We start from the raw sequence: 72,089 nt of genomic DNA, 5'->3' as shown, positions 1-72,089 counted from the left end.
ATCCCCACCAATCTTTGTTGTTGGTTGTATACAATTGACCATTATATACTTCAAGAGCTTTGCTCTGACGTACCAAACATGCTCAAATGCATAGCAATCCTTCGAAAACTGTCACACATTTATAGAAAAAAGAGTTTTAGTTCATTATTGTTCTTACAATAGACTATATGTTTATCATCAATGGACTATTTGCAATTAATATCTATCTTAAAGTTTAGCATCTTTCATATTACCTTTACATGTTTATCATCATTAAGATAAACAAAGATAACCATTCTTCTAGCATTTGCAATCACCCTCCAGCCACAAGAATGGCTATCATCCTGATGGGGACACTGCAACCACCAACACAAAGTAAAACTATAAAGAGGACGGATGGTAGTTCATAAAATAAACTTATGTTTCAATTATTTTAATCAATAGCTTACTGCAACTTGTCTATATTGCATTGTTGCAAGCAAATCAGACGGCATAGGGGGTCTTTTCTCTAGCTCTTCAATTAATCTTTTTGCACCTCTATATATAAAATATATTGAAATTTAGAGTACTTACAAAAAAAAAAAGAATTGAAATATCAAGGAGCCCTTGGATAATATAACTTACAATTTAGCATTTCCATGGCTTCCTTTCATAGAGTTGATTAAAAAACATTGCTTATCCACAAGGTCTATTGCAATCAAGCTCCGATGAGAACTAAAAGGAATCATATCTCAACAAATTAGTAGGATAAAATCTCAAAAACTCTAATAGAATATTGAATCACTTACTTTTCATTATATGGAATTATAAGGAGCTCCAAAGTATCGAAGTCAATCAAATTGAACCACTACTTAACAAAACTTGTATCAAACTCGTTTCTCATAAAGAATGAGATAGATGGATCAAGAACCTCAATTTTTTGTTGCATATCCAAAGGAAACTCATGAATTACACACCTAGAAAAGGCATAGAAATAGTGAGTATAAACAAGAAAAATCTTATTGTTAAAAATAAATAAAAAAGTAGAAGTAATTATGGGTGGATATACCTTAGGCCAACAAGAATAATACTGTCATTTACTTCTCTTCTTTTATCCTTAAGAATCTGAACACATTCAGCATCAAAGGAGATAATCTCAGTTCTTTTGCCTAAGTCACCAAGTAAGAAACAAAACACACTGAATCCTTTTGGATTAGCTACTTCAAGAAGGGTCGACAACTCATTTTCAAAGGACTCTAGTTGCTCTACTTCCCTTTCTTCAGCCCTTTGTCTCCTATACTCTCTCCATTTATCTGTCTGTTCCTCTTTAGCTTTCTCCTCTTTTTCATGTTGCCTTGTATCCCTCTCATGGGTGACATACTCAACCTTGGGACCAGAATCATCTTTCTTTCTCCTAGCTGGGGGCACATTAAGGATATTAAATGTCTTCTCATCAGTGAGGGGAATTGGCTCAAGGACCTTTGAAAATCTATATCTTAGCCTGCTAAGAATTACCATGTCCTTGTCCATGAGTGTGAGCCTATGAGCATGAGCATCACAAATATAGGCATCTTGAAAAAACTCAATTAAAAAATTCTCTGTGGCTTCTTGTATACAATTAAGCATTGTTCTTGTCCATCTGAAACTATCCAAACTATATTTGTCACAAATCTCCCTGACAAGCCTCTGAAAAGACAACTTTGGAATTGCATTGTCAAGAGCCTTTATTTCCTTCCTAATCTCCCTTAGGCATCTGACATTTTGAGAAAACTTTCTCTTTGGCTTTGACTTTCTAGAGAGCTTCTGAGGCTTTGAAGATTGATGAATCTTTGATGTTAAGCCCCTAGGATCAATATTCTCCGTCCTTGCTGTTGCTTTAGTCCTAGCCATCTGCTAAAAAAAGACATGTTACTTCTTGTCCAGTATGTCTAGCGAAACGCGAGTTTCAGACAATAGGCATCCGTGCTGCATGTCGTTTTTGCATTTCAGCTAACTTTTTGTCCAGCGTGTCCAGTGAAATGCAAGTTTCAGGCAAGGCGCCTCCTTGCAGCATGTTGTTTTTGCGTTTCACCGGACTTGTTGTCCAATGTGTCCAGTGAAACACGAATTTCAGACAGGAGGCCTCCTTGCAGCATGTTGTTCTTGCGTTTCATGGGACAACTCATAAATAGCAAAGTAATCAACAAAACGAAGAAAAACACAGCTTTGATCTTAGGAATGCTTTTAAAATTACCTAAAATATCCACAACATTAAGGAAAAAGTTTGAAGGATTGCCTTAAATCTCCACAACATTAAGGAATGCTCACACTATGGAAAAAATTCCTTTATAGTGCTCATAAGCTCATAATAATATAAAAAATTAAGGAAAAGTATCAAAAAATGCATTAAATGGATGCCTGTTCATTGAGAAGGAGGATGCAGAAAACCATACCTTCTTTGGAGCTTTGCTAGGAAAAATCCATTTAGAACCAAATTTGTCAATAGGTTTGGTGAAACACGAATACGTTCTTCACAACCACAGCATGACCACAAGAATGTGCTCGAAAGCCCTATTGCATGACCATGAAAATGTGCTCCATGACCATAAAAATATGAAACTAATTTAGCCATTGGTTTCCTTTATTGGGGGAGCAGTGAAATGCGTAGAGGTTGGAAGAAACACCAAAGGCGAAGGCGGAGCAGGGAATGTTCTCTGCTTGTTGCTGGAAGGAGCACCTTTCTTTTTCTTTTCCAGGAAGTTATCTTAGCCATTTGCATTGGACTCAACATTCCTTCTTGCATGCGTGTCCTCCAGAGGCACAGACAACCACAAGGGGTAGGGATCTATTCGTAGCATATTCAACTAAACGAGTAATTTTTTCATCGATGGTACAAGCATTACTTGGCAAAGTGTTAAGTAAAACACGTGCAACATATTCTCGAAAAAAGAGAGTGTGTACGTCTTCTGAGGAATTTGATATGGTGTGTTAAGTGAGACACGTGTGCACGTATTCAGAGGTATTTCGTGCATGCAAAAATATTGAAAAATTTATCCAAATTTGCGGTCACGTTTATTTTTCCATCATTACACAAACGTTTTCATTGGAACTACCACCACACGCTTGACAGTCAATATAAAAGCTTTTAGAAGCCATTCTCTCCGATATTGTCTTTCTTTCTCCCGAAATTTTGTTTCGACTTCTCTTCAAGGTCCTTGCTTTCTGTTTGAAGAGTAGTTCAACAATTTTTGATAGGTAACAAAATTTTGTTATTACAAGTATTTGAACAAAATCAATTTGATTAATATAGAAAGAATTTTTTATAGCACTTGAAAAATTACAGATGTTATGTGCTTTGCATCTTTTAAAAGGAGCATAGCTTTTCTAGAAAGGATTTTATCATAAATTTATGTGTTTCAATAGAATTAATTCATAATTCATGTTTCTCTTCTTGTTTTGCATTTTTTGACTGGTGAAACGCGAAATAATGTCTCTGTTAGTGGTATTTTGCTAACTATTGCATTTCACCGATGAGATATTCAAAGAACTTTCATATTCAAGTAGTTTCTGGTGAAACATGATTTCTTCACCGGCATTTTCCTTGAACACCTTGTTTTCGCGTTTCACCGGTCAATCAAAACAATTTCTCATTTTTTGATTTTTTGTCTTGAAAAATGCAATTTTGGGGCCTCTTTCCATGGTTCCATCTTGTTTTATTGGACATTGTTGCCATTCTGCTTTGTTTTCAGGGATAAATCTTTTGTTGGTCAAGATGACAAAGAGAAAGCTATCTCTAGAAGGAATGGATGAGGAGGAGCTAATGGAGACTTCTGATGATAGGCTCTTTGATTTCTTACACACCATTGGAAATTCTTCCAAGTTTAGCTATATCAGAGAAATTTTCAATGTTCCTTTTGATTTGAAGGAGTTATTGGAGGATCTTGAAGATAAACTTAAGGAGTACATATGTTTTTATGATAGACATGTGTAAGATTTGGAAGTCAATGGATTTGTTCATTATAGTGATGTCATGGGAGCCACCAGTACATCCAGGTCAACTTTGCTAGGCAGGTTCAACCTCATTGATGAGGAATTCAGAAAGAGAGAAATATGTTGCCCTTTCCACAGGTATCAACACCAATGCCTTCTGATCCACAAGGACATTGGATTTATTGTGTATCTTCAGTACATGGAAAATTCTTCTCCAGATATAAACCAACAAGGAAAGCTATGGATAAGGAGGTCGAAGAGAAGGAGGAGATGTTCCAAGAAGATGTTGAGAATCAACTTGTCCAAGGTTTTGATGTAGGTTTGTTCAAGAGTGACAATATCACAATGGTGGAAGAAAAGGAGATCGAGCAAAGTGCATAGGTTGATGAAGAAGGTCCTCTTGCATGTGTTCCAACATTTCCCACTTATCTTGTCAACAAGAAGAGATATGTGTTGCTAAATGATATTCAACATCTTTTTGATCTTAGAGAAGATTATTGGTTAGCAATCCTTGCAGGTTGGGGCAAAAATGACATGAATTTTATAGGTCATGAAAAAGAACCAGTAGTAGCAAGTCTTGATGTTGAGGGAGAGAATTTCCAAGACAGCTCTATAGCCTTACATACATGTATTAATCAGATCGTAGAATACGAAAAGGGGGGGTTACCTACAGAAGAAGAGTTCTTGCCGGTCCAGAAGAAACTTCATATTGATGATGTAGGGTATGAAGAGAGATTAAAGTCTCCATCAGATGAGAAGCCCAAGAGTTCAATAAATCTTTATGATGATAGTCTTCTTGAAGAAGACGAACACCCTAAGGTATGAAATATAATTCGAAGTTACCCATTGAGTTTATGTTAGACTTTATTATGCATCATAGATAAATATCTTATATCTTATACTGTTGTGGTTTGTTGTCTAGATTGAGATTGAAGATCTGGACAACTCTCTTGGAAGGGCCAAGGGCTCTAGGCCAATGAAGCTTGGAAAAAATCAAAGCCTTGGTCATTATATTGGAAACTTAAACAATCTAACAATTGTAATATATCATAGTAGATTGTCAAGCTCTCCAAGTCTACCAATGATGGCTTTGAGAGCTATCTCAAAGGTAATTGGATCTCAAGTTTTCAGCAGAGGTTTGGACAAGATCATTTTAGTGGAGAAGGAAGAGGCCATAAGAGTTTTTGGCTTCATGCCTGGATACAGTGGATCTAGAGCTGGATATTTTGGAGTTCTTGGCTCCTATTTGCTCTCTTATGTAGGAGTTAGTAAGAATTTGAAGCTTCTTCCAGGCTATCGAAAACGGGAGTTTTTGAAATACAGAGGTCTTATTGAGTGGGATGAAACAAAAGATTCCTCTAGAGGCCTTGTCGAGCTACCTGAAACCAAGGACTCCTCTGAAGGCCCTGTTGAGGTGCCTAAACTAAGGACTCCTCTGGAGGCCCTGTCGAGGTGCTTGAAACTAAGGACTCTTCTGTAACACAATCAGACTAGAAGATGCCAAAGATTAAGGGTTTCTTGAAACCCATCTTTTCCCAACTCTTTGTTTGGTTTGTAACCATTTTGTAAATCTTTGCTTTGTGCAAGACTTTAAATATCTATCTTTTCTTCTTTGGGTAACAATTTGTATAGTCCTTGCTAAAGATGATGTATTGCTTGATGTGGTTGTATCTTTAAGCTTGAAATTATGCCAAATTTGTCGATAGAACCATTGAAAGACCTCTAATAAACTGTTGGCTTTGTGTTTTCCACCTCCATGTCTTGTGTGTCTGTAATATTTTGTTCTTGCTTGATAATGTGAATTTTCCATACCTTGGGTTGACTAGATAGATAGAGATCCATATTGTTTAATAAAGTATGGAGCATGGTTGTATAGAATATGCTGCATAGTCAACAAATAAAGAAAGTTATTAAAAGAAATTATATGAGTTTGACAATGAAGAAACAAACATATACAAACTTCTTACCATATAGTGAGTAAAGTGTTGATCACCTCAAGCTTCTATCATTGCCTTTTTGAAAAGGTTCAATTGATTTTTAAAGTCTTTGAGATCATCATCATTCCATTCAGTCTTATCACAATAAAAAAACACTTTGTCTAGTGTTTCCCAAACTTTAGATTTTCTATTCCGAGCTTGTCCATTATCAGTGTGATCCTTAACTGCATTATGTAGGGATTTCCACTGATTAAATTTAATAGTTGAGCCACCATTTCTCGAGTTTATCTTGCCAAGTCTCCCATGAAAGCCTAGAAACCTTCTAGCCTTCACTTCACCAATAGATGGTTTTTTTGGGACACAATTACCATCCTTAGACTTTTGAAGATCTGGTTCAATAACAACATTGCCACCATGCAAACCGATTGCAGAGAGAACTTTTTCAACCATTGTTATAGCATCTATTCTAGTTGATAATGGCTTCAGCTTCCATGCAAATCCTATATAGAGATGAACAAGCTTTTCAATTATCCTGCAAAGTGCATGAAGTGTACAAATATGGGCATTTGCTAAAGGAATGTCCAAGAATGGTTTAAACTGTGGATCCTTATTGTGCCTAGAGGGAGCTCTATTCCAATTGCTTGAGTTTAACTCTGTAGCTGGTAACATGCAGTATAAGCAAGGAGATCTCGAGTTGGCTCCCTTTGATACATTATACATACATTTAAGTGTCTTTAGGTCACCAGCTATGTGCCACTCAATCTTGTAGTTCCCAAATCCTTCAACAAATAGCTCTTCTCTTGCTTGTTGCCTTTGAATAACATTAGGTATTGATGTTTGATGAAAAACCCAATATAGTATATCAAAATTCTCAGTATCTACCTCAAATGCTCCTAGCCACCAGATGTTATCTTCAGATTGAACACTAAATGATGTTGAGTGATTGCAATGACCTGACAAAAGTGCTCTATTCATCAAGGTGATAGAGATTCTCTCCAATTTTTTACATTTCAGAATCTCACTTTCATCAAGTTTAATCACAAATCTAGCCACTCCCTGTGCCTCTGCTACTGACGAGTCATAAAATTTGATCATTAAGCATTGTAGGGTGGGCAAGTCAAGGAAAATATTGTTAAATTCATTGAATGTAACCTCCTTTTTCTTGCCCTTGAAGCTAGACTTGATATGAAAAGACTCACCTAGAATCCCCATCACTTTGTTATTAACTCTCTGTCTGATAGTCCTAACCACAAATGGCTTCGAAAGTATGTAATTGCGTACCTATCCTTACTTCATATTTGATTGTAAAAGCTGAAAAAGTTGCATATAAGCATCTCGACTGATACCAATACTATCCAGTATCTTCTGTACTAACTTAGAATCCAAAGAATTATCCTTTACAAATGACTCCAAGCATTGTTTCTTTGCCTTTTTAAATTTCTTCTTCTCCAAAATATCCTTTGAAACTATTGAAGGAAGAAGATGATAATAAAAGTGCGCTGCTTTTAAAGAATCTCTTTCACTTGCATTTGGTTGTAGAAGAGATCTAAGAAAAATTAACATCACAAATCAGTGCAAGTAATTTAAATAAAGCCATATTTAAGATATTTCAAGTGAAAAAAAATGTACCTTGCTTCTTGGATTCTTTTACCACAGCCTCCTCCTCCTTGTTTGAGATTCTCAATATTTTTAAGAGCTCTTTGTCGATTTCGAAGGCCTAATAAAGTTTGCTTTTGTTGATAAACTTTGATACGCTTTTCCAATGAATGAATTTTTTGTTGAAAATCCTCTAGCTTCTACAACAACTCTATATTGTGTTTCATCAAAAGATGATTCTCTAGTCCAAGGATATCCTTTTCTGCAACAAGGTTAAGTGTATAACCTAAAAATCCATTGTAGCCATCACCAATAAACCTCATTAATGATGAGCTATTATAGAAAGGAAGAGTGCTATTTCTGCTAGGATCTTTGGGATATAGCTTTCCATCTAACCAAAGATCAATATTCTTCTTTCCTTCAAACCTCAGTATATGTTTCATAGACTTTGTAACCGTGATAGATTTTGTTCTCTTTCTTATTGGTTCATACTCACTATCCAACTCAATATGAAGATGATAGAGAGGTCTTTTATGAGAGCTACAGAGATCATTGGATGATTGATCCACAGCTGAGTTACAGAGATCATTGGGTGATTGATCCATAGCTAAGGATATGATTAGAAGCAAGAACGAAAACAAAGAAGAGACTACTAAGGAGGAGAAAAAAAGAAGAGAGAAACGATGGAGGGAGGCAATCGAGTATCCACCAAAATTCAAATTGGATATTACTTTTCACTTTAATGAGGAGAGGTAAGATCTTCATTATGACAACCTTGCCAACTTTATGGCGACCTAGATTTCTAGGTTTGATGTGACCACGAGAATATCACGACAATGACTTATTAACAAATTTTGATATTTTAACTTACCAAAATATAAACCTTTTAAAAATTCTATAAAATGATTTTATTTCTTAAATTTTTTTCTCTCTCTAGGATCTCTTACAGGGCATTTTGAGACCTCAAAACTCCCCTAATGCTTTTGATGCCCTGATCAACGAAGGTGCCGGCCGTAATATCTTGACACATGACCATTGGACACGCATTGGTCAGCCTAAATAATAGCCCACAAATGCGAAACTTAGCCCATTTGGGAGCAACACTTACTCTCTCTTAGGAAAATGCCAAGTGGCTATCTCCATCGAGTCTGATAGCGTCGTAGTTGTCTTTTATGTGTTACCAAACACTAAGGGGGCTGGTGATAAATCACTACTAGGCCGCACTTTCAAAAAACAGACAAGTTGCAATATGGACTACAACCTAGATCGTATCCATCTTGCTGTAGGTAGTGTGCACATGGTAACTACTTTCAGCAAGGGCCATTGTGCACCTTCTACAACTATAGAGCCATCGATAGAGACCCCCATGACCAAGCCTAAGGAGAAGGGCATGGATATCTGACCCCGCGCTCCAACTACTAGAATCAAACCCACCCAAGCCATTCACATGGCCAAAGAGCCCATGCGCATATGGGTGCCAAAACGGCGAGGGTCACTTTCTGGTAGACCGCAAAAACATGCTTCTAAATGCAAAACCTATCAGTCGCAGCCTAAGAGGTAGCCCAGATGCTATCGACATAGGCGCACTGCCATGCCTTGATGGATATTGAAAGATCTTGTGTGAGCACAAGGATACTATGAGGGCAACCCTTGGATATGGGTGCCTAAGGGTGGACACTCAAGAAGCTCAACTTTAAGCAACCCCACTCCAGCTGGACAGGCTGGCACATGCAAAGCACAAGTTGCAAAGAACATCAAACTAGCAACAGTGATGATTAAGGACCCCCAACACATTCATTGTCCCAAGTCGGATGTCCCAGCACCATCCAGGTCAAAGGAGGTGCGCACCCCCATGCCGACTCGAATAGAATGCAACACATCTCCTATGCCACGGAAGCCCGCCACAGCATCTCCAAGTGCTCCAAAGTGCAAAGTCCCATTGGTGACGCCAGCAAGGGAATTACCACTGTCCAGCCCAACTGCACCATCACCACCAGCAGGTCTTAAGCCTTCGTATGAAAGACGATCTTTCCTTTTAGCAGCCCAGGATCTCGCTGAGATCTCGGGGAATGACGTAGTGACATGCATCAAGGAGTTGGATGACACCTTCACTACATTTGCTAGAAGCTATGAGAGGCTTGACCTAGGACTTCTTGATGAACCACTCACTTCTTATGTTCGCGCGTTGCCGTGCACTTGGGAATACTACGAGTTTATGACCATCAAATTTCCCAAAGTTGCAGCCGAGCTAATTGCTAATGGAGAAATCTCAAAGGAGCAAGCTGTTCTCGGACGACTAGTCACCTCGTACCACAAATCTGCTCGCTCTACACCTCAATGAGAACTGGAGGAGCTCACGTAGCTTGCCAGCTCTGCTTCTCCATTCTTACCAGTGTGGTATGCATTATGAATCCAATGGGAGAAAAAACGCCGCTGGATCATGACCAAGGATCATGACCAATGCTGAGCAAAGGAGGGCAATCAAAACAATTGAATGCGACCCTACTTATGTGGCACCTCTTTCATTTAGAGTTTTGGCTATTAGACGTAACTTACACTTAGATGATCATGTATTGGCCCACCCGTACATTAACCAGTTCCTCACGGAAGAGGAGTTGCACGTTGCTAGTTGCCTCAACTCCGAGGACATCTTTCATGACATCTTGACCTACATCACTCAAGCTTCCCTACAACCATGCGAACTTGATCGTCATGCCCAGTTTGAGTAGAACCCTAACCTTTATACTTGGCTATTGGCCAAGTAGCTTTCCCCACATAGCCCATGCAAGCCCTCCTCCTTCCCTTGCAAATCCTAAAAAGGATTCCCGTAACACTTAGGAAAAAGGGGGGGAAGAGCAAGTTACAACCAAGTGACGAACCAAGTAATGTAGCAAGATGTGTAAAGGCTAAAAGTGCTCAACTGAATTCAAGTAGGAAAGAAAGCAAGGAGGAAGTAGATGTTGGTTGTGAGTTATTTCTAAGTTTCATCCCTCTGAATCCGCATGGCAAACTGTCACACACATTTTTTATTGGGATTTGCTAGGAATGAATCAAGTCGTAACTCTAACGTTGACTTGGGTGATGACAAGCACCTACCATGGCAAGACAGGGTAGACTCCCATTTATGGAAGTAGAGCTGATGAAGTATGGAATTAGCATCGAGACGCGGGGATTTATCCAATTCACATTCAAGCATACCATGAATCTGGATGAAGCCATCTTGGAAAAGCCGGTCGTGAGAGAGTTGGTGGATAAATGTAACCTCCAAAAGTACATAGAGAAGGGTAGGTAGTAGACTACAGCATGTGCACAAATTTCTTAAGGAACTTCGATGAAGGACGGAGTTGTGGCAAAGTCATAATGAGGGCGGGTGATCAAGAAAGAAGGGTGCAAGTGCCCCTTAACGGAGTCATTGTCGAGAGAGCCCTGGGACTTGCGCCCAAAAAATAAAGATGCCCAAAAAGAGATGTGTACGCCATGCTGGGAGTCAGAAAAGAGGATGTGCACACGTCGATGGAATCAATCTAGCTAACATTCCAGACCCTACGACGAGGATGCAGGCTAAGATGATCCACTCTCTTTTCTCCAACCACAGATACAACGCACTCATGAATAAAATCAGCATGCCACTACTGGAAAGCATTGTGGCAGGAGTTCCAGGGGAGGTGGACCGGAATGGCTTTGTCCAGAAGACTATTAGGAGTTCAGCCGCCCTTCTAGCTCCAGTCAAAGCATCAACTGGTGGGGAATCTCCGATCTCTAGCGCATGATCCACAAGAAAGAAACCTGCCACCAAAGCCTCTACAATCAGGTTCAGAGGCATCCTCACAGCAATCATTGACGAGGCTATCAAGGATGCCGGCATGGAGGAAGAGCAAGTTAAGCACTGAGGCTCACCGCATCATGAGGAGGAAGGCTCGACCGAAAAGATGGCAAGTGACGAAGGAGATCCCGAAATACCAACCACTCAAACGGCAGAGCCTCAAAAGCAAATGAAGAACGGTAAGAGACAGAAAAAGAAGGAGGAGAGACTGAGCAAAGAGAAGCGGGCTGAGGTGAAGAGGGCTCGAAGAGAGTCAAGGAGGGTGGAGGAGCAATGACCAAAGAAGGAGGAGGAAGAACTCAAGAGAGTTAGAGAAGAGTCAAAAAAGGCAAAAGAGGAAAGGCAAAGAAGGGCGGAGGAGGAGGCCCACGAGCTGAGGATGAAGGAACTGGCTGAGTTGGCAGAAGCCACTCACAGATTTGTTGAAGAAATGCATGGAAGAGGAGAGATCAACCCCTTGAGCCCTTACCATGAGTCCGAAGCAAGTGGTAGCACGAGAGCAGCCCGAGTGATCGTAGGCAAAGGGAAGTCATTGTTACACCCCCTGCCTTCCTCCTTCATGCCGATGCCAACAAACACCACAACTGCCCCGCAAACCACACCTCCCTAGACATGGCCCAGCTGATGAGAATGATGCAGATGCTCATCAGTAAAGTGGCTGAGATTGTCCCAGAGATTGGATCGAAAAGACCTGCCACAACAAATACTGAGTCTAGGAAAGACCCGAAACAGCAAAAGCTAGAAGCGTCAACCACCACGGCTCATATTCCCATGCCACTTGGTGCGGACTACGATGCCTACGTGGCTGAGCTCCTGGCATAGTTAGATAAAGAAAAGGAAGAAAAGAAGGTGGCCCTGTTGGAGCTAGAAAAGGAAAGGGAAACTTCGGTAGCCCTGAGGCTTGAAGTTTCAAGGCAAGGTGCTAGTCAGCAAAGGGAGGTAAAAGTGCTGCAAGATTAGCTAGAGGCAAAACGAAAGAAGCCCAAGAAAACCAAACCCACCTTAGACAGAGGCTAGAGGACCCGATGGCCAAGTAGCAGAGCTTAAAGTTGCTAGTGCAACAATATACTAATCTAGAATAGAGAACGGCTAGACTAGACGGGTATGAATAGTTGGCAGCTCAAGAGGGTGAGCCGAGCGAGCGACAGGAGAATACCATGGCAAAGCTACAATATGAACTCAAGGAGCACGATAGGCTAGAGAGAGAGATAGAGTTCCTAGCATGGGAAAGGCCGACAACCCTTGCAGAGCAGAAGCACAAGGGCAGGAGGCACAACGACTGCAAGGTGCATTGGAAGTTGCCAAGGTAGACACAGAGGCCCTCATGGCCATGGCCTTCACGCAACAAAGACTGCACCTTGTGGAGATCCAGAGCCACAAGTAGCTAGCGCAGGAAAAATCAGAACTAATCCCTGAGGCAGAAGAGAGGTTCAGTATTGCAAATCAAGCGAAAGAAATCGCCAAAGAAGAGTTGGCTCGGAAGTCCAGGGAGTGGCTGGTGCGCAGATCGGTCGCAGATAGCTCACATAGTGAATCCCTGAAGGTCCCCAAGAACAATGAACTCTACCTTTTTGCACAAAAAACAATGTAAAAGCATGCACGACAAGAGGCAAGAGACAAATTGGGTTCAATCTCCCCCGTGCCTTGTGTGAGCGCTTCACAAAGCATGTATTTTATGTATATTTCAATCTTCATGCTCAATAATAGCCCAATTTACAAAAATATGACAAGCTTTTAGCTTTTGAGTTTACTTTCTACAAAAATAGAAAAATAAAGCTAATGGACGATGCCCATAGAGTCTGGCACGCTCAATCTCAATGTCCAAATAGAAATAACATATCCGGGCGCATAGGCGCATACAAAATAATAATCAATAATCAATGTCTCAATAGACATAACAAAATATAGGCGTGGCGCCTATCAAAATATAATCCAAAGGTCGAATACTCGCTAAACTCCAATGCTTTCCTCCGCCACTGCTGCTATCTCTACACATCAACTGAAGCATTCACAATCGTTAGTAAAATAATACAATTAAACCGACAAAAGTGAATACCTAGCAGTCTTCAGCTACATAAATAAATCAATTGGTTAGAAATAAATCCTAACCTTAATTTATTACGAGTGCGCACTCAACTCATAAACGTTTATTAATTTAATATGCATTTTGCGGAATCACCCACTATGGAATCACCCATGTACACACTAAATTAATAAAACGCCCGAAAAGGACAGGCGTCCCCATCAACTTCTCGCACAAAGAATCCTCTTTGTGTATGAGCCCCGGTCATCTAAGTTTACGGAATCCACCGTAAAACCTCACGGAATCCACCGTGGCACGGAATCCACCGTGGAATATGCCTCCTGGCATCATACCCCCGGGGTGGGATAGCAATTGACCTCAATTGCTATTAGCTCAATGTGGAGCTAACAGAGTGGGGAAAGCATTTAATTCTCTAGCATGCATCCATTGTGCTTCCTCTACAGGATGGTTCTTAAATTTTACTAGATATCTAGAATACCTTCGGCCAGTTCTAGTGGTCATGTAGTCAGTGTCTATGATGGCTTCTGGTTCAAGTATTTTAGTCTCTTCTTCTAATAAAGGTGGGTTTTCATAAACAGGGTGGATAGGTAATTGGCCTCTAAAGGGTCTCAATAAACTAATGTGAAATGTATTATGAATTTTCCAATGAAATGGCAATTCTAATTTGAATGCATTATCATTAATCTTATGAATGATTCTAAATGGTCCATAGAATCTAGGAGCTAATTTGACAACTGGATGTCTATCTACACTTTGTAGTCTACGCTTTTCTATTCTAAGCCAAACATAATCATCAACTTTGAAATTCATGGCTTGCCTTTTCTTGTTAGCTTGTTTGGTATATGATTGTTGGGCTTTAGCAATCATATCCTTAACCTCATCAAAAATACTGTTATGAATAGTAGCAATATCATCAGCACTCTGAATTCTATTAGACAAAGATGCAACATGTGTAGATAATCTATATCCATAAATGACTTCAAAAGGTGCTTTCTTTGTAGATGTGTGCGGTGTATTGTTATATGCAAACTGTAATAAATGCAAATGAGTATCCCATGTCTGAGGTTTAGAGATAGTGTATGCACGTAAAAGATCTAAAATAGTGCTATTTGTGGCTTCTGTTTGTCCATTTGTTTCTGGATGAAATGCAGATGAGAAATCAATCTTTGTGCCTAGATTTGCAAACAGTGTGATCCAAAAATTATTACAAAATCTAGAATCACGATATGAAATAATCGCTTTTGGCAATCCATGGTTAGTAAAAAACAGTTTTCAAAAATAACTGTGCTGCTTGTGATGCTGTTAAAGTTTTCTTACATGCAATGAAATATGCTTGCTTACTAAATCTATCTACAATTGTCCAAATCATGTCATGGTTAGATTTAGTATTTGGTAAACCAGTAATGAAATCCATAGAAATATGTTCCCAAGGTTTAGATGGAATAGACAAAGGCATTAATAATCCATACTGTTTACCATGATGTCTCTTTATTCTTTGACAAATCAAACATTCAAAAACGAAATTAGATACATCTACATCCATATGCGACCAATAAAAATCTTCAGTTAGCATGCGTAATGTAGATATGATACCTCTATGACCTTGATATGGGGGACAATGAATTTCATTCAAAACAAAAGATCAGAATGGAATAGTAACACACAGTCTTTTTTCAAAAAACATAAATCCATCATGATATGACAATGAATCAACAGGAATGAAATTATTTTGAACTAATTTTTGCCAATCAAAATGAAAAGTAATATCCTGGTGATATGTATCTTTCATAGCAATCAAAGAATCAAAAGATATGATGGAAATGTTATGAATTGCAGGTCTTCTACTCAATGCATCAGCAACTACATTTTCTTTTCCAGGTTGGTATTGAATGATAGGATGAAAACTTTGAATGAAGGAAGCCCATTTGATATGACGGTCAGAAATTTGGGGTTGGCTAAGTAGATGTCTAATGCTTTGCTGGTCGGTCTTTATCATGAATTCTGAACCCATTAAATAATGCTTCCACTGTTTTAATGCTTGTATAACTGCTAATAGTTCTTTATCATAAGTGGAATATTTGAGCTCAGAGGGTTTCAGCTTAGAACTAGAATATGCTATTGGATGGTTGTCTTGCATTAATACGGCTCCTATTCCTGATCCGCTAGCATCGGTCACAACTAGAAAGAATGGTCTATTAAAGTTAGGCAATTGTAGAACAGGGGCATTGGTTAATGCACGTTTCAGTAAATCAAAGGATTTCTACTGAGTTTCAGTCCATTGATAAACAATTCCTTTCTTAAGAAGTTTTGTTAATGGTAAAGCAAGTAATGAGAAATTACGTACAAACTTCCTATAGAAACTAGCAAGACCAAGGAATGAGAGTAATTCATGTACATTTTTAGGAACAAGCCAATGCAATATTGCATCAATTTTCTTAGGATCAACTTTAATTCCTTCTTTTGATACAATATGACCTAAATATTCTATTTCTGTCTTAAAGAATTCATCTTGTCAGGATTTGCAAACAATTGATTTTCTTTCAGTAATTGAAAAACTAATTATAAATGCTCATAATGCTCTTTTTCACTTTGACTAAACACCAAAATATCATCAAAGAAAACAATCACACAATACTGATATTTCAGAAAGATACGGTTCATCATTCTACTGAAAGTAGCAGGTGCATTAGTTAATCCGAATGGCATGACTAAGAATTCGTAATGGCCAAACTGTGTCCTGAATGCGGTCTTAAATATGTCAGTTCTATCTAGCCTCACTTGATGATATCCAGACTTAAGGTCAATTTTACTAAATATAGAAGATCCTTGCAGTTTGTCCATAAGGTCATCAACTCTAGGTATAGGATACCTATTCTTTACAGTGATCTTATTTAATGCTCGGTAGTCAATACACATACGATAGGTATTATTCTTTTTCTTGACTAAGAGTACAGGTGCACCGAATGGGGAACTGCTAGGTCGAATTAAGCCTCTATTTAGTAATTCTTCAACTTGACTTTGGATTTCTTTTTGCTCTATTTGATTGTGCCTATATGGTGCTTTGCAAGGTGGTTGTGTGCCAGGTATTAGATCAATCTTATGGTCTTCTGGACGTGAAGGTGGTAAACCTGGTGGTAGGTCTTCTACAAAACAGTCCTTAAAATATGCAAGAAATTCCTTATGCCTAGGATGCATATGAATTTCCTTTGCGTGCAATTCATTCACCCAAATGAGATATGATTTAGTATTCTTGCGTAGTGCACATTTTGCTTGAGTATGCAAAAGCAGTGGAAAAATATGAGATGCATGCATACCATATAATGTAATAGGTTTTCCTTGAAAATTAATATTCATTGTGTGTGTGGAATAATCTATATTTGGATTATGCTGGTGTCTCCATGGCATTCCTAAAATAATGTCACTTGACTGTAATGGGACAACTAAGAAATTTCTTCTTTCAATGTATGAACCAATTTGAATCTCTAAATCTTGTACTTCTTGTGTGCCATTGTATCTAGTGCCTAAAAATGTAGCTTTTATGCGGTAATGCGTAGGTATAGTATGCAATTTTAATTCCTTTACCAATTTTGCTGAAATAAAGTCATGGGTACTACCGTCATCATGCAAGATAGTTCTTTCCTTTCCATGCACCATACATTTCATAGTCAACAATGAATGTGGAGTAGGCATACCTGGTAAAGTGTTGGAAGTAGTAGTAGGATCATCCTCATCTTCAGTGAAATCCGGCATATCCTCATGCTCGTCTTCGTCCATGGCTCCAAGGTAGTTGATATGTGCTGGTGGCTTCTTTGAATGACAATTTGCTGCGAGATGCCCTCGCTGGTGACACTTGTAGCATACTATTGACTTGGCTTTGGTTACATTATTTGCAATGGCTGGAAGTCTAGGTACATTTGGATTTGCTTGTGGAATAGGCTTTGGATTTGGATTGACAGTGGATGGTAATGCAGGTGGTTTAGGCCAATTCTTGCGGAAAGATGGTGATGAGAAATGACCTGGATTAAACCTTCTAAAATTGGAATTGAATTGTTTAGATCCATAATTACCGTTGGTTTGGAATTGCTGTGGTCGTCTATCTCTTCCCCGTAACTTATCTTCAGTGTCGTGAGCTAAGGAGATGGTGTCTTCAAGGGTAGCAGGCTTGAACATGTTCACTTCAGCGTAGTAATGTCCAAGAAGTCCAGACATATACTTCCGCTTATGCGTTGTCTCTGGTACGTCTTCAAGCATGCGTAGCTGTAGGAGTGCATTCCAAAAACGCTCTGTATACTGTGGAATAGGCTCACGATCCCGTTGTTGAAGTAAATCCCATTTCTTGATAGCCTTCTCATGAAATTGCGGTGGAAGGAAATTCTACATGAACTTCTTCTTGAAATCTTCCCAAGTAGCAGGACATTCTATGCTCTTGCGGACTACAGTCCACCAAAGTGATGCTCTGTCTATTAGATGATTAGTAACACACTTGATTTTATCTTTTTCGGGATAAGTTTCCTCATGGAAATAGTCATCAAACTGGCTAATGAATGATAAAACAGTCTTTCCTTCTCTTATGCCATTGAAAGTGCAAAACTTGAAACTTCATTTACTTATCTTGGATTCCTTGCGAATGGTTTGTGCTTCAAGAGTGGCGTCGATGGTACGGCGAATCAAATCTTCAGCTTGAGGTTCTTCTTTGTCGGTGGATGTTCTTTGTAGTTTTGTCAATTGCGCTTGCAATGCTTGCCTAGCCCTTCACTCTTCTTCCAATTGCAGCATGATTAGATCCAGCTTTTGTTCCATGGTAGGCTCAGGTAAGTCGTCTTCAGTCATAGGATCATCCATATGTGGGGTCGTCATCCTGTAAAACTCAATAAACCTTTCTCACTCAAAATCAGGTTAGCGGGATGAGCGTAGCTCAAATTCGGGGTTACAAGGCTATGTATTTTTGGGTATTTCTTTGTATATTTTCAGAAAATCTGCAATATTTCTGTATTCGTTTGCTAAAAGTACTTCAACGAACTTGTAGACAGGTAGAACAGCTTGCTGCGAACAACTTTCCAGTTCAGAGTTTTTGCATACGAACAAGTCTTCTAGGAGTTTTGAGTACTAGTCAGTTCTGATTTAGTCTGACTTGCAGAGTTGCAGACTTAGCAGACTTGCAGAGTTGTTGACTTGCTGAACTTAGGCCGACTTGCAGAACTTACAGGACTTGATTCCACCTGACTTGTAGAACTTGTCTTTTGCAGTGCAGGACCCGCAGTTGCTGAACTTGTTTGCCCTGTGTGATTTGCAGAAAGCCTTAAGCTTTAATTGATTTAAGAGATTAAGCTTAATAGCTTAATGGGCTACAGGCGGCGTCTGATTTTCGTGGGGGGGGCCGTTTTTTCCGCCGAAAATCACGGGATGAAGCCGTTTTGCCCATGATTTGATTATTAAAGCTCCCTAAGCTTAAGATTAAGCTTTGATGTGATAATTAACTTGATTATGAAGAGAGCTTATCTCTGTATTCAACGACTTGATGATGGAGATGTATGAGTGGTCCTCCGCCTGCAAAGCCTGGTCCTTCGCGATCTGACAGTGGAAATAGAGGTTCTTGATCGCCAGATATCTGCCTGTATCGACAGTTCGCGACGAGATTGACTGTAGAGCCCGATCGTTCCTGGAGCTCCGCCTTCGCTCGAGATTGGTAGCGATTGGAAGCTCTTGATCTCTGCTCTGCTTTGATACCACTGGTATCAGAGCAGAGCAGAGATCAAGAGCTTCCAATCGCTAAGTGTATGAGCCCCGGTCGCTATCTTCCTAGTAGAGATCGGTCGCAGATAGCTCACGTAGTGAATCCTTGAAGGTCCCCAAGAACAATGAACTCTATCTTTTTGCACAAAAAACAATGTAAAAGCATGCACGACAAGAGGCAAGAGACAAATTGGGTTCAATCTCCCCCGTGCCTTATGTGAGCGCTTCACAAAGCATGTATTTTATGTATATTTCAATCTTCATGCTCAATAATAGCCCAATTTACAAAAATATGACAAGATTTTAGCTTTTGAGTTTGCTTTCTACAAAAATAGAAAAATAAAGCTAATGGACGGTGCCCATAGAGTCTGGCACGCCCAATCTCAATGTCCAAATAGAAATAACATATCCGGGCGCATAGGCACATACAAAATAATAATCAATAATCAATGTCTCAATAGACATAACAAAATATAGGCGTGGCACCTATCAAAATATAATCCAAAGGTCGAATACTCGCTAAACTCCAATGCTTTCCTCCGCCACTGCTGCTATCTCTACACATCAACTGAAGCATTCACAATCGTTAGTAAAATAATACAATTAAACCGACAAAAGTGAATACCTAGCAGTCTTCAGCTACATAAATAAATCAACTGGTTAGAAATAAATCCTAACCTTAATTTATTACGAGTGCGCACTCTAAACTCATAAACATTTATTAATTTAATATGCATTTTGCGGAAATCACCCGCTATGGAATCACCCATGTACACACTAAATTAATGAAACGCCCGAAAAGGACAGGCGTCCCCATCAACTTCTCGCACAAAGAATCCTCTTTGTGTATGAGCCCCGGTCATCTAAGTTTACGGAATCCACCGTAAAACCTCACGGAATCCACCGTGGCACGGAATCCACCGTGGAATATGCCTCCTGGCATCAGTGGCACCAACTCTGGGTCTTAACAAGCGAACATTAGCAGAGGTAATAACCACATTAGAAAGTGAGCTAGAAGAAGGAAGGAGAAAGATGGATGAAAGCGCCAATGCGTGGGAAGAGAACAACCTTAACAGAATCAGGCAGTTAGCGGAGCGCTTGGCAGTGGCCGAGTGTGAGAGAGTGCTTGCCAAATCCAGGGCCGAAGCAGTCGATGTATGCGCCAATGCACAGAGGCAAGCCTTTCTCAGCACCGTGCTACATGTCACCCAAGCAGAGGGCGATGATTCAGTGGAGAGGGTGAGAAGCAAGCTAGAGTTGACTAGCCGAGCGCTAAGATATAGCCTTTAGGAATGGGAGCTCTCCACCGGCACAGGAATCACCAAGGAGCAGCAATTCCACTACCTGTGCCATGCCGGCCTCTCCATCGTTAAGCTCAAGGAACTGGGGTTCGAAGAACAGGAGCAGCCCGCACCACCACCACAAGCGACCCCAGTAGTGGCCGAGCAGAATACCGAAGAGGGCCTGGACTTGGAGCAGGAGGCCGAAGAAGAACAACGAAAAACACCCATTCCGCCTCTACTAGACCTCCCGCCAGACAAGTCTAAAGATGCCCACATGCCTGAGCGCATCATGGCAGCCAGAAGAAGGAGGCAGGAACTAGTAGAGGACACACAACGCAGAGCATGGTCACTACCTAGGACGAGTCGGTGCTACTACGAGGGGACCCCAACCCTATCGATTGGCCTCAGGAATTGATAATCTGGCATGATCGAGAGTTCCAGATGAGACCATTGGAGCTGTCATTTTCCTATCCACGCTCGCTGGACCATGCGTTGCCTCTAGGCATCCTATCCAAGATCAAGGACTTGGCCAATGACCTAGCGAATAGATGGATGGAAGAGAGGAGCCTTATTATAACCAGGTGGAGGCAAGAGCTCGCAGATTATTGGCAGGACAAGGTGAACCGGATTCCCAAATCCGTCCAAGGCTAGGAGGCGCAGCCGAAGTGGTGGAGGAGGATCTGGGACGCCAATTTTGATGCCTGGACCGCCTTCTGCAGTTCACTTTTAGAAGAGCGTAATGATCCCACCTACATGCCCTACCCCCACTGACATGGAGTGGATTATGACTGCACAATTCATGGGGATTTTGATTTTCCTAGAATATATAATGTAAATGCCCGAACTCCCGAGGAATGCCTAGTTTTTAGAGTAGAGGATATCCTTCCCCGCTTCCTCGCGGACTTTTCCTCTTGCCTGGATCCCGCCTTCCTAACCACCTGCAATTATCTTAGGTTGATCAAATTCCTATTAATGCAGAGGCCTATAGCTGAGGAAGCCCACCTTCCCCCCCTCTTTTTTGACACCAATCTAGGAATAGATAGCAGGGCTATGACTAGATTAATGATGAGGGCAACCCCACTTCCCTCTTTTTGCTTAGAACTCTTAGAGAATATGAATGACACCTGCTTCACGAGGTGTAACCATCCCTTTTTTTCATCCACATCTCTGAAGGCCCGGGCTGCTATTAAAGAATACCTCAAAAGCCGTGCCTTTCTATCCCAATGCCTGCAACCACCCTATGCTTCAGTTGAAGGTGATAGGCACTAGCCAAAAAACCTTCTCTGTATACAATCTCCAAAAAAAAAAAGAGACATAAAGAAAAGAAGTGGAAAAAAAAGAAAAGAAAAGAAAAGAAAAGGAAAGGAAAGAAAAGAAAAGAAAGAAAGACAAATGCACGAAACATCACTTTGCTCACCACAACTAGGGTTCCCCCCTAGCCCCTCTCCCCACTTCACTCTTAGGGCACATCAAGGGCAGGACTTCTAGACCTGTCACCCTAAGCTCTGCACTGCACCTCCAACAACACACGAACTGGATCCTCAAGTGTGGGACATTACACAGGGCTTGCCCAAGGTTAGTAGACCCATCTTCCAATTCCACTGCACATACACTTACACCTCACCGTGAGACAGACACACCCCTTAGGGAGTGCACAACTTTCTCTTGCAGGCTATTTGTAACTCAATCGGGGCTCACCATTGGCATAGATCTTGGAACCACGTATTCTTCAACTGATTACGGTGCACCTATTTTGACAGTCATCATCGACGACAAATTCCAACTGTGCAACAAAGGCCGAGCATCTTCATGAAGATCAAAGCAATCCAGAATCTCTCCAAATCATTAGGAATCAAAACCCCATCATCTCTCATTCACAGCACCACCTTTTTGATTGTGGTCACCTCCCCGCCAATTCCACTTAGCACCAACCCCAACTTCCTTGCTGCTTCCCACCCCAGTGCCATGGGACTGGCACTTTGCTAGGAGGGAGGTAATGTTTACCGCAGCATAGAATGTTTACCACAGCATAAAGGAACGGAAAATGGAACAGAAGTGTGGGAAAAATGGAAGAAGGAGACAACCAAGAAGGCACAAGATAAAGGAAGGAAAAGACATCCTGGATGGAGGTCAGACTTTGAAAATTTGAATGACGATGTCACCTCGAGAAAAGAAAAGAGTAAAAGCGCACCATTAAATATGAAGGCGCTCGCGAATCCTTGTAAAAAGAGCGCCGGGCTCACTCCTGTGCAAATTGTATGCATTAGTGGAAATGGGATAAGTTAGAATAGTGGGAAATAGGAAAAGAAGGCCTAGGCTAATAGCCGGCCATGTAAAAAGTGTGGATGACCGCCCAAAAATGTAGGGCATGTATATAAAGAGAAGTTCATTCTTGGGTGTGGCTAAAGCTTCTTCTTCTTCTTCTCTTGTTTCTTACCTTCATGCTTGTGCTTGAGTGAGGGATTGAGGGAGTGTGAGGGAGTGAGTGTGTGTGAGTGAGGGATCATGGAGAAGAAGCTCCCCATCTTCTCTCTTCATCTTCCCTTCTCTTCTTCTCTTCTCTTGTCTTGCACGGCTATGGAGGATGGAGCTTGACGGAGGGGGCTTGAGGTTGCTTGAGCTTGCCAAAAGGATCGTGGAGCTACCGGAGTGCAAGAGAGGAGGGAACTCGATCGAGCATCAAGGTAAGCTCACTACACCCACAAGGTAGGCATTGCACGTCAGCTATGTGAGAGGTAGCCATGGCTGCTCGGCTTGAAACGCTTGATCAATAAGCGGTCTCCATAGGTCTCGGGTAGCTCCGTAGATCCCCTACAAGACTACAAAGGGATCACAATCATTCTATGTCTCAAATCTATAAAGATTCATTGCAAAATCTAGGCACAATTTGCTACTCTAAAATTTAATTGACCCTTCTTTAATTTGAAGCGTATAGAAGGGGCTATGAAAATGCACCTTCTCTTTGAATTTTAGATTTACAAAAGGAATATAACTATTGTCTTAGAAATTCACAGAACGAATACATAAAATGATGAAAAAAATTTAAAATGGGTTTTTAAAGTATCCTTTGAGCACATGTTATATAGAGAGGGCTTCTGTAAGGTGACCCCTTTCCCTTGAGATAGATCTGGTTCATGAGAAGACTAAAGATTAGGTAGCTGACATATTTACCAAATCACTTGGTAGAGAAGTTTGTTTACTTCACGGAGCTACTTGGAGTATAGCACTTGAGTTGAGGTCTCAAACACATGTTCCTAATTTAGATTTTCTCTTGTTAGATCAAAACAATAAAATTATTGCATTTTTTAGTACCTGATCTATCTTCGTCTTCCAAGCCACCTCCTCCATGTACATTCTTTGAAGACTATACCTTCCCTTCTTAAGCAATACTTCCTTGTTGAGGAGTGCTACTTGTAGTCCTAGAACTTCACTCTTCAAGGCCCTTGAAATGCACGTGAACAACGTGGGCCCTAACATTACTATTCTTGATGCTTGTCAAATCTACCCACCCTTTAGAGTTTGGATTCTTGAACTTTCATTTGGACTTTCTCGTTGAGTCTCTCCTTTTGTATTTGGAAGTTGGCCTCATGCATATAGCCTCATGATCTTTACCCAATTATTCCATACATCATCCTCACATAAAATAAAATGCAAATCATTTTTTAATAATCCCTTTTGCAATGTGTGCTCTATGGCCTCTACAAGGCTTGCAAATTTGAAAATGAAAAAATCACTTCCAAGTATATACTAGTTTAATAATGGTTAGCATTTATATCTATAGGGTCTCAACTTGGATATCTCATGCTACTCAATATAAAATGGTATGACACTTTTTACGATCAATTGTTAATGCTACACTAGGATATAGAAATGAGGCTCAAACTTAAGTTTGAGGCTCACTAACTAATGTTACAACATCATATAGAAATGAGGCTCAAACTTAAGATTGGGCCTCACTTGCTAGTATTAAACTAGCATATGGAGGTGAGGTTCAACATTTTCTTTATATTTAGGATTATTTGTAGATAGATTTTTATTTATGTTTGCAAAGATTTCTTTATTGCATACATTGAGAAAAGTAAGGAAATAACATGTATACATGCATTCCTAAGCTTTATCAAAGAATCAAAAGAGTACCTTCTAATATTCAAAGTCTCTCTTGGTTTGGTTGACACCAAGTGGAGGTTTAGAAGGACAACAATTTGCATTCCATTGTGCTCAAGCTTATATCAACTCATTGAAAAAAGGTCCCATTTGCATTGACTTGGCAATATATATGTTCTCATCTTTGGAGATTACTCATCATAAGATCTTAGGAGGGAAATTGAGAATTATCTTAAATCTCATATACATGAATTGATGATGCAATTGAGGAGTCACCTTTGGAAGATTTGCATTCTGTGAATGTTTTGTAGCACTAATGGAGTACTTACGAGAGATTATCCAATACTCAACCTCATGTATATCTTCTCTGGAAACTTTGTTAAGGGAAAAATTACTAACACAATCAAAGGGCATCAACATTGCAAAAACATATTCTTGCTCTGTGTGTTCAATGAAATCTAATGTTAGAATCCTCACCGAATCTACATTTAATTGTCTGTACATACAATTTGAAGGAGTAGGGAAACATCTCATTATAGAAATGTGTAGACATCATTTGTGCCAAAAGCTTAATAAGCCTACTTGATTTCTAAGAAAGTCATTGAATTTTTATCTTGGTTTGAAGACTCCACTCCTAGAAACTCCTCATTAAGAAACCTTTGCATCTTTTAAACCACTTGCACTCTTGGCTTTTTTCCTCTTTGATAACCTTTCTTGAACGTGTTGTTCAATACTAGAATAATCTTTTTCCTTTCTCCTATTAATAATGAGTGCTTGCATCTCTTTCTTTGGGAAACCTAATTTGCCATCACCTTCAATTTCACTTGCATGAGGAAATTTAGGCACCTTTTTTTCTTCACCTTCCTTCTCACCATGCTTTGAAGAGCTTGCACTACTCATGGTTGCTCTGTCTTTCTTTTCAATAGCCTTCCTAGCTTTATTCTTTGTGGTCTTTTTGCCTAGAAGAGCCTTCTTTTGTAAATCCAAGGCCCCTTTGCTTGCCTCACCACTTTTAGTAGGCCTTTCAAACTCTTGGTGCTTGAATCTTCTTGATCACAGAAGTTAATTAATTTCCAATCCTAAGTTGACTATAGAAATTTTATTCCCTTGTTTACTACCACTCATTCTATTGGAATGAAAGTGTTCAATGATAATCAAAACTTTTTTTCTTTTGTAGTCTCTCTTTCTAGTAGTACATTGTATGTAAAGTGTGATATTGTTATCCCATCCACATCATTGTCAAGAGTGTTTAGTGTGGAAGGTCTACCATAGGGGTAGGAGACAAAGGGTATAGGGAGATTGAGAGATGGAGCAAGATGAAAGAATGAGATTTTAGAATTAGAAAAATTTAATGGAGATAAATATAGGTGAAACCCAATGACTTCACTGGGCTATTAAAAGAACTTTAGCCCTCTATTTACAATTTTATTATAGTAGTAAAACATGGTATAGATGCTAACCCAAATCCAATAGAAACTCTACATTTCTAATATTTCCATGCAATAAAAGTTAGTTGGTTAGTTTGAAAGTTAGTTAATCAATTAATAAGTTAGTAAGATTACTAACTAAAGACTAACTAAGGTAAAAACTGACTAGAATTAATAGCTAATAATTTTCATTGAATTAAAAATATATTTAAAAAAATCGAGAGTCATAAATTTGACACTTTTCTCGAATTGATAAGGACCATAGCAACCCTTCACGAAAAGTACAATGTGAATGGGACTTATGAGCCATATTAATCACTAGTATTAATGTGTAAGGTTTGAATGGTCCAAAAATATTAGATTCTTGGGGGGGGGGGGGGGAAACTATTATGTTTTAGGATATTATCCTAAAAAAGATAGAACTAAAATTCATATAAAAAAAAGACAAGTGATGTTTTAGTTAGTTTTGGAGATTTTATAAAAAAAGAAATAAAGAAAAGTGATAGGCAAAATTGCACGGGCCTGCGATCGCAGTCTACAAGCAGTAGGCATCACTTCGAACAAAGAAAAGAAGAAGGAGTGAACTAAGAGCTTTCTAACCAAGTGTCTTGGCGTTTTACCCCCCTTTTGGAGCCAATACAACCATCAAATTTATGATCTGAGCATCAGATCAGTGAGTCTTCTAAGAGCTCCTCCACTCTTGTTCTCAGACTTATCCCCTCCTCTCTAATTCATTATAAATATGAGGCATGGGGAGGCACAAAGGGAGCATAAGGAGACCCCAAAAGGCTAAAAGAGAGAGGGAGAGAGAGAGTATACCCCTCCAAGAGATTGTGAGAGAGAGCTTGAGAGAGAGAGAGAGGGGGAGAGAGAGAGAAGAGTTACCCCGAGAGGCTGCACAATTTCCCCTTATCTTGATCCTCGATTTAACCATCTTCTCTTACACTCTTCCATCTCGAATCTAATCCATCTTCTTAATATCTTGAGTCTACTTGCGGACGATGGTCTCCAAGCAAAGAATGTCGCGTGTAGATGACAATCCTACAACCAAGCAACAATGGAGCTTCGGGCGAAGGCATCATTGTCAATCCAATTGTGATACCGGTCGTAAGTAATGTATTTTCAAATTGATAGATGCTTGTTTTAATGCTCACAAGAGATACATTAGGCTCCGTACCTTGTGGTGCTAGAATAAGTCATTGAAAAGGATAAATTGCATCTCAAATATTCAAAAATGAAGTTTGTGAAGTGCTTGTATCAAAGGGAGTTAAATTGCACCTAGCTGCTATGTGATAAATGCATGCATAGCATAAGCAATATATGGGGCACTAAAGTATTGAGCATTGATGAGTCTTTGATTAATCTTTATCGAGGATAATATTGCTTAAAGTTTGCAAATGCATATACACGCTACATACATGGGAGAGATTATGTAAACTTTACATCGATGACATGCGACTCCTTGCCTTAGGAGAAAGGAAGATAAAGCCAAGAAAAAATGTTGCATAGTAGAGAAATGCTAAAAGATAATTGTCACTTAGAGAAGAGGCACACATGGTCTTGCTAGATTGATTAATTTGCATTGGAATGATAAGACTTACATCATGTATAGTATTGGAACCTTTAGCATATGCCTTAGGCTAAAGGAGGGAATATTAAGTAAATTCTACTCTTTGGCCCCAAGGGGGAGAGCGAATATTGGATGGAATTATTGTCACATCTATTATTGTATTGTTTGGGAAAAATACAATTAGTTTTGTTGGTTGATTGAACAACACCCTAAATGTTTTTTTTTCAATCAAGGGATTGTTGCATTGTGATTTGGATAAATATTACAAGGCTTGTATTGATGGCAAATGCATGGTAGGGGTCTGTAATGACAAGTTGCCATGGGAATAAATGAATGTTTTTCTAGAATATGATATTAGGGTTGATTGCTTTGATTGTGCTTTAATTTTAATTGGATTAATTAAGGAAGGATATTTTTCACACGTGGATCATCTCCAAGATCACATCGCGGATTATCCCGAGAGGGCACTACTCGATTCACAGGCCGATGGTCGAGTGGTGAAAAGGCCAACCACAAAAATGACATCTCACTCCTAGACCGCTTGTGGGTGAAGTGGAGCTCTGGACACCCCTTGCCTGTCCAGAATGGAGTTGGAGATCCCGGTGAGCCCAACATATGGGACGTTGGAAGACCCTATTCTAGATAAAGGATGGAAATTTTGGTGCTATGAGATTTGGACCAGGTAATTCTGTTGGACAGAAGGGATACATAATTTTCCTGGATGGATAGGAGACAAAGATTAACTTAAAGATAAGTTAAGGAACTTGTTTGATAAAAGGACTACTTGTTTTGTTTTTGTGTATGTGTTGTAAATTACGTGAATGAACTTTGTACCCTAAAAGGCTTAATTAATAAAGCTGATTTTAAATGTCACACATAAATGTGGTAGGACCTAATTAGACAACTAAAGCTATCAAGGAAAGTGAGGTGGACGTGACTTGGGTCCGTCCTACGGAAGGGTGGTCCCGGTTAGCTGGGAACTTTTCTCAAAAGACATAATAATGAAACTGTGAAGACCTAGAGTCAGTAGAGTTAGAATCCCGATTTATGCTATTTTAGGGAAGTAGAATGGGACTATGACTTATGGACAGAGAGGTTGAGCTTTTCATCCCTCTCATTTTCCATTCTCCATGAACCAAGTGCACCATAAATCCTCTTTGACTCTGTTGTTCCTACACAAAGTGGTTCATTTGGAGCTTGACGCTAGCTACTTCCTAGAGACTTGGCTAATAGGAAAGAAACCTTGACTTCAGGTCGGTCCTAAGTGGGAATGGCTAGATACTTCTGCTTTGGGTAGACTTGGGAGGACCTAGATTGCAAACCCTATGACATTCCTTGCGAGTGCCAGGTGGTGCTTTCTAGACTCCCCTCCCAATGGGCTGCTAAGACGTGTCCCACAAGTGGACAAGCAGACATGTTACAATTGGTATCAGAGTGAAACTTCATGATGATACATGATTGTTCATAAGCATATCCTAAATAGAAATAACCTGAGTGGTATGGCTTGATTATCAGGTAGCTTTTGCACCCATGAATGCTGACATGCAAGAGAAGAAATTTCTTTTCAAACAAATTAAGGCACACGAGTTTGATGGAGAAGGATTAGATGTCGCAGCAGAAGCAGAGATATGGATTGAGATGATGGATGACTATTTCTCTACTTCGGGAACTGCCTCCATGAATCAAGCAATGATTGGAAAACTAAAGTTAGTTGGCGATGCTTGATTATGGTGGAAGAAATGGTGCAAAGATCAAGGTATTTATGAAGCCGCTGTTACGCGGACTTAGTTGAAAGATGTTGTACGCGGATGATACCTTCCGCCAACCTACCAGACCTTGAAGATGAATGAATTCTTCAATCTCAAGCAATTGGAATTAACCTTGGAAGCTTACTACTCAAAGTTTGTAATCCTACTAAAATATGCGCCACCTATGGATATTGCACAGCAAGTATCCAAGTTTTGCCATGGCCTGAACACTCCTCTGAATCACCGTCTTGAAGCAATGAGTCCAACGGACTTGCAAGACGCATTACTCCGAGCAAATCCAATCGTCCAAGAACTTGAATCAAGCAATTGTAGCAAAGATGACTATGGAGATCAGGATAAGACATGCCATATGTGCGGAGAGATAGGGCACATCCGTGGGAGATGTCCCTACCGTCAATGCTTCCATTGTAATGAGCTAGGACACATCCAAGCAGACTACCTTTGTCTAAGTCCAGAAGACATTGATCCTCCAAGAAAATGAAGCTACACAGGTGCAGTCTATGGATATATAAACGAATCAGATGAAGAAGACGATCTAGAGCCCACTAAACCTTATTTAGGAGGACTAAAATTCCTAGAAGCTTAATCGACATGTAACACAATTGAGAATAAATCCTACTCTTGTACCTATGGCTAATTCGAATAATATGAGTGCACTACTTGAAACATTAAGAGTAGCACAGCGGATGCATGGTGTGTCTTAACCCATAGGTCATAAGCCACATTAGTGCTTGTCTTCCCCAGTTTCTCTCAAGATGAGGATATCCCGATTTCTCTAAGGGGGGGAGGATGTAATATCTCCACGCAATAAAAGTTAGTTGGTTAGTTCGAAAGTTAGCTAGTCAATTAATAAGTTAGTAAGATTACTAACTAAAGACTAATTAAGGTAAAAATTGACTAGCATTAATAGCTAATAATTTTCATTCAATTAAAAATATATTTAAAAAATTTGAGAGTCATAAATCTGACATTTTTGTTGGATTGATAAGGACCATAGCCACCCTTCACGAAAAGTTCAATGTGAATGAGAGTTATGAGCCATATTAATCACTAGTATTAATGTGTATAGTTTGAATGGTCCAAAAATATTAGATTCTTAGGAAAAAAATATATTATATTTTAGGATATTATCCTAAAAAAGATAAAACTAAAAGTCATTTAAAAGAAAAGACAAGTGATTTTTTAGTTAGTTTTGGAGATTTTATAAAAAGAGAAATAAAGAAAAGTGACTAGCAAAATAACACGGGCCTGCGATCGCAGTCTACAAGCAGTAGGCATCACTTCAAACAAAGAAAAGAAGGAGTGAACTAAGAGCTTTATAAGCAAGTGTCTTGGAGTTTTACCCCCCTTTTGGAGCCAATGCAACCATCAAATTTATGATCTGAGCATCAGATTAGTGAGTCTTCTAAGAGCCCCTCCACTCTTGTTCTCAGACTTATCCCCTCCTCTCTAATTCATTATAAATATGAGGCATGGGGAGGCACAAGGAAGCATAAGGAGACCCCGAAAGGCTGCAAGAGAGAGAGAGAGAGTATACCCCTCCAAGAGATTGTGAGAGAGAGCTTGAGAGCTTGAGAGAGAGAGAGAGAGAGAGAGAGAGAGAGAGAGAGAGAGAGAGAGAGAGAGAGAGAGAGAGAGAGAGGAGTTACCCCGAGAGGCTGCACAATTTCCCCCTATCTCGATCCTCAATTTAACCATCTTCTCTTACACTCTCCCATCTCAAATCTATTCCACCTTCTTAATCTCTTGAGTCTACTTGCGAATGATGGCCTACAAGCAAAGAATGTCGCATGCAGCTGACAATCCTACAACCAGCAACAACAGAGCTTCAGGCGGAGGCATCACTGTCAATCCAATCACAGTACCGGTCGTAAGTAATGTATTTTCAAATTGATAGATGCATATTTTAATGCTCACAAGAGATACATTAGGCTCCGTACCTTGTGGTGCTAGAATAGGTCATTGAAAAGGATAAATCGCATCTCAAATATTCAAAGATGAAGTTTGTGAAATGCTTGTATCAAAGGGAGTTAAATTGCACCTAGTTGCTATGTGATGAATCCATGCATAGCATAAGCAACATATGGGACACTAAAGTATTGAGCATCAATGAGTCTTTGATTAATCTTTACCGAGGATAATATTGTTTAAAGTTCGCAAATGCATATATACATTACATACATGGGAGAGATTATATGAACTTTACATCAATGACATGCGACTCCTTGCCTTAGGAGAAAGAAAGATAAAGCCAAGAAAAAATATTGCATAGTAGGGAAATGCTAAAAGATAATTGTCACTTAGAGAAGAGGCATTCTTGCTCTTGCTAGATTGATTAATTTGCATTGGAATGATAGGACTTACGTCATGTATAGTATTGGAACCTTTAGCATACGCCTTAGGCTAATGGAGGGAATATTAAGTAAATTCTACTCTTTGGCCCCAAGGGGGAGAGCAAATATGCAATGGAATTATTGTCGCGTTGTCAAGTGTTTTTTTGAAAACTGAAAAGCGCTAGTCAAATTGTAGTTAGGTTTGATTTTTGCTAGCTTAGTTATTTGCGTGACAGTTTGTTTTATTATTTTGCAATTGGATTTCTTGTGTTTGTTTTAGGATTTGCTTCTGTCATTTTGTTTGATTTGTTGAGTGTGAAACTTGATAGCCTTGGTCGAGCTTGGTATTTTGTTGAACAGGATGAAGCTTGTGTTTGTCAATAGCTATCGAACATTTTGGACAAGGTATGTTCTCTTGTCAAGACTTTTGCACATCACATGGGATAATGGGTTCACGAGCACTTCACGTTGCACTTATTGATGCCCTACACTCGAGGGTCATCTCATGTCCTTATCAAATATTTCAATGCCATGGGTTGGGATTAAGAACATTTTGCACCATCATTGAGCACTAGCATGGCATGAGGTCTGCTGCAACTATATGTAGTAAATCTTAGATACACGTACACATGAGAGAGCACTTGTCATTGAGCACGCACGTTTCTCGCACACACTATTTGGGATGTTCATCACAAAGTTAGGAATCTCTGGTTGAGAGGGTAAGGTGGTTGGGAGAGTTCGAGGGTCGTGAAGGATGCCATCAATTGTGAGAAGGGTTGTTCATGTTTGGTCAACATCTTGAGGACCACCATTTTCTAGAGTGATGTGAGATTATGGGTAGGTGGAGTGGAGTATATAATATCTTCTTATGAGAGTTGAGAGGTGAGGATAAGAAATTTTAAATTAATACGGAATTTTGTTTGCATTTTGCATGATGCACGATCACATCTAGATAGGCTAGGCACGATTCTTCAATGCATACATTATTTTTGTGTGTAGCATCGATTGATTGGTTGCATATCATGGATTCAACATTGCATATTTTTCTAAATCATGAATGGTTGTGCACGGAGTTCTCTTTCATAGCATATTCCTGCTAGGGCACATTGCATAAAAAACAGGTTCATATCCAAAGAATATTCATTTTAAAGACTCAAGGATCAAAGGAAAAAGGTCGTACGTTTTACATCGTCAGTGAGTATTTCTTGAAGAAAAAGAGGACATGTGTGCTAAAAGTGTATGCAATCACAAGAACAATAGGCCAAGGAAGAGAATAATTCATCCAAGATAAAAGATGGAGAAAAATGATGTGATTTACGAATATCAAAATTTTTGCTCGATTTTGATGGATTTTCGTAATTCTACCTGCGTTGGCTTGTCGACAGATGCATTCCGATCGTTTTAAGTACCCAAAATATTCGGATCTCAAATGACGAAGTTATGATTCAAACAAGTTGCAAACATGCATAAAGCAGAAAAAACGAAAATAGTGAAAAATAGTAGAAAAGCAAAAGCCAAAATCTGAAAGCAAAAAGCCTAATGTGTGTGAGTGTGGATAGAAAACTATATAAGGAGAGGAGATTGGAGAGTTAAGGGCCTTCCCCCTTGCTTTCAATTGTATTATGTGAGAGAGGAGAGAGGAGGGTCGCATGATAGAGTGAGCTCTTGTCATGCCAATTCGGAAGTTGGAGCTTTTGGGTGTCGAAGCGCCGAGCATCGGCTCAAGGTTGTTAAGGTACGAGAATATATATCTCACTTGGTTTTTTATCAAATTTTTAGTATTTTTATTGTGTGGTTGTGTGATGCTCTATCCGCATACGGGTTTTTTATTCTTGAGTTATAAGAGGCATTGTGCTTTGTTTTGTTTTTATACGTGGCTTGTGGTGTATTATTGAATATTTAAAATTTTCAAGTTGTGCTGTGCATTCAACAAAGTCAATTACCCCAACCGACACTCCTTAACGTCTCATTATCAGGTTGTGAGTGAGGCTTGCTCTCGATCACCGCTCGCGTAACATCTCTTTTTTGGTGTCCCCACTGAGGAGTGCCGAAATTGACATTGTTATTATTTTGAATGTGAGTTTGTTTTGATTTCTTGTGATTGTTGAAAATGGTTGATAATTTTCCTGAGTTCCATGGTAATCATACTGAAGATCCCGAAAGGTTTTTAGAAAAAATAGAGCTATGTTGTTTGATAGGGAGAGTAACCAATCCTGAGACTAAACTCCAAATTCTTAGGTATCAATTGCAAGGAGAAGCATGAAATTGGTTGCTAGACTTTGAGAGAAGCTTGAAATTTAAGAGACAAAATTTGGACTATGAGACCATTAAAAATGCTTTTCTATCTAGGTTTAAAAAAAAGAACGTCAAAGTGAGATATGGGCAAAAATAGAAACTTGTGTTCAAAAAGATGATCAGTGTGTTGAGGATTTTGCTAGGGAGTCTGAAAGATTGTGGAATTGATGGAGTTTAACATTGTTAGAAGGTGAGATAGCCCTAGTTATGTTGAAGATAATGTATTTTATAAATGGGTTGAAATTAGAAGATTGGAGAGTGAAATTAGAGGTAAAAAACCCTAAGACTTTTGAGGAAGCAGTGAAGATAGCTCAATATCAAGAGAGGAAGACCAAAAGAAAAAAAGAGTTAGGGTTTGATGAACCAAGGGAAAGGTTGAGTTCAAGGCGAGTTGAGAGAAAAGTTTTTGAGGAGAAGAAAGTTAGTTATGCCTATCCTGAGAGAGGTATACTATATTCTCTATTTAAGAGAGATGAGTTGACTTGTGAGAAATCAATTGAAGTATGTGAGGAGAAACTCCCTAGGGTGATTGAGGAGAAAAATACATGTTTGACTGATTGGAGTAAAGAGTCTATGAGTGTGAATTCATACCCATTGACCACAGATACTTCTAGTTCAGTGATTAGTGATTTAACTAAAGAAGAGGGATCAACTAATGATACTTTGGAGCTTGAGGACTATAGAGATGAGCCAGAGATGGATCTGAGTTGTAAGGAAGAAAAGGAGAGACCAGATTGTTTTAAGGACCAAGAGTTCTTATGTTCCTTGGGAGAGGATGAGAGTCAAGAAAGTTTTAATATTTTTGATGAAGGAAGGGGTGATGAAAGTTTTTATAGTCATGGCAGTGTTGCAGAGAGTAAAGAAAATTTAGAAAGTGAGCTTGTTTGCCTTGGTGATAGTATAGATGGATCTGATTGCTTGAAAGATGAAGAGAGAATAGAGGATGAATTTTTGAGTCTGTTAGAAGACCATGAGGGGAAGGGCTTAGAAACTGTAAGTTTTCAAGATGAAGTTAAGAGTTCGAATTTGTTGCCTAATGAGTTGGTGGAGATTTGTTGTGAGTTTGGTTATGAGTTTGTTGATCAAGAGAGTATGGAGGTTTTAGGTTCTGACTCTTGTTGTGATTCTGGTATTGGTGTTGTTGACTCAGTTGAGTCTTGTGAGTTATTTGGTGATGTTTTGAGTAGCCCTGGAGAGGCTTTTGTTTGTGATGTTGATGATGCTGTTTTGAGTAGAACTAACCTCATGCTTCTTGATAGTTGTGTAGATGATTGTTTGGTTGTTTTAGGCAACAATGTCGAAGAGAAAACTTCATCTGATAGTCTTTTAGTTTCTTTGAGTTGTCCTGAAGGTTTTGATGATGTTTGTAATGATTCTGATTGGGGTTTTGAGGATCTTGAGAGTGACATTGATGAGGATGTTGTCAAGATTGTGGGAGAGAAGGAAGGAGTCTCACTTGTAGCTTTCTTGCTTGCACAATGGGGAAATACACACAAGGGTGGAGGCTGAAAACAGTTTTCCTCTTCTTAGTTGTATAAGCCAAAAGAACTCTAGTACAAGGAAATAGAAGAACCCTATATATGGGTCTCAAATCAAACTCAACTAACTAAGGTGGCATACTAATTGAGCCATGAACTAGAGTAGATAAGGATAGCTATCATGTAGCTATTATTCATGGGCGGTGTACCAATCGCATCTGTAACTAACAAGTCGGTGACATAAACGCACAATGGTCACCCTGGCATATCACGAGTGGAGCTCGATATCTCAACACTCCCCCTCGAGCTCAATCCCAATTCGTGCACACCAAGCAGGTCTCTGAACTTGCGCAGCTTCTCTGCACCCAATGCCTTCGTAAATATGTCAGCTACCTGATCCTCTGTGCTGACATAAACTAGATCAATAAGACCTAGTAAAACCCTCTCCCGCACATAGTGATAATGCACCTCAATGTGCTTTGTTCTAGCATGATAGACTGGGTTATTTGCCAAGTGTATACTACTCATGTTGTCACAATAAATGACAACTGGCCCATCTGTAGGCTGATGCATATCATAAAGTAGCTTATGCAACCAAGCTACCTCACATGCAGCCATTCCTGCACCCCTGTACTCAGCCTCTGTGCTCAACAAGGCAACTGTAGGCTATTTCTTGCTGCTCCAAGTGACTGTAGCACTCCCAAAAGAGAAAACATATCCACTGGTAGATCGTCTATCAGAAATACTACTAGCCCAATCAGCATCAGTGTATCCATGCAACTATATATGAACCCCAGTCTCATAAAATAGTCCATACTTGTAACGTGTCCACTAACATCCTCTAGGACACGTCTTAGCAGTCCATCGGAAAGGTTGTCTAGAAGACTCCACCCGGCACTCCCATGGAATGTTGCGGGTTTCGTAATCTAGGTCTTTCCACGTCTGCCCCGTAATGGAAGTGTCCTGGGCGCTTTCCACTTAGGATCGAACGGAATTGTTTTGGTCGTTTGCTAACAGCGACTAGCGTCAGACCTGATCGAACTTCTTTACGCAGAACGCCCGGTCTGAAGCGAATTCATACTGCACTTGGTTCAAGGAGAATGGGAAACGAGAGGGATGCAAGGCTCGACCTCTCTGCCAAAAGGCATAGTCCCATTCTGTTCCCCTAAAACAGCTTGAATCGGGTAATTGGTATTTCCAAGTCATCGTTCTCCTTTCTTGTTTTGGTGATGTCCGTTGAAGACCTTGAGAAAAGTTCCCGGCTAACCGGGACCACCCATCCATAGGACGGACCCATGGTCCATCCTCCGCACTTTCCTCGGTTTTTTTTAGTTATGTAATTACCTACCACATTAGTTTGACACATACAAATAGCTTCCTTGATTAACCCTATTAAGCACTGGTTCCTTCACGTAATCTTATCACAGGACATAAAGAAAACAATGTCAAACAACTCCTTTATTATCATTATATCCTTTTATCTTTGAAATACAAGGAGTTCCCACCCGTAGGCGCTTTCATAATCCGCCCGAAGGCTATCCAGTAATCCTTCCTGTGATTACTATCCCAAGTTTCCGCCCGTAGACTAGTATGCGGGCCTCGAGATCCAATCCCGAGTCACGTTAGTCTCTTGTGCAGGACCCGGAAGGCGAGGGATTTACAGCCAGAGCCCCCCCTGGCACCCAAGCGTCCTCCTGCTCCAAGCAGAACTCAACGGAGAGACCTCTCACGGCGGGTTCGGTCCACGTTCCCGGCGCGGTTCACAACCCCCTTGGTTAGGGTCAGGCAGGCAGTCGGGGGTAACTGAAGCTGCCTCTCAGGCACCAACCTGAAGCTTTATATATATTTTCATCCTTTAGTTCATTGAGCAAACAATGCAAACAGTCCTTTCTAAACTGTTACAAGCACAATCAATTTCAGTGGTCTTTTAACTGGCAAACTGTTAAGGATTGACTCCTTATCTCCGAATGCAACCCGCATTCGATCCGGAATCAATTGCAACTTAGCAAGATTCCTATCATTCTTGGGTTAGGGTCATACCCTTCCAATACATTAGGTTTATTGTGGCAGGATCCAGCGACCATGTCGCTTTAGTTTATTGTCGGACAACTGCTTCAAGGCAATTTACTCAACTTTCCTTTTCCTTGGCAACTTTTCCCAGGGAAAGTGAATAACAAGATGATTACTCATCCTCAATAATTTAACTCCCTTCAATAAATTGTCAACCTCATTTCGAGAGATGACAATACTCTTTGCGGACAAATTCCAAGACTATACAATGTTACGGCTTGTGCGCAAGTATTGCATCTATTTTATGGAATCCTCCTATCCCTTCCTTAGTGTTCCGACTGCGGGTTTTTAACCCTATCCGAGTAACATGATTTTTGGGGTATCCTTCAAGTCATTTCTAATTAGGTTTGGCTCATGATTCTAGAATATGCAACTCCGTCGGAGTTCCATCGTGATCCTTAGGTTCACAGTTTTTGTCTAAAGCAAAGTCAAATTATCCTTGCACTAAATCCTAGTTATCTCTTTAGGATTCCTATGTTATATGATTCCTTGTGGTTCATATTACTTAACCAATTCAATTATGCCTGTTTGCGACAAGGATGATCCTTCTAGGGTGATAAACCAAATCTACGGAATCGAATTCGCGTAAACAAGCGATTGATTGTCGTTTTCTTGGTGAGGTAAACTACTTACTAATATGTACGCTAACTTTCCTAATTAATCCAGCCTACTACTTTGTAGTCTATGCTCTCAAACTTATGCATTGGCGAGTCATACAATCTTTCCTTGGTGCATGCTAATTTGGTTACTAACTTTCCCTAGGGCCTACTAGGTCTTGCATCAACAATCGTACCCACTACCTTGTAGTTTATCCTTTGGCATCCCATGCATTTACACCTAGTTACGACTCTTTAATGATTGATCCTTTTCTCATGAAGACTACGCAATTTCCTAACATTCTCCTAGTCACTAAGTCGTGATGATACTCAAGCGAAAACTAGTGTTGCTCTATTCCATCGTATAACTATGTTGCAAGTCATACGTTCGTTTTTAGTGCCCTATTAGTTCTTTCCGAATGAAATCTTATGGTGCTAGACTTTCCCTATGAAATCATAATGTGCATATACGCTTAATTCATCATATCTAGGATGGCAACTAATGAACATATAAACTTCGTCTTCTTGCTTAGGAGTAGATTCTTACCTTTAAAAATACCATCTACATGCATCTAACTCTCTAATCGTTCAATCTTTTATAATGTTCAAAAGATGCATTTCTCTCAATTTCCATATGCTTTTAATTTAAACGTAAACATGAAATTCCCTTTCTAAGCGCGCCTAAACATTTCCTTATGCGGAATTAACACGGAAGAACCTGGACTTGTGGTGTCGGGGTGATGTCCACTTGCACGTTTGGAGTCGAGCCTCCCGCGGTTGCCTCTTGGGATCTTTTTGGAGCCATCGTAGTCGTAAGTTCGGCTTACGAGTTGCCTTTGTGTTCGTATGCGGATGGTTTCCTCTTCGGAATAGACCTTGCAACAAAGCTTCGGAATTCCCACGAGCTCGATTCGGCGCGGTATTTGGACGGCTTGCGGACTTTATGTCTTTGTCCGAGTCTCGTCGAAGGCTCTTTGAGGTCTTTATGGCCTCACCGTCTCCTTCTTTGGAAATCCGGGCCTTTAACGGATCTTCGGGAAGATGCCGTGGGAAAGACCTTTTGGGCCAAATGGTGGGAAAATTGCCCTTAAAATGGGTGGCAAAGGATAGGAGATTGGGGTCGTGGGAAAGGGGTTTAGGGAGGCCCCCCCCTATGGAAGCTTCTAAAGAAGCTTCCAAAGGAGCTTCTGGGCACGTGGGCAGAGAAGGAGTCGTGGCGACGTGGCGTTGGCCTGGCGGCCTGGCGACTGCAGCGGCAGCACGGCGGACGGGGAGCGGAGCTGGGCGGCAGCGACTGAGGACCGTGGCGAGGCGGCGAACCAGCTGCTGGCGGCCTGGCGGTTTGGCGGCTGAGCTGGGTGGCGGCGATCTTCAGAAACTGGCGGCTCTCCCTCTCCACAGAGTCTTCTCCCCCTCCTCTAAGCACACCCCCATCAAGGGGGTGTTTTTATAGGCCGTGGGGGTGGGGAGTGGGTCTCCCCCCACGTGGGGGAAACTGCCCATGCAACCCCTCTTTCCCATCCCCCCCCACACACTCCCTTTCCTCCAGCCATGCATCGGCTGGGGGAAAGGGACAAATACATAAAAATTTTTGCCTTTAATTAATTGAATTGCCCCTCCCAAGAGGGTGTTCCCGTGCGGTTAGCGGTTTTTATTCCCCGGGTCATTTTACCACTCGCAGAGGATCCTATTTTCCTCGTGTGGTTCACACATTACGCGGCCCATAATCCAAATGCGAGAGATACCCTTTGCACAGGGTTTACATGGTATACGGAAAGTTAATATTTACGGTACGGTACGCGGAAATATTACAATACTGCAATGTGGACTTTACATACCTGAATATGCGTCTAGCCACATCCAAATGTGGTTTCCTTGGAGCCTGCATAAACTGACTTACCAATCCAACAGCGTAGCTCAAATCTGGCCTGGTAATAGTCATATAAATCAAACTTCCTACTATGCGTCTGTACATAGTAGGGTCTTCGAGAAGCTCACCTGCATCTGCACTCAACTTCACATTCTGCTCCAAAGGAACTGAAATAGGCTTACAACCTGTCATCCCATATTTGGACAGCATGTCCAATCCATACTGCCTCTACAAGAGCCGTATCCCACTTGGTGATCTAATCACCTCAATGCCCAAGAAATAACTCAGCTCTCCCAAATCCTTCATCTCAAACTTCTGCTTCAATAGCATTTTCACATGAAGGATATCTTCATCACTGTCACCTGTCATAATCAAATCATCAACATAAATGACAAGTAGCATAATACCTTCTCTGTTTTTCTCACATAAAGTGAAAAATCTGCCTTGGAAATCTGAAAGCCAATAGTGACAAGATACTGTCCTATCTTGTCAGACCATGCTCTAGGTGCTTGCTTCAAGCCATACAAGGCTTTCTTCAACCTGCAAACAAACTCAAGATGAACAGCATGCACATAACCTGGTGGCTGCTCCATATAGACCTCTTCTTGCAAATCACCATGCAAGAAGGCATTCTTTACATCCATCTGATGTAAAGACCATCCCTTTGATGCAACCATAGCGATGACTGCTGTTACGGTTGCCATCCTTGCAACCAGACTGAATGTTTCTTCATAGTCAATGCCATATGTTTGTGCATACCCCTTGACTACTAATCTTGCCTTGTATCTGTTCACAGAACCATCTGCATTGTGCTTCACCTTATAAACCCACTTATAGCCAATTTCATTCTTACCTTTAGGCAAAGGTACCAATTCCCATGTAGCATTTGCTTCCAAGGCATCCATTTCTTCATCCATGGCTTTCTCCCATTTTTCTTTTCCCATGGCTTGCTCAAAAGAAGTGGGTTCTGGTCCCTGTATCACTTTGACCATATATGCATAGTGAATGGCTGTAAATCCATCATATTTCAACCTATCCACAGGATATTTAGCTCTCGTAGACCTGCACAAAATAGGTTCACTCCCAGGTGCTCTCAAAACATCCCTGGTCTTCCTTACTCCAGGTGTAACAATAGAAGGAATACCCAACTCATCATCAATGCTCTGTTCTGAGCCACTGGATTCACCATCCATATAAGAGTGACCTGCATTCACATCAAACATGGGCTGATCAACCTTCTCTTTTCCTTTTCGTGATACCTGCATATCACTATTTGCATTGCTTTGAGAAGATTCTCCTGATCTCAATCTGCCTGTCCATGGCGAAGAATGTGAACCACTGATAGAGGACGCTCCAGGTCCACTAATATTTTGTGATAAGCGCTGTGAATTCTGTGCAGCATTACCATTTTGTGCATCTACATCATCAATCACATTTACTGGTTTATACCAGCTACTCATCTCATCAAAAACAACATCTCTGCTCACTGTAAACTTACGAGTAGAAGGGTTATATCATCTATACCCTTTTTGCTGCAAAGAGTAACCAATAAAGATGCACTTCTTAGCTTTTGGATCCAACTTGGATCTCAACTCATCTGGCACATGTACATAGGAAATGCAACCAAAAATTTTCAAATGAGAAATATCTAGTTTCCTACCAATATACCTCTCCTCTGGAGTCATCCCATGTATTGCTGCAGTGGGAGTCCTGTTCATTATGAAGACTGCTGTAGCAACTGTCTCAGCCCAATAAAAATCTGGCAGGTCTTTTTCATTGAGCATGGCACGAGATACCTCTCCAATATGCCTATTTTTTCTTTCTGCAATTCCATTTTGTTGTGGGGTATGACTACATGAATATTGCTGCTTTATGCCATGCTCCTGCAAGAACCTTGCAAACTCATTTGAGAGGTACTCTCCCCCTCCATCTGACCTTAGGCATTTTATTTGCAGGCCTGTTTCTTTTTCAACCATAGCTTTAAGAGTTTTGAAATGCCCAAAAACTTCACTTTTCTTTTTCATAAAGTACACCCAAACTTTTCTGCTATAGTCATCAATAAAAGTGACAAAATAATGACATCCTCCAAGAGATGCAGCTTTAGTAGTCCACACATCAGAGTGGATTAATTCCAATGGCTTCTTACTCTCTTGAACATGTCTAGGAAATGGTTTCCTTGCCTGTTTTCCAAACTGACAGGCTTCACATACCTTATGCATTTCTGCAACCTTGAATTTTGGCAATCCTGCAACAATATTTTGGGCGTGTATTGATTTAAGTCGCTGTACATTAACATGACCAATGCGTTTATGCCAGATATCAATATTTGCAACTACACCGGTCCCATGTGCAAACATTGCTGCAGTCAATTCAGACATGTCTGCATCCAACGTAAACATTCTGCCCTTCTTCTTTCCTTTTGCTATCAAGCGACCTTTATTTTTCATATCCTCAACAAAGCATCCATGAGGATTAAATCTAACCTGCAAGCCTTGCTCAACCATTTGACCAACAGAAATCGGATTCTTGGTGATATTCGGGACATGAAATACATCAGACAGGTATTTCTTTTTCCCATCCTGTATAGATAAAGGAATTTTTCCAATCTGCACAATAGGATGTGCAGTATCATCACCAGTCTCCACAAATCCTGGTTTTTCCATTTTCCTTGTATCCTCCATCCATTTTGAATGACCTGTCATGTGGTTTGATGCACCTGAGTCAACATACCATACATCATTGCTTTCTTCTGCACTTGTCAGAGAATTGTTCATGTGCTGCACCATAAACAAATGCCCATTTCTGTCATCACCCTGTCTACTAGAAGATGCATAATTCCCTTGTTGCAGTTTTCCATTCATGATGTCATTCTGCTTTTTATAGCAGTCTTTAGCCATATGACCCATTTTACCACAGTAGTAGCATTCAACATTACTGTTTGCATTTTGGCCTCTTTGCCATCCACCACGACCTCTTTGGCTCCCCCTGCCTCTAGAGTTACCACGTCCTCCTCCATAGGACTGGTTTTCTTGAGTTTGCTGCATATTCTGATTTCTACCACAGCCTCCAAATCGGCCTCCTCTACCTCTGCCTCTACCTCTTCCAGCATTTGAGTAGAAGACAACTTCTTTTGAAGTTCCTCCTGAAGAAGATGCACCACCATTTCTCTGCTCCTCAGAAATTAGAAGAGCAATCAACTCCTCAAAATCAGGAAATCTTTCACGGATGGAAATGGATGTTCGAAACTGTGCATAATCCTTTCCTAGACCATTCAAGGTTACTGAGACTAAATCATCATCTTCCACTAGCGACCCAATGGAAGCAAGTGCATCTGCAATCTTCTTCACCTTCATGTGGTAGTCATTGATGCTCATACTTTCTCTTTGCACATTGTGCAACTCTTGCTTGAGCTGCATTTTCCTGGCTTGCGTATTTGTGCTATACATTTTTGACAAAGTATCCCATGCCTCCTTTGGCATACTTGCATCTTGAATATGCACAATCATAGAGTCTGAAATGCGATAGACAGCCAGTACATAACTTTCCTAGCTCTCTCATGCCATGCTTTAAATGCCTGCATTTGCTATTGATTGGGAACATCAGGAAGAATTGGTTCTTCTTCATTTCCTGCAACAAATTCCCAGTATCCTTTTCCCATAAGGAAATTCGTCATTCTAAACTTCCATGCTTGGAAGTTGTTCTTGTCAAGCTTTTCACTGACAATCTGTGAGAGAGAATCAGACGCCATTACAGAACACTGCAAAAAATTCTGTCACTGCAAAGAACACAGCTTCAACCTCACAAAGGCAAATCTGCAAAACTGACGAAAGTGGTATTTGACCACACAGTCACTTCCTAGTGACAATTTTGCATTAACAGGCAACAAGAATGATTCTGTAACTCCCAATGTCTCTGCGCACATGAATACGATGCAATTTCTACAGTAACTTTTCACCAACCTGTAGAACAAAGGCTGCACATCATAAAACTGGGCCTTTTCCTGAGTGCGTGCAGAAAACTTCCGCCTCCAAAACAGGCCCCGAAATGGCCTCAAATAAAAAAAATAGGGTCGTCGAGGGCTAAAGCCTCACCCGCAGCATATACTGCCCTCTTGCTTCACCGCGAAGGGCGTCTCAACCTGAGACAATGCACTCTTGCAATTTCCGGCTGTGCTACCTGCAGAGATCTGCTCCCAAAATAGAAAATGAAAGCAACACTGCTCCTCTTACCAGAACACCGCTGTCGTATTGCTGCGCATTCGAGGTGTGAAAACCACCCAAAAATTGTGTGTGTGATTTGATACTTTGTATATACTCAGTTGTTGTGTTTACATTTATTTTCTGCACATGAGTGAACATGATGAGATGCTTTCAGCCTATGTTGATACATGTTGTTGCAAAAAGGTTTGGAATCATTGCTTGCCAAAATCCATCAGCACTATTGCTCGTAGACTCAACAGAGGGGAGCCATTGACTGTAGGACGGATTCACGGTTTGAGCTCAATGATTGAGGCTGCTCCATCATGTGGTTTTGGGTTTTCTACAGAGCGAAAGAGGATGGCCTTGTCCTTCTGGGTTTGCGGCATCCATGGGAGCACGGTGGCCATGGCCATGGGCACACACAGGTGCACGCACATGTGACTACACACGCATCGGAGGAGAAGGAAGAAGCTAAGGCTTATCATTGAATTTGAAGAACAGATGAGATGCGGACCATTGAAGGTGAAGAACTGATGAGTTGTGGTTTAATGCTGATCCTTGAATGTGAAGAATAGGTGATTTTCAAACTACAATTGTTGGAGATATGCAGTGTAGTCAAGAGCTTTTGTATAAGCTAAAACTTCTACAAGCTCTAGAATAGATAATTTGAATTTGAACCAAAAATAATGTCATGTGAGCTATCGTGGGCAAAGGAGGGATTTTTTTAAAAGAGCTAAAGAGGGAGGGAAAATGAAAAAGGCGTATGTGACTGAAAAAGAGGGGGAATTACGCTAATCTGGGGAGGAGAAGAGGAACAGAGCATGAGAGGCAAAAGAGAGCTCTGCAATCGGGGAGGAAGGGGGGAGAAAACGACGGAAAAAGCTTGAGAAGCTCTGAATGCAAACGGAGTGCTGAAGTCTTGTGCAAGAGAGAGGATTGGAAGAGAAACAGTGGCGATGAGGGACAGGGGAATTTACGCTGAATCAGAGAAAAGAGGAAGGAACGGAGCATAGGAAAACCAGAGAAAGGATTGGAGAGGAAGCTGAAGCCGAAGCCGAAGTTGACGAAGCTGAAGGCCAAGATAAAGTTGATGAAATTGAAGGTGAAGCATCAGTCGAGATGAAGATGACAACTAGGAAGATGAAGCCGAAGACGCAGTAACAACGACGAAGAAGAAGCATCATTGAAAGGTAGAAGAGGAACGAGGCCGCAGCGAAACCAAAGAAGCTGAACGAAGAGAAGTCGAAAGCAGTCGACGATGAAGAAACAAATGAAGAAAGGAGGCCACGACAAAGAATCGACGATGATGGCTTGCTGGATTAAACGGGAAGAAGCAGTATTATTGTCCTCCTGTGAGTCATAGGCCTCGGCCGCTTGCTGCTACCCTTCTGATCAGGCGGAGTGAAGAGCTTTTGTGCTTTGAGAGGTCTCCAAACAATCCTATCGTGAGGCTCCATTCAATAAGATCCAGCGGCTGATTCTGGCCAACTCAAGCTGCTGTGGACGAAGCAAATATACCACTGACAGCCTGGACCTTCAGAGTCTCGATCGGATGCTTGAAGAAGGAAACCAGCATCGACGACAAGGGAGGAAGCATCAGAGCCTACATGGACGAAAGGATAGCATTACTCCGACATGAAGACTGTAACAAAGAAGGTGTTGAATATGTAAGCCGAAGATGAAGAAGATCGAGAGAGGCGACTACTGATTCCAAAGACAGTGATGAGTTCAAGCCTTTTATCCGCCAGCTTCCAGAGTTCAAATTCTGGTATGCATTGACCAAAGCCTTCTATGTGGCATTTGGCTTGCCATTTATATCTATATTCGATGTCCCTGTTTTCTGGCCTATTTTGCTATTGTACTGGATAGTGTTGTTTGTCCTCACCATGAAGCGGCAGATACTCCACATGAGCAAAACGACAACGGAGCTGCTATTCCTTTTATTCTTCAGACGAGAGGGCTGCGAGAAGTGATCGATCAACTCTTCTAATTCCAGCCAAGATAACCAGTTTGATTCAGAGTTTATAAGTGTTCTGAAGCTGCATTGTGTGGAATGAACATGACAAATTGCAAAGAAGATAATGGTGTAGTTCATGTGTATTGAAAGTTTTTTTTTTGAGAGAAAGGAGCGAGCTTTTGACATCTTTGCAAGTTGTCATGCTGAGCGTCGGGCACCTCGAATTCTAAGTGTTGAAAAGCTATGGGACATGGTTTGTGATCTTTAATGGCTGATAGAACTGAAAGGCAACATTCATCAATGAAGACCATACTTTTGGAAATTTTCTTTGAAATGTATATATGATCTATGCATTCGAGAGGCTGCTCGGTTTTCTTCATCTTGAATCTTGATACTCTTATTGACAGAAATAAAACAGAGTCCTGAGATTATTTTCTCATCTTGTTTATTCATATGCTCGATCTTTTATCCTGAAATTTATCAAGGTCTTCTGAAGACGCGACTTTGTTTTCACAAACCCTTCGACATCTTTGGTGAACCCGACGTGAAAGCGTCGCAGAAATTTCAGGATGGGAGATACTTCAGCCTCTATTTCAGCTTCTTCTACAACTCAGCTGTGTCTACTTCAGCTCCATCAATGACTGCTGCGTCAAGTACTTCAACGGAGGATCTAAAACAAATTTTGCAGAATATGTCCATGTATATGCAGCTCCAAAATCAGCAAACACAATTGTATATGCAGCAGCAACAACAATTGCATCAACAGCAGTTGTCTCAGCAAAGGCAACTCTATTCGGAGCAGGAGAATGCAAACAGTGCGACTAAAGCTATTGAAGCAGTTGAGAGTGAGAAGAAGCTATTTGACGGACGTAATGTTTCAGCATATTTGAAGACATATGAGATCAAGATGGGATTTTTTGGAGTTCCTGCTGGACTTATGAGTAAGTTCTTCCTTCGTCTTGTCACACCGGCTTTGAGGACAAAAGTGACTAATCTTTTTATTCAAAATACACATTGGCAAGATTTTAAGAAGGCTCTAAAAGAAGAATACTTCCTTGAGGACTTTGGTATGGCTACTCGGCGGTCATTCCGAGAGTGGGTCTACATGCCAAACAAAGGTCTCGCTGCTTCAGAGTTGATTCGAGAATTCAAAGAGAGGTATAGTCAGCTTGATGCTATTGAACAAAGAGCATTGGATGTTGAAAAAGTTGAGCTTTTCTTGCAAGCTGCAGATCTTGCTCTTCAAGAAGAATTGGGTGAGCTTCTTGAAGATCGTACGAAGCCTATGGGTCTTAAAACTGATTGGCAGGATGCTCAGGATGCAGTTTCGACTTTGACCAAGAGGAGAATATGGAAGACTCGCCTACAGAATGGTTCCATGACACCTACACCATCATCAACTCCTATGCCTACTTCTATCCCTATTATTTCTTCTCCTCCTCAGCCAGTTTCTTGGCCTATGCCAGTGCCTACTGTTTCTACTCCACCTATTCCTCCTGTTCCACGACCGATGCCTACACCTTCTGCTCCAAAACCATCCGCTCCATCGGTGCCTACTTCTCTTGATGACATAATCAAAGGCATCACAGATTTGACACTTGAATCAGTCAAAGCGGAGTTAGTGGGAAAGTTGAAGGAGCAGTTTGCTTCGACTGTGCCTACTACTTCTTCTAGTGCTCCTACTGCACCTAGGAGTGCTCCTAGTGTACCTAGGAGAGATCGGAGATGTATTTGGTGTGATAGTACGGAGCATCAGCATTGCAGGGATTATGACTCTTTCCAGGATGCAAGGAGGCAGAATTTGGTATATTGGGGGCAAGATGGTAAGATTTGGTTGACTGAGACAGGAGCTCCACTTGCTACCAACTTTGGTGAAGGTGGAATGAAGAAGTTAGTGGAGGACATGGCTGCGCGTACTTCTTATGTGACAGCTAGAGGTGATGCTTCTGCATATGGAGTACAGATTGAGAAGGGATCAGAGACTCAGTCCACACTATGGACTTATGCTATGGAGACTGCAAACAAGGGGAAAATTCAACAAACTGTTTTGACTAGTGCAGGCTCTAGCATCAGATCAGAGACAGGTTGGGACTCGCCTGTTGACAGGTACTCTATTTATGCTTATTTGGCTAAATCTCATGGTGTAGATGTACTTGTTGAGGAGAAACGTAAGAGGGATGAAGAAAATCCAAGTGCAGCTAAGAAGACTAGAGGGGGTGAGTTTGTTACTCCACCTACTGCAGGACCGTCTTCAAGACCAGGGCCAGATCGACAGATGGAGGATGCTCAAAAGAGAGAAAAGAGGCAAGAGCCTAGAGAGAGAAAGCAACCAGGATTCAGATTGATGTCCGATATTGAGACATCTACAGATATGAAGAAAATCTTTAATGATAAAATACTTGGCAGTGAGGTGACTTTCACTATTTCTGAGATTTTGGGCATCTCAAAAAGAGAGTTTCAGGATCAGTTTCAGGAGGTCCTGAAGAGGAAAAGACATGCATTGGCTACCACTGATACACAGGGAGTTTTGATTGGAGAGTTGGATGAGGATGAGGATGAGGTTATGGTTGATAATGCTTCTGTTTTGCCGCAGGTAGAGAAGAGGGTTCAGCCTATGCATTATGCTGAAATTGATGAGCCTGTTTTGATACCGCGTAGTCACTTTTCGCAGAGCCATTGGGCTAGGGCAACTACATAGACGATGGTAAAGGTTGGAGAAAAACAGGTGCCTTATGTTGCATTGGTTGATCATGGTTCAGAGATTAATCTCATAGTTCGTGGAGTTTATGAGAGTAACAGATGGCCTATGGATGTAGAGCATGGGTGGCGTATGAGAGCCGCCAATAACACTGCAGGTGATTTATATGCTGCTTGTCCTAGTGTCAGGGTTTCTATTGGTGATGTAGAGGAGGATTTTCATTTCTTTGTGCAGGATTCATGCTCTTATCCCATAATTCTTGGTCAGCCATTCATTACAGAGATGCGCATGGAAACAAAGGTCATGGATGATGGATCTGCTTATGCACTGATTCGCAGTAAAGATGGTATGAGAGCAGTTCAATTTATGACTGTATGTGTGAACCATGTTAGAAACATGGATACTCTCAGAGATGCACCCTTGCCCACTGTGAGGGATTCGGGTTTTCATTAGGTACCGCCGTTTCGCGAGACGATGGTGGTACAGAGCAGAGGAGATTGGAGTTCTCGCCTCCTGGCAGCGATGTTTTCTCCTCCGGTTATGTTGGGATTTCAGCAAACAGTTCAATGAGTTATCAGAAGACTTCTATGTTGCCTAGAGCTGCCAGGCAGTATATATGCAGGAAGGAGAAAAATTTGAAAAATGCAAGAATTTTGGAGGATGATGAGCACATAGATGGTATGTATGACAGTGTGATTTGTGCAGATACGATGGCAGAGATGGGAGATATGCTGAAAACTAATATGCTGAATTGTCATGGTAATGTATTAGTGCAATCCCTGGACATGTTTCATGAAATTGCAGATTTTGTGTCACAAATTGAGTCAGAGGCTGAGGAAACTCAGCAAAGAGTGTTGAGTGCTGAAGAAATTCAGCAAATAGAGTTTCCAGCTGGTTATGATCAGCTTTCAGAGAGACAGAGGGCTGAAAAATTTCAGCCAACAGAGTTTACTGCTGAAATATTTCAGCATTCAAAGTTTGGGGCTGTTTCTATGCAGTCCATAGAGCAGAGGGCTGAGAATATTCAGCCATTGGAGTGCAGAATTGCTGATTTACAGCAAGGTTTATGTAATGCAGAAGAGCATAATGAAGCCAGGGTTGACACGAAATATAAAACTGTGGATAAGAAGGTGAAGCCGGTTGCTGTACCGCTTCCATCTGACAGTGATTAGCAAATAGAGAGGGCTGCTAAACAGCAAATTTTGAGGAATCCGGAGCATATTGGTCATAAATTTTCAGCAGAGACACTTGCTGAATTGAAAATTGGAAATGGTGATTTCTTGTTACCCATAGAGAAGCAATGCTTTCAGGATATGCTTGAGCGTCATGGAAGGGGATTTGCTTTTGTCCCACATGAGATTGGATGTGTGAATCTTGATATTGTTGCTCCTATGGTCATTTTTACTATTCCCCATATCCCATGGAATCTTCGACCTATTCCAGTGCCTAAAGCACACTTGCCAAAGCTGATTGATTTATTGAATGAGAAAATCAGGATGGGAATCCTTGAGCCTTCATCTGCACCATACTCAAACAGGTGGTTTACAGTTCCAAAGAAGAATGGTACTCTTCGATTTATTCAGGACATGCAGCCAGTGAACAGAGTTACTATCAGGAATGTTGGTATAGGTCCAGTTGTGGATGAGTTTGCAGAGGCATTTGCTGGACGTGCCATCTATTCTTTGGGTGATTTGTATTTAGGATATGATCAGTTTCAGCTGGCTTTGGAAAGCAGAGACATAACCACCATGAGAACTCCTATTGGGCTTGTCAGGATGTGTACCTTGCCTCAAGGTGCCACTAATTCTGTTGCTCATATGATGAATGCCATGCATAAGGTCCTTCGTGATTACATACCTCAGCTTACTATTCTTTTCTTGGATGATGTGCCCATTAAGGGGTGTGTAGAAGAAGAGAAGAATGAGAGCCTAAATGAGCAAGGATGCAGATACTTTGTGGCTGATCATATTTCAGCATGTGAGAAGATTTTGACTAGGTTAGAAGAAGTGAACTTGACACTTTCAGGGCAAAAATCTGTTTTTGGAGTGAATGAGGTTGTTATTGTTGGGCATATGTGTGGATATTATGGCAGGAAACCCTCACTTGATAAGGTGAATGCTATAGGCAAGATTGCAGAGTATTGTTCTACTACTTCAGAGGTACGGAGATTCATTGGTGCTTGTGTGTTTTATATGATTTGGATACCTCATTTTGCACACATAGCAGATTGTTTGTATCAGCTGCTTCGAAAGGGGCAGAAATTTTATTGGGATGAGAGCCACACTAGAGCCATGCGGAAATTGAAGAAGTTATTGCAGAATGCTCCTACTCTCAGGAAAGCGGATTATAATTGTGATAGGCCTATTGTATTGACAGTTGACACTAGTCCAATTGGCATAGGTTGGGCTGTGGGTCAAGATGATGCAGATGGAAATAGGTATGCTATTCGGTTTGGGGCGAAAGTCCTAAACGAGAGACAGAGGAGATATCCGCAAATCAAGAGGGAGTTATTGGGGATTGTCACGGCTCTCAAATGTGACAAGGAGTACTTTATTGGAGCTTCAGTTGTGGTAGAGATAGATTGCTTGCCATTGATTGGTATGATCACGAGTTGCTCTACTCCGGATATAGCCATGTTGAGATGGATTGCATACATCAAGTCATTAAATCCGGAATTTAAACACATAGTAGGGAAGGATAATCCAGTGGCAGATATGTTGTCTAGAGCCAGATATGATGATGAGGAGACTCTACTTGCAGAAGAGGATGATGCAAAAATTTCAGCCACTATGGTTGATCATGTTTGTCATGTCTATGATATTGTGGCTTTCATAGAAGAACTTTATGTTGGAGATTGATTGCAGATTGGCAGGTACCTTAATACACTAAGCAAAAGAGATGAATGGACAGATGAAGAGTTTAAGAAGATCAGAAGAAAAGCCTATGGATATTTTCTTAAGGACGGATTTCTTTGGAAGCATCCGAAGAAAAGAGGCAGATTACCTTTGCGGGTTGTCTGCGATAGAGAGACACAGTTACAGGTGATGAGGGAGTTTCATGAGAGCCCTTGGGCTGGTCATAGAGGAGTGTGGGCTACTTATGAGAAAATCAAGGAGAAATATTGGTGGAAAGGCATGTACAGAGATGTTTCTCACTTTGTTGAGACTTGCAGAGACTGCCAGATGTATTCAGTAGTGCGTCATAGAGATGAGCTTCATCCGACCTATCCGCTATGCATTCATTATAAGTGGGTAGTTGATTTGGTTACCATGCCTATGGGTTTATGGCAGATGAGATACATTGTTTTGGCTAGAGAGGATCTTACTAATCATGTTGAGGGCAGATCTTTGAGAACGAAGACCACTAGTGCAGTGTGTAAGTTCTTATTGGAGGAAATTTTCTGCAGGTATGGTTGTGTGGGTAAGATCACTGCGGATCGTGGTGAGTTGGATGCAGATGAAGCCAGGGAGTTTTTCTCTCAGCTAGGAATCAAGTTGGCTCTAACCACAGCATACAATCCAGAGGGAAATGGAAAGAGTGAAAGAGGGCATCCGCCGATAGTGAAAGCATTAGCCAAAGCATGTAGAGGATGGATTGGAGAATGGCCGAGACTTCTACCATTTGCTTTGTGGGCTAATCGTACGACTCATAGTGTTACCACAGGATATATGCCTGTAGAGTTGATGTATGGTCAGAAACCTGTTATGCCGATTGAGACTTGTGCTTTGACTTGGTCAGTTTTACCTTGGCAGGAGAATTTGACGAGAGAGGAGCTCTTAGCTCTTCGGATTCAACAGTTGGAGAGGAGACCTGAGGATATTCAACTAGCTATTGACAGGTTGAAGGTTGCTAGACTAAGGAATAAGGACAGGTTTGACAGTAGGCATCGCTTACGGCCAAGAGCAATAGAAGAGGGAGATTGGGTATTGGTCTTTGATAGCAGCCTTGAAAATCAGCATACTGCACTTCGGAAGATGGTGAAAAGATGGTTTGGGCCGTATATAGTCAGACATGTCTTTGATAATGCAACATATGAGCTGACTGAATTGGATGGGACAGTGCTTAGAGTGCCTATTGCTGGAAAAAGAATCAAGATTTTCAAGAAAAGAGATGATGAGGATTATGCATTGGAAGAATTTTCAAGAGAAGAGCAACGACAAGAAACTCTAATGGAAGAGACAGATGATATGGCTGATAATCTTGTTGATCTACCGGAAATGCATAATGAAGAGATTGATTTGTTTGTGGATCTTGATGATAATGATCATGGGTAGTTAGCCCATCCGGAGGATGCGCAGGATTAGAGGGGGTGGATGTCGTATTGCTGCGCATTCGAGGTGTGAAAACCACCCAAAAATTGTGTGTGTGATTTGATACTTTGTATATACTCAGTTGTTGTGTTTACATTTATTTTCTGCACATGAGTGAACATGATGAGATGCTTTCAGCCTATGTTGATACATGTTGTTGCAAAAAGGTTTGGAATCATTGCTTGCCAAAATCCATCAGCACTATTGCTCGTAGACTCAGCAGAGGGGAGCCATTGACTGTAGGACGGATTCACGGTTTGAGCTCAATGACTGAGGCTGCTCCATCATGTGGTTTTGGGTTTTCTACAGAGCGAAAGAGGATGGCCCTGTCCTTCTGGGTTTGCGGCATCCATGGGAGCACGATGGCCATGGCCATGGGCACACACAGGTGCACGCACATGTGACTACACACGCATCGGAGGAGAAGGAAGAAGCTAAGGCTTATCATTGAATTTGAAGAACAGATGAGATGCGGACCATTGAAGGTGAAGAACTGATGAGTTGTGGTTTAACGCTGATCCTTGAATGTGAAGAATAGGTGATTTTCAAACTACAATTGTTGGAGATATGCAGTGTAGTCAAGAGCTTTTGTATAAGATAAAACTTCTACAAGCTCTAGAATAGATAATTTGAATTTGAACCAAAAATAATGTCATGTGAGCTATTGTGGGCAAAGGAGGGATTTTTTTAAAAGAGCTAAAGAGGGAGGGAAAACGAAAAAGGTGTATGTGACTGAAAAAGAGGGGGAATTACGCTAATCTGGGGAGGAGAAGAGGAACAGAGCATGAGAGGCAAAAGAGAGCTCTGCAATCGGGGAGGAAGGGGGGAGAAAACGACGGAAAAAGCTTGAGAAGCTCTGAATGCAAACGGAGTGCTGAAGTCTTGTGCAAGAGAGAGGATTGGAAGAGAAACAGTGACGATGAGGGACAAGGGAATTTACGCTGAATGAGAGAAAAGAGGAAGGAACGGAGCATAGGAAAACCAAAGAAAGGATTGGAGAGGAAGCTGAAGCCGAAGCCGAAGTTGACGAAGCTGAAGGCCAAGATAAAGTTGATGAAATTGAAGGTGAAGCATCAGTCGAGATGAAGATGACAACTAGGAAGATGAAGCCGAAGACGCAGTAACAACGACGAAGAAGAAGCATCATTGAAAGGTAGAAGAGGAACGAGGCCGCAGCGAAACCAAAGAAGCTGAACGAAGAGAAGTCGAAAGCAGTCGACGATGAAGAAACAAATGAAGAAAGGAGGCCACGACAAAGAATCAACGATGATGGCTCGCTGGATTAAACGGGAAGAAGCAGTATTATTGTCCTCCTGTGAGTCATAGGCCTCGGCCGCTTGCTGCTACCCTTCTGATCAGGCGGAGTGAAGAGCTTTTGTGCTTTGAGAGGTCTCCAAACAATCCTATCGTGAGGCTCCATTCAATAAAATCCAGCGGCTGATTCCGGCCAACTCAAGCTACTATTGACGAAGCAAATATACCACTGACAGCCTGGACCTTCAGAGTCTCAATCGGATGCTTGAAGAAGGAAACCAGCATTGACGACAAGGGAGGAAGCATCAGAGCCTACATGGACGAAAGGATAGCATTACTCCGACATGAAGACTATAACAAAGAAGGTGCTGAATATGTAAGCCGAAGATGAAGAAGATCGAGAGAGGCGACTACTGATTCCAAAGACAGTGATGAGTTCAAGCCTTTTATCCGCCAGCTTCCAGAGTTCAAATTCTGGTATGCATTGACCAAAGCCTTCTATGTGGCATTTGGCTTGCCATTTATATCTATATTCGACGTCCCTGTTTTCTGGCCTATTTTGCTATTGTACTGGATAGTGTTGTTTGTCCTCACCATGAAGCGGCAGATACTCCACATGAGCAAAACGACAACGGAGCTGCTATTCCTTTTATTCTTCAGACGAGAGGGCTGCGAGAAGTGATCGATCAACTCTTCTAATTCCAGCCAAGATAACCAGTTTGATTCAGAGTTTATAAGTGTTCTGAAGCTGCATTGTGTGGAATGAACATGACAAATTGCAGAGAAGATAATGGTGTAGTTCATGTGTATTGAAAGTTTTTTTTTTGAGAGAAAGGAGCGAGCTTTTGACATCTTTGCAAGTTGTCATGCTAAGCGTCGGGCACCTCGAATTCTAAGTGTTAAAAAGCTCTGGGACATGGTTTGTGATCTTTAATGGCTGATAGAACTGAAAGGCAACATTCATCAATGAAGACCATACTTTTGGAAATTTTCTTTGAAATGTATATATGATCTATGCATTCGAGAGGCTGCTCGGTTTTCTTCATCTTGAATCTTGATACTCTTATTGACAGAAATAAAACAGAGTCCTGACATTATTTTCTCATCTTGTTTATTCATATGTTCGATCTTTTATCCTGAAATTTATCAGGGTCTTCTGAAGACGCGACTTTGTTTTCACAAACCCTTCGGCACCGCGAGCTTGGCTTGCTTTCATGAGCTCCTTACAACGAACAAGGATCTGATACCATGTCAAGATTGTGGGAGAGAAGGAAGGAGTCTCACTTGTAGCTTTCTTGCTTGCACAATGGGGGAATACACACAAGGGCGGAGGCTGAAAACAGTTTTCCTCTTCTTAGTTGTGTAAGCCAAAAGAACTCTAGTACAAGGAAATAGAAGAACCCTATATATGGGTCTCAAACCAAACTCAACTAACTAAGGTGGCATACTAACTGAGCCACAAACTAGAGTAGATAAGGATAGCTATCATGTAGCTATTATTCATGGGCGGTGTACCAACCGCATCTGCAACAACTGACAAGTCGGTGACATAAATGCACAACGGTCACCCTGGCATATCACGAGTGGAGCTCGATATCTCAACAGATGTGAGAGAGAATTTGAGTAAGGCATTAAAAAGGATTGAGAATTTGAGGGAAGAGTGGTTTAAAATCAAGAAAATAGAGTTGGAAGAGGTTTGTGAGGAGGTAGTTGGGGATTTGGTAGTTAAGGAGTCTTTGGTTGAGGTTTTAGACCCAAAATTGTTGTATTGTGAAGATGTTGTTTGTGATGATGTAGAGGTGAAAGTTTCTTCAGTTTCTTGTGAGATTTCTTGTAAGGATACTATGGAAGGTGTTTACCACTCTTTGTGTGTGAAAGACTCGATGGAGTCTTGTATTGTTGATGAGTTGAGTGATGTGGCTGGGTGTCCTGAAGTGACCCCATTTGTGGATGTTGTTGTTTCTTGTGGTGTTATGAGTCTGGAGTTTACTCTTTTTGATGTGTTAGATTTGGAGACTGAGTTGGGAGATCCTTACATAGTATCTTTAGGAGAAGTTGTAGATGAATCAGTGGATGAATTTGACATTGGCAACAAAGAAAGGGTCAAAAATTTATTTAGAGACTCTAAAAGTAATATGGTTTTTCCTAGGGAGGATGGGTGGGATGTGAAGATTTTGGATTATGGTTGGGATTTGTGGAATTTGAATATTTTTTAGTGTAGTTATGATTTGAGGGATCTGAAGAATTTGGAGGATGATGTATTTTCCTTAGATGGAGAGGATTGTCTCAAGGATTTGGATGAGAATTTCATGGATGAGTTTTGTCTACTTGTAAAGGAGTTGTTTGAGAGAAATGTGTCATTTGTGTTTGTTGAGAAGATTGTGGATAGATTGTTGGATTTGATTTTTGATTGGCTCATAAATGTTGCATCGTTTTATGAAAACAACTACTGCACATGAATGTTTGCAGACTGGGGGGAGGGCTAAATATGTCAAGTGTTTTTCTGAAAACTGAAAAGCCCTAGTCAAACTGTAGTTAGGTTTGATTTTTGCTAGCTTAATTATTTACGTGACAGTTTGTTTTGTTATTTTGCAATTGGATTTCTTGTGTTTGTTTTAGGATTTGCTTCTGTCATTTTGTTTGATTTGTTGAGTGTGAAACTTGATAGCCTTGGTCGAGCTTCGTATTTTTTTGAACAGGATGAAGCTTGTGTTTGTCAATAGCTACCGAACATTTTGGACAAGGTATGTTTTCTTGTTAAGACTTTTGCACATCACAAGGGATAATGGGTTCACGAGCACTTCACGTTGCACTTATTGATGCACTACACTCGGGGGTCCTCTCATGTCCTTATCAAATATTTCTATGCCATGGATTGGGATTAAGCACATTTTGCACCATCATTGAGCACTAGCACGGCATGAGGTCCGTTGCAACTATATGCAGTAAATCTTAGATGCACGCGCACATGCGAGAGCACCTATCATTGAGAACACACATTTCTCGCACACACTATTTGGGATGTTCATCACAAAGTTAGGAATCTCTGGTTGAGAGGGTAAGGTGGTTGGGAGAGTTCGAGGGTCGTGAAGGACGCCATCAATTGTGAGAAGGGTTGTTCATGTTTGGTCAACATCTTGAGGACCACCATTTTCTAGAGTGATGTGAGATTATGGGCGGGTGGAGCGGAGTATATAATATCTTCTTATGAGAGTTGAGAGGTGAGGATAAGGAATTTTAAATTAGTAAGGAATTTTGTTTGCATTTTGCATGATGCACGATCACATCTAGATAGGCTAGGCACGATTCTTCAATGTATACATTATTTTTGTGTGTAGCATCGATTGATTGGTTGCATATCATGGATCCAACATTGCATATTTTTCTAAATCATGAATGGTTGTGCACGGAGTTCTCTTTCATAGCATATTCCTGTAGGGCACATTGCATAAAAAACAAGTTCATATCCAAAGAATATTCATTTTGAAGACTCAAGGATCAAAGGAAAAAGGTCGTACATTTTACATCGTCAGCAAGTATTTCTTGAAGAAAAAGAGGACATGTGTGCTAAAAGTGTATGCAATCACAAGAACAATAGGCCAAGGAAGAGAATAAGTTGTCCAAGATAAAAGATGGAGAAAAATGATGTGATTTACGAATATCAAAATTTTTGCTCGATTTTGATGGATTTTCGTAATTTTACCCGCGTTGGCTTGTCGATAGATGCGTTCTGATCGTTTTAAGTACCCAAAATATTCGGATCTCAAATGACGAAGTTATGATTCAAACAAGTTGCAAACATGCATAAAGCAGAAAAAACGAAAATAGTGAAAAACAGTAGAAAAGCAAAAGCCAAAAGCTGAAAGCAAAAAGCCTAATGTGTGTGAGTGTGGATAGAAAAATATATAAGGACAGGAGATTGGAGAGTTAAGGGCCTTCCCCCTTGCTTTCAATTGTATTATGTGAGAGAGGAGAGAGGAGGGTCGCATGCTAGAGTGAGCTCTTGTCATGCCAATTTGGAAGTTGGAGCTTTTGGGTGTCAAAGCGCCGAGCATCGGCTCAAGGTTGTTAAGGTACGAGAATATATATCTCACTTGGTTTTTTATCGAATTTTTGGTATTTTTATTGTGTGGTTGTGTGATTCTCTTGTAAAATATTACACGGCGCAGCGAACAAAATCTGAGAAAGAGATAGAGAGTACACAACAGATAAGAGGAGAATCAGTAAATTCTTTAACTCCAAACAATCGATACAAAGATGGCTCTGTCCACCCATGCGCTTCCACTGTGTGAAGCTTAGATGGCGATCTAGACAGAAGATAGGTGAAGAGCTTAAGGCTAGCTGGAACAATAACTCTGACTGGGTGAAAGATGAGTGATAGATGGCTGTGAAGGGGTTTAGCTTTTATAGCCCGTGAAGGTCGTTAGCTTGCCGACCTACCATATGAGCCTCCACTAGTCGGCCAGGAAATATTCCAGGGAATATTCCCTTTACCATCAGACCAGGGACGGTGCCCCCGAACCCCCGCCAGGGGGGCCGTTGGCCCTCCTGGAACCCCCCAGCCAGGGGCCTCTTCTGCGGCCCCCAGACCCCACAATAGGGGCCCCTTTTAACTCCCTTACACCGCAACTCGATGCAATGGGCCTCGAGTTGCTACCAGCTTAACCACTCCATCTAACCCAAAGATTAGACCCACAACAGTCACCTTTTTGCCATTCGGTCACATAGACCTCATCTGATATACAAGTTAGCACTCAACCAATGTCCGGGCTCACATTTCGCTTCTCCTCATAATGGGGGCCTTACAACTTTGAACACCATGGATCATTGGTAGCACCTAATGAGGGTGGGGCATTGATCATATCTAACACCCCCCTCAATGTCCATCCATAGGTGAACTATCTCCTCGGCCCAATGTCGAGTCTCTGAAGATGAACTTGAACCAGATCCTTCATAAGTGCTTTGGTGAAGATATCTGCTCCATTCTCCTCTGTTGGAGAGTAGACCAGTTCCACTATCCCATCCTCCATCAAATCACCCACACAGTGATATTGGATCTCTATTTGTTTGGTACGTGCATGAAACACTGGATTTTTGGCAATGGCGATGCAACTCTGATTGTCACATCTCAGCATAGTTAGTTCTTCATTCTGCACTCCCATATGCCATAGAATTCTTCTTAACCATACGGCTTCACATGCAGCAAAACAAGCTGCCTTGTACTCTGCTTCATGCCACTGTTGGTTGCTTCTTACTAATCCAAGAGAAAATTCTTGAACCCAAAGAGAAACAATACCCAGAAACTGACTTCCTGGAATCACTGTCTCTTGCCCAATCTGAGTCGCAGTTCCCCACAAGAGAAGTTCTGAAACTGTATGTGATACCATAGTCAAGAGTTTTCTTCAAGTATTTGAGCACCCGCATCCCAGCCTTCCAATGACTCTCATGAGGTTTGTTTGAGAACCTTCTCAAAACACCAACAACAAAACTGATATCTAGTCTGGTGTTACACAAGTAGATCAGACTGCCGACCAACCTCCTATACCTCCCAATGTCTACTAGTGCTGATGTATCCTCGACGGATAACTTTGCATTCACCTCCATAGGTGTAGCTATCTCCTTGCACTCGGTCATGCCAAATGCCTTCAAGATCTCCCATGCATACTTCTTCTGAGAGATGAATATCTTTTCTGGCTCTTGCCAGACTTCAACCCCCAAACAATAGTGCATCAAGCCTAAGTCTGTCATTTCAAACTCAAAACTCAAAGCCTTTCGAGTTTGGTTGATCATATCTTCATAGTCACCTATAATAAGAAGGTCGTCCACATATAGAACAATCACTACAAACTTTTTACCATCCCTGTAAACATACAAGTTAGCATCTGAGGCACATCTTTTGAAGTTTAGGTTTAAAAAGAACCTATCTATCCGCTGGTACCATGCTCTGGGGGCTTGTTTCAGCCCATACAATGCCTTCTTCAGCTTACACACTTTGTTCTCAGAATGGGGGGTCTCAAACCTTGGTGGCTGAGCCACGTACACCTCCTCCTTGAGGTCACCATTTAAGAATGTTGACTTAACATCCATTTGGTACACTGGCCACTTCTTGTGGGCAGCCACTACGAGTATCGTGCGAATAGTGGTCATTCTGGTAGTTGGGACAAATGACTCTTGAAAATCAAACCCTTCAACTTGTGAAAATCCTTGGGCAACTAGTCTAGCTTTGTACTTTTCTAAGGTATCATTAGCCTTGTACTTTACCTTCCAGATCCACTTGGTGCCAATAACCTTCCGCTTTGCTGGTCGATCCACTAGCTCCCAAGTGTCATTCTTCATTATGTTGTCATACTCCGCCTGCATAGCAGCCTTCCATGATGGATCTGCAAGTGCTTCTTCTAAGTCAGTTGGCTCCTTTACTTCTCTCATAATCTCAACCATCAAGGCCATATTGACTATGTGAGCGGAAGCCCTCCTTTGCTCCTCTATTCTTTGAGACCTCCTTGGTCTGTCTGCCTTCTCCTTAACAGATGCAGGCATAGGATTATTGTGGTCATAGAGCTGCTTCACCCAGTGCAGCAATGGCTTTTCCGGTGGGGTGATGTCAGGTTGGTGAACTTTTTCCTCATCATCTGAAGATGATGCTTCCTCCTCCTTAAGGATAGGGATAGCTCTCGGGACAGGTTCATAGTGGACTACTTCTTCGCTTGATGATAAAGTGGAAGAACTTGCCTTCTCCTCCTCCACTATATGTGGCTCCTCCTTGAACACCACATCACGACTCGCGATGATCTTCTTTGCCTCTTGGTCATATAACTTGTAAGCCTTCTGCTCATCAATATAACCCAAGAAGATACATTTTCTTCTTTTTGGTTGTAACTTGTTTCTCTTCTCATCTGGAACATGTGCATAACATTCACATCCAAAAATTTTGAAATGTGAGACAGATGGTTTCTTACCAGTGTAAGCCTCATGAGGTGTTTTTCCCTTGAGAGCCTTTGTATAGTTCTGGTTTAGAATGTAGACTGCAGTATTAAGAGCTTCAGCCCAAAAATGGTTAGGTAATCCCTTGCCCTTTAGCATACATCTTGCCATTTCCACAATGGTGTGATTCCTGCGTTCCACAACACCATTCTGCTGAGGTGTGTGAGGCGTCGTTAATTGACGCTTGATCCCTTTGCTCTTGCAAAAGCCTTCAAACTCCTTTGAGTTGAACTCACCGCCACCATCTATTCTAAATTTCTTCACACTTTTCCCTGTTTCATTCTCAACAAGTATTAGCCATTCTTTAAACTTACCAAAAGCTTGAGCCTTATCATGAAGGAAGTACACCCACATCTTCCTATTGTAGTCGTCGACAATCAACATAAAATAAGAAGATCCCCCCAAGGCCTGTGTAGGCATCTTACCACACAAGTCAGCATGCACCAACTCTAGAGGAGCCTGTGCTCTATTCTTGCTTTCTTGTGGAAATGCCTTTCTCTGTTGCTTGCCCATCATACAAGCTTCACATGGTTCCTTCAATTCAGTTATTGTAGGTAGGTGAGCAACCATACCTTTCTTTTGCATCTCCTTCAATACTGCAAATCCAATGTGTCCAAACCTTTCATGCCAAAGCTTAGTTGTGCCCACTCCAGCGATGGCTGTAAGAGCACTTAGCTCATACAGGTTGTTCCTTCTTTCTCCTTTGCCAACAATTGTGCCAGCACTATCAAGACTTTTTGCACCTGTCTTCTTGAACCTCACTTCATGACCAAGATCAGTTATGGCAGCAAAACTAATAATAGATTTCTCCTGATTTCGGGAACATACAACATATTAGAAGGCTTTTTGACTTCACCATTTGCAACAACAAAAGAAATAGTACATGTGCCCGTAGCAAGGCATTTAGCATCATTTCCAACCGTCACAGTGATGGATTCTTGTAGAGGCTACATAGAACTGTATAGACCTTTCTTGTTGGTCATGTGACGGGAGGCCCCACTATCCAACACCCATGAGTCATTGGTAGATTCTTCTTGCGCTGAGGAGCACACTTTCTCAATGGTCGCCATGAATAATTCTAGCTCTGCTTCAGCTGTATTGGCTGTCTCTTTCCCTTTACTTTTAAGGGTACCATTCTTTTCATCTGCCTTCTTGACACGACAATCTGCAATTGCATGTCCTTTCTTCTTGCAGTAGAAGCACTCTCCTTGAAACTTCTTCTTTCCGCCCTTCTTCTTTTTGTCACCATCATTTTTGGTGAAGGAACCATCTTTGCCTTTTGCATTGGCAGAGAATGCAGCATCTCCATTGTTGCTTCCTTCTCGAGCTTTCAGCCTCAACTCCTCCTCCATTAATAATGCACAAAACTCCTCAAAAGTCAAAGCTTGAGGTCTCACCTGAGTATTAAGGGCAGTTACTAGTCCATCAAACTTTTGTGGACAGATTTGAAGACACCTCCGAGCTAGCTCTTCGCTAGTCTTTTGTATCCCACCGCCAACCATCTAGTCACGCAGATTCTTAATCCGAGTGATGAATGCTTCAACCGTCTCTCCTTCAGCAAACTTCTCCGCTGCTAGTTGATTCTCCAAGTTTTGAATCCTTATTTGGTTTCGTGTTTCATACTGACTCCTTAGTACATTCCAAGCCTTTGATGCTTTGGTTGTATGCTGAATCAAAGTCCGAACACTGTCAGAACAGCTTGTAACTAAGGCACACAATGCATCTGCATTCCTTCATTTCCAAGCTCGTAGAAGATCTGCATTCGGAGGAATCATCACACTAGGATTTGATGGGTCGGGGGTAGGTTGTGGTTCTACGTCAGCCCCCAGCACAGTCTCCAAAAGCTCATAAGAATCAAGGAAAGTTGTAATTTTGAACTTCCACAAGGTGTAGTTTGTACCATCTAACTTGCCTTCGCTGAAGGTTGGTGGACGAATCCTCAGTGTTTAAATAGCCGGTACAGCAGCACCACGTCTTGCACCACTTCCTGATGCGCCAGAACCACTTCCGAAAGCCGACATAGTTTCTCCTTGCTGTTGAAGCCTTTGCCTCTTGCACACTCTTTGATCTCTAGAGCCCCCTGGGCTCTAATACCATGTAAAATATTACACGGCACAGCAAACAGAATCTGAGAAAGAGATAGAGAGTACACAACAGATAAGAGGAGAATCAGTAAATTCTTTAACTCCAAACAACTGATACAAAGATGGCTCTGTCCACCCGTGCGCTTCCACTGTGTGAAGCTTAGATGGCGGTCTAGACAGAAGATAGGTGAAGAGCTTAAGGCTCGCTGGAACAACAACTCTGACTGGGTGAAAGATGAGTGATAGATGGCTGCGAAGGGGTTTAGCTTTTATAGCCCACCACTACTCGATTCATAGGCCGATGTGGTCGAGTGGTGAAAAGGCCAACCACAGAAATGGCATCTCACTCCTAGACCGCTTGTGGGTTAGGTGGAGCTCTAGACACCCCTTGCCTACCCAGAATGGAGTTGAAGATCCTTGTGAGCCCAACATCTGGGATGTTGGAAGATCCTATTCTAGATAAAGGATAGAAATTTTGGTGCCATGAGATTTGGACCAAGTACTTCTGTTGGACAGAAGGGATACATAATTCTCCTATATGGGCAGGAGACAAAGATTAACTTAAAGATAAGTTAAGGAACTTGTTTGATAAAAGGACTGCTTGTTTTGTTTTTGTGTATGTGTTGTAAATTACATGAAGGAACTCTGTGCCCTAAAAGGCTTAATTAATGAAGCTGATTTTAAATGTCGCACATAAATGTGGTAGGACCTAATTAGACAACTAAAGCTATCGAGGAAAGTGCGGTGGACATGACTTGGGTCCATCCTATGAAAGGGTGGTCCCGGTTAGCTCGGAACTTTTCTCAAAAGACATAGTAATGAAACTGTGAAGATTAGAGTCAATAGAGTTAGAATCATGATTTATGTTGTTTTAGGGGAGCAGAATGGGACTATGCCTTATGGGTAGAGAGGTTGAGCTTCGCATCCCTCTCATTTCGCATTCTCCATGAACCAAGTGCAACATAAATCCGCTTTGACTTTGTTATTCCTACGCAAAGTGGTTCTTTTGGAGCTCGACACTAGCTACTTCTTAGAGACTTGGCTAATAGGAAAGAAACCTTGACTTCAGATCGGTCCTAAGTGGGAACGACCAGATACTTCTGCTTTGGGGCAGACTCGGGAGGATCTAGATCGCAAACCCTGTGACATTCCTTGCGAGTGCCACGTGGTGCTTTCTAGACTCCCCTCCTAATGGGCTGCTAAGACGTATCCCACAAGTGGACAAGTGGACATGTTACAACCTTTTTTATCTATAATATGTCTATCAAAGGTAGAGAAGAAAAATCAAGTAGTAGAACTCAAAAGAAGCCTTGTTTGAGCATCAAATCTCCATTTCCATGTTGCTATCCTATTTGTGATTGTTATTCATAACCCACAATAGTCCGCATGAAGAGCATAAATCCATCAAAACTCCTCTTTGATGATCAAGGAAGGCTCCTCTGATGTTTGGACCAAGAATTAAGGGAGATATTACCTCCAAGACCTTGTAAGAGATCGAGATCTTCAAGGATAGCTTGCTACCTTCTCTTCCCTTGTTTTCCTTTGTTCAAAATAGTCCCAATACTCTCCTCTCTCTTCTCCCATGCATAAGCCTCCAGCCCACTTACTTTCTATGGCTCTTCTCTCCACCTTTCTCTTGTGTCATCTCCCAATTAGTATGCTATTGCCTTCATTTTTGTTGCCATGTTGGAAAATAGCACCCCAATTAGTCTTGTTGGTGCTCCTAAATCTATGCTAAATGGTCTTCTTGATCTCATACTTTATTCTCCACCACACATAGCCCACAAAACAAGTCACTTAAGTGATTGCTAGTCACTAAAGCCACATAGTCATTAACTCCCAAGACCCCACTTGACTAACTCCTATTATCAAGGCAATGGAAAAGTTAGAGAACTCCACTAACTAAGAAGTTTGTCACTTACCATTCTATAGAAAAATCATGAGCTCTTCCACAAGATGAAGCATATCTGGCTTTCACGCTCTATGTCTAAAATCCCATGACATCCACCCCCTATAAATATGCATGTCCTCTAGGTTTTCCACATAGGTAGCCCATCGGGATAGAAAACTCAAATAGGTATCATATTCATGTTGCGAGTCCAACTACTTCCACTCAAATCATAAGACATCAAGAGTGTGGACATCCCATCTTTCATGTATCCCTAAGCATTCATCCTTGGTAATGATAGCTTCTATTAAATACATATGGCATCCCAAGTTCATATGTCAACTCATCTTCAACTGCATCTTTGATGTCTACTACTTCCTCTTCCTCATCTTTGTCAACTTTTCTTATCTATTACCAAGCTCATGAGTGGATGGATCTCTTTTGCAATTCTCTTTTTGCATATGCTAGTCCTCTTCCCTTTTTTAAGTATCCACATGTTATCCTTATGCAGCTCTGATGAAGTATATGTCACATAGAGTAGAGTACATCCATTAGACACAATCTCTTCCTGATTGAAAAATATCCTATATGACAATCTTGCAAAAGATCGATTGTATCTTCCAAACCATAACTCGGATCACCAAGATTTAAAACAAAAGGTAGCCTATGTGCAATCTATAACTTTGGTGAACATGCAAAGATAAGATTTTGAAGGCATCAACCCCTAACATTTTTTGTGTAGCCTAAAATTGTTCTTTACAACTTGTTGTCTTGGCTAGACATCGTCCTTTCCAACCATGTAACTTGTGCATATGGATCCCATTGTCAACCAAAATTTGTAGGAGCCTTCCCTAGGTATCAAATCCCATTCTAGATTCATTGGTTACCAGTAAATTTTTTCCTATTAAAACAATTTTCAACATCTTCAAATCTTCATTACTTGTCCATTGCAATCTCTTATAGCCATTTTGTTTTCTTGGGTCTTCGAACCTACATGTCCTTAGGTATATGCCACAATATTAGTGTTCAATAGATTTATAGTCTTCCTCATCCATTATCCATTTCATTCCGAGGTCAATACGTATATCTAGCTCATCCAATTCATATGCTGTAGACTCCCTTCACTTAAAGAGCTTGATCAATGTATCAACTATAGGAATGCACAATGCTATCCCATCCAATTGAGCACATGAATAGGTAGCATTGTCAAATACTTGCCTTACCACATATAGAAAAAACTATTGCTTAGACATTATTTGATTGGTAATGTATTGATTTTCCAAGTTGCAATCATAAATCACCACCCAATCACCTTCTAGTATGGCTTTTGGTTGAGTCTATGTCTCTTATCAAATAATTTCTTATTCTCACACCTAGCTATCTTTAACTTGTCCTTTGTTGTCCTAATGTCTTTTAGCCTTCTTTCTAACTTCCTTATATGTAAAAGTGGAAAATCCTCTCTATTCAATCCCTCTTCCAAAGATATCAAATATGCAATAGCCATCTCTTCTATTGGCATGATGGGCTTCTGACCATATATCAATTAAGCGAGTGTATATCCCATGACAACACTACGAGTTGTTCTACCAGCCCACAAAACATATGGGAGTAGTCATAGCCACTCTTTCATCTTCCCTCCACGGGTCTTATGATAGGTGGATGTCCACGTTCACTTTTACAACCGCCTTTCGGATTATAGGTAAGAGAAAACTTTATTCCCAATCAAGAGAAGAACTCTCGTGCTTTATCTATATCCAATTTTCCTCTATTTGCTATAATTTTACTAACATACCCATACCAATAGAAGATCTCTTCCAAGAGAAATGTACACATCGCATGAGTATTGTTTTCCCTAGGTACTTTCCCTTCCACTTGATTTGTCAAGTCTTCACATGCAAGAATAAGGTACCACATCTACCATAACCTTATTGGCATAGTAACCAAATCCATTACCCATTTAAAATGAAGAGGCAACAAATAAGTTTGCTACAACCCATTTAGATGCCTCAATGATGAATACATCTAATAGGTAGTTCAAGATTCCACAAAGCAGGGAATGTTTGCATACATTCCCTACCACCAATATCTTTCTTTAATTTTATCAAACGTGCCCCACATAGAGGTGGAACTATTAGATAACATGTAAATGTGTGGCTTGTCAAGAATCGTGTGGTGTGGGGACTTGCTCAAGATGCTGCGCCGAACACACACAAAATGCACAAGGAGAAGTTCACTCAAGAGACAAGAAGAGAGATGGATGCCAAAACATTTTCTTGCTAGTTTCTTCTTCTTCTTCCACACTCTTTACAATGTTCACAAAGTATAGATAAGATACGACATAAAGGAAAGTGGCCTACTAAGTCAAACAATCCATAACCGACTACACTATTCGACTGGCGCTATAACTATGCTAGCTGTAAATAGGTGTAACAACCTGAATATAATAAGCAATGAGTCAGTGGCCATGTGAGAGTCATAATGACCACCGACGTGCTAAGTGTAGACGTGCGGACCCATCTAACCAGGCAGTCCATCATTAATGTCCACATGTGTTGAGCTTGTCATCTCAACACTCCCCCTCAAGCTCAACTGCATCTCTGCAACTCCAAGTAAGCTTCGAAACTTTTGAAGCTTCTTTGTACCCAATGCCTTCGTGAAGATGTCAACTATCTGATCCTGTGTGCTGACATACACTAAGTCAATCTCACCTCCTAGTACATTCTCTCTCACAAAGTGGTAGTGTACCTCAATATGTTTTGTCCTGGCATGAAACACAGGGTTCCTAGCCAACTGTATACTGCTCATGTTGCCACAATAAATGACAACTGGACCTTTCACTTGCACATCTAAATCAGCCAATAACTTTTTCAGCCATACTACCTCACATGTTGCAACAACACCATCTCTATACTCAGCCTCTGTACTCGGCAAAGAAACTGTAGATTGCTTTTTGCTACTCCAAGTAACTGCTGCACTACCAAGAGAGAACATGTATCCACTGGTAGATCTTCTATCAGACATACTACCAGCCCAATCTGCATCTATGTATCCAAACACCTGTACATATGTACTTGCCTCATAAAAAAATCCATAATGTAATGTGGACTTCACATATCTCAATATGCATCTGACTGCATCCAAATGTGGCTTTCTAGGTACTTGCATAAACTGACTCACAAGACCAACAACGTAGCTCAAGTATGGCCTTGTAATGGTCATGTAGCTCAAACTCCCCACTATCCTCTTGAACATAGTAGGTCTTCTATCTCATCCCCAGCATGAGCACTCAACTTTGCATTCTGATCCAACGGGACTGAAAGTGGTTTGCATGCTGTCATACCGTACTTGGACAACATATCCAAGCCATACTGTCTTTGGGACAACCATATACCATCATCACATCTGATCACCTCAATGCCAAGGAAGTACCTTAGCTCACCTAAATCCTTCATCTCAAACTTCTTCTTCAAAAATTCCTTGACTTCAGCAATCCCACTATCATTATCACCTGTAATAATCAAGTCATCCACATAGATGACTATGATGACCAAACATGCATCTCCCTTTCTCACATAAAGTGAGTGATTAGCATCAAAAACATAAAAGCCAATATTGACAAGATACTCTCTGATTTTATCAGACTATGCTCTAGGTGCTTGCTTGAGCCCATAGAGAGCCTTCTTCAACCTGCACACATACGCGGGATGCTCTAAATCTTCATAACCTGCTGGCTGATCCATATACACTTCTTCCTGCAAATCACCATGCAAGAGGGCATTCTTCACATCCATTTGCTGCAACCTCCAACCTTTGGATACTGCCAAAGCAATCACACATCTGACAGTTGCCATCCTAGCAACTAGACTGAAGGTTTCATCATAATCTATGCTATATGTCTGGGCATAACCTTTTGCAACTAGCCTAGCTTTGTACCTACTAATAGAACCATCTGCATTGTGCTTAGTCTTATAAACCCACTTACATCCAATATCTTTCTTGCCCTTCGGCAATGATACTAGATTCCAAGTCTTATTGGCCTCTAATGCAGCCATCTCCTCATCCATTTCTGCATCCCAATGAGTATGACCAACAGCATTCTCAAAACAAGTGGGCTCAACATCCTCAACTAGTTTCACCATATAAGCATAATGGTGAGCTGCATAACCTTCAAAACCAAATCTTTTAATAGGGTATCTGACCCTGCTAGATCTACGTACCACCGGATCACTCAATGGAGCCTTTACATTACTATGAGCTCTCTGTACACCTGGTGTCCTGACAGAAGGAATGCCAAGCTCATCATCCAAGCTCTCTGAGCCACTGGAGTCTCCATCAAGAACTGCATCGATGCCAATCTGACACTTTATTCTTTCCTTTGTCTTTACCTGTAGTGCTACTAGATGCACCTGAAGATGTAGAGCTACTCCTTAGTCTCCTAGACCAAGGACTACCAGATGATGTCTTTGGTCCACTAAGAGTCCGTGATTCTTGCTTTTTAGCTTGCACATGAGTGTCATGATCATCATCATCATCCAATACATCACCACTAGATGCATACCAACTGCTCATTTCATCAAAGATGACATTCTTGCTTACTCTGAACTTACATGTGACAAGATTATAACAGTGATACCCTTTCTGCTCTAAGAGTATCCAATAAAGACACATTTTTTTGCCTTTGGATCAAGCTTCTTCCGTAGCTCATCTAGCACATGAACATATGCAACATAGCCAAATATCTTCAAGTGTGATACATCAGGCTTCTTGCCAGTAAAGCATTCTTCAGGAGTCATCCCATGAACTGCAGCTATGGGAGTTCTGTTCATAATATAAACATTAGTATGAACAGCCTCAGACAAAAAATGCTTAGGCATATTCTTTTCATCCATCGAGGTGCGTGCAACTTCTACAATATGCATGTTTTTCCTTTCTGCAACCCCATTTTGCTGTGGGGTATACATGCCATGAGACCTCAGAAAATCACTGAACTCATTCGAGAGGTACTCTCCCCCTCCATCTGACCTCAAGCACTTTACTTTCAAGCCTGTTTCTCTTTCAATTGCAGCATTGAAAGTTCTAAAGTGCTCAAGCACTTCATTCTTTTCCTTTATAAAATATACCCACAGCTTTCTAGAACAATCATCAATGAATGTGACAAAGTATGAACTGCCTCCAAGAGATACATTTTGTGTAGGCCCCCAAATGTCATTATGCACAACATCAAGGATATTTCTGCTTATATCTCTGTCATGTGAAAAGGGTTGTCTTGCCTGCTTACTAAACTCACATGCTTTGCATACCTTATGAAATTCTGCAACTCTAAATGTAGGCAAACCTGTAACCAACCCTTTGGACTGCATTAATTTCAGCCTTTGTACATTTGCATGTCCAATGTGCTTGTGCCAAATTTCAATATCTGTAACAACACCTTTTCCTTTAGCATACATAGCAGCATTCATAGTAGGAATTCCAGCATCCAGAGTAAACATACGTCCAAATCTACTTCCCTTTGCAACTAACCTGCACTTGTCATTGAAGTCTTCTACAAAGCAGCCCTTTGCATTAAATTTGACTTGTAGCCCTTGCTCTACCATCTGACCGATTGACACCAAGTTCTTTGTAATAGATGACATCGGGCATTGCTGGCAAGGCATCTGCAATGCTCCTTATCTTCAGTGCATCCTCATTGATAGACATCTTCCCTTTCTTCAATGTATTCAACTCTTGCTTGAGTTGAATCTTTCATGCCTTTGTATTTATGGAAAACATACTTTCAAGTATGGTCCAAGCTGCATATGAATTCTCTGCATTTCTGATATATCCCAGCATATTATTGTCAATTACTATAGACAGCCAATACATGACCTTTTTGTCTTTTGCATTCCATTCCTTCCGTGCCTTTGTCTCTTCTGTAGTTGGAGGATCACTCACCTCCGTCTCCTTTTCTTCACCTGACACAAACTTGTAGAGGCCTTTTCCAATAAGGAAGTTCGTGACATGGAACTTCTATGAAGGATAGTTGTTCTTGTTGAGCTTCTCAATGATGGGGTTTCCACTATTCTCTGCCATTATCACAAAACTAATACCAAACAACAAGCAAATCTTCTACAATCCTCGACCTATAGTGCATAGCAATACACTAGACAGCCTTTTTCACTGTCTGCTCAACAATACATGCAATCTGCAATCAGTTTGCAGATAAACCTTGTGTTTATTCACTAATAAACACCTTTGAACGTATAGATTTGAAATTTGTAATCTATGCACCTGTATACAGCAGACACAGCTAAAATTGCAAGGTATCTCGAACTGCTGTCCGCAACCTTGTGGCTCTAAAACGGGGCCTAAAATGACCTCGGATGGCCAAAATAGCAGCGAGAAATCCCTAAAGAGCTAATCTGCGGAATACATAGCACTCTTCACACACACCAAATCTCACTACAATCTGAGACTTTTTCTCTGCCCTACTTCTGGTGCCTCCGCAGGAACTATCCAAGAGAATGAGTGGAAGAATGGGAGACCTTCTTACCCATGGCTTGCTTGTTCGAAACTTGCTTCTTCTCCTTCACTTTAGCCTTCAAAATTAGTCTCTCTCAGTAGTGTGGCTTTGATACCATGTTAAGAATCGCGTGGTGGGGGGACTTGCTCAAGATGCTGTGCCAAACACACACAGAATGCACAAGGAGAAGCTCACTCAAGAGACAAGAAGAGAGATGGATACAAAAACGTTTTCTTGCTAGTTTATTCTTCTTCTTCCACACTCTTTACAATGTACACAAAGTATAGATAAGATACAATATAAAGGAAAGTGGCCTACTAAGTCAAACAATGCATAACCGACTACATTAGTCGACTCGCGCTAT

Source organism: Lygodium microphyllum, chromosome 21 (assembly GCF_053477565.2).
Source record: "Lygodium microphyllum isolate KBCC chromosome 21, Lygodium_microphyllum_v1.1.10, whole genome shotgun sequence".
NCBI classification, from domain to species: Eukaryota; Viridiplantae; Streptophyta; class Polypodiopsida; order Schizaeales; family Lygodiaceae; genus Lygodium; species Lygodium microphyllum.
The sequence above is the reverse complement of the archived record's forward strand: the minus strand, read 5'-3'. Positions refer to the sequence as shown.